This window comes from Marmota flaviventris, chromosome 13, assembly GCF_047511675.1.
Source record: "Marmota flaviventris isolate mMarFla1 chromosome 13, mMarFla1.hap1, whole genome shotgun sequence".
In the NCBI taxonomy this organism is placed as follows: domain Eukaryota; kingdom Metazoa; phylum Chordata; class Mammalia; order Rodentia; family Sciuridae; genus Marmota; species Marmota flaviventris.
In genome coordinates, this window is record NC_092510.1 from 38,657,996 (window position 1) to 38,730,084 (window position 72,089).

At 36.5% G+C, this 72,089-nt stretch overlaps 1 protein-coding gene across 1 annotated transcript; it reads right to left on the reverse strand.

Annotated features, from left to right (window-relative positions):
* Nucleotides 1–20,164: 20,164 nt before the first annotated feature.
* Pum3 (pumilio RNA binding family member 3) lies at nt 20,165–56,690 on the reverse strand. The gene is made up of 18 exons (XM_027954777.2): nt 56,622–56,690; nt 51,361–51,452; nt 50,124–50,339; nt 47,093–47,228; nt 46,421–46,496; nt 44,342–44,435; nt 44,032–44,098; nt 42,846–43,020; nt 41,364–41,467; nt 40,162–40,240; nt 38,149–38,247; nt 37,359–37,412; nt 34,047–34,127; nt 27,338–27,480; nt 26,499–26,721; nt 24,279–24,366; nt 23,356–23,446; nt 20,165–20,468 (listed from the first exon to the last, which is right to left on the reverse strand). The coding sequence occupies exons 2-18, from the start codon at nt 51,443–51,445 to the stop codon at nt 20,336–20,338; spliced, it is 1,944 nt and encodes a 647-aa protein (XP_027810578.2). The 5' UTR covers nt 51,446–51,452; nt 56,622–56,690; the 3' UTR covers nt 20,165–20,335.
* Between the last annotated feature and the right edge of the window lie 15,399 nt (nt 56,691–72,089).

Here is a 72,089-nt window from a genome sequence, read left to right on the forward strand (position 1 = left end):
AAAGATGACAAGAAAGAGGAAGGGAGAATATTAGAGAAGAGGAAGGGGAACTGGGAAAGAAGAAGGGTAGGGCAGGGAAAGAAGGGTACAAGGGGGATAATATCAAAATATGCTATACGTACATACAAATATGCCACAAGAAGAACCAATTATTCTATATAACTAAAATGCACTGATCAAAAATTATTAGAAGATTGGGGAATCCCAACCAAATTTCCAGTGATAGAAGAGCTCACTTTACTAGAAAAATTGCAAAATAATTACACATGTTATTCAAACACTATGACATTATCATTGTTCCTATTCATTCTTATGAAAGGCTGAATGTGTGTATAGCATTCAAAAATTAAAATGGGAAAACCTAACTGAAACCCAAGATTAGCTTGGCCTAAGTGTAACCTTTATCTCATATAATGTGCACCTTTGGGAAAACATAAATTAACTTCTTATAAAATTGTTACTGCATGAATCCATGCACTTAATGATAGAACTGCATGTTCATCTAGTTCTTATACACTCTGATATGGCCTAATATTGTGAAGCACAAATTCAATATTTCAACATCCATTTTATAACAGGTAAAGAAGCTAAGAACCTCCATCTGATGAAGACTTTGTGTCCCACATAGTAGAATCCAGTGACTGAGTATTTTGGAAAAGATATCAATGAAAAAACTGTACTTGAGCCTTGATGAAAAAGACCTTATTAGGTTCATTTAATCTCTTATACAGCAGTTAAAGTACAGTTTCAAACCGTAGGCCCATACTTGTGACCTGAAAAGAGCTCCCTAAGACTCTTGTATTTATCAAACCATCACAGACTTTAAATTAAAAATATCCAAGGGAAAGTTTTCCCTAGCAGCAGAGAACAGACAACATGATATGGACAATTTTTTGCTGAGTAGCACACAACCATACCATTAGACTCCCTTTCATATTTTCAGAACTTATTCTGACTTCCGGTAGTCATTGTTTTCCTATTACTTCACAAAGTAACATGAAATATTTGAATTCATATTTTTACTTCTGTTAGGGACTTTTACTACCCAAGTTGTACTGTCTACTATCCAAAACATAGCCTCCCTCATTAACCAAGATCATTACTAGTTTTGTAGCCATCTAAATGCTTGGAAAGAATCACAATTAATGCTAGAGCCAGTTCCCATACACAGCTGGGTGATCAATTCAGGACCATGGCTTTATAAAGAGGTATGACAGCCTTCCCTTTGCAAAGTATGTCATTCAACTAATGCTTATGGCCAGTTGGTTTGGTATTGAGGATAAACATTGGAAGCCAAGGATGGCTCATTAATTTTGTTACTGGTAACTTATCTCTAGGTGCAGAAAACCTTCATGGTACTGGATTCTATCTTCAGTATGGTCTCAAACTCTGTACTCAGATCTTTTGGTTTGATTCAGATAATGGAGATCCAAAATGGAATCATGAATAGAAAATGACAATGATGCTATCATGTACACCATTAAGAAACTTACTGAAACCATACTTTGGTTCAGTGGAAACTGGGTAAATGGAATGCCTGTGTGGTGCCATTATATAAGGTAGATAATAGTTTTGTACACTAGATAAATCAATACTCATGATATATATGGTTGATAGAATTAATTGCTTATCAAACTCATAAATTTTTTTATGTTGCTGTACAATCATTCAAAATGGCAATGTGCAGATGCCAAAATGAAGAAAATAATTGTGATATTCATATTACTTTTGGCTGGGGATAATGGGATCATATTACTTTTGGTTGGGGATAATGGGATTTACCTTAACCCCTTCTATTATAATATTGGGTTGTTTATTTCATGCTGTAATAACATATACAAAGGTTTTCCACTCAAATTGTCTGAATACTGTGGTATGGGTTCTCTCTTACCCCAAATAACAACTTTCTAAATGTTAGTCAAATTTTTAATTTTGGATCATTTGTAGCTAGAATACCAACCCATAAATAAGTTCTCATGTATTTCAAAACTCAAGAAGTTCTGTATTTCATTCTTTTGTTATAGCATTCTTCTCTCTACTGAGTCACTGAATTAGAAAAATCTCTTAATAATATATCTGAAACTCTAGAAAAAGTTTTAATGATACCTTAAATTCTCTTTAAGTGATACTGTCTGAAGTGAGCAATTTAGCTTCAGGTATACTCCAAAATAGAAGAGTTCTCAACAAAGAGGAGCTTCATGTTTTTGTTAAATAAACATGCTGTTTTATGTCAATAATTCAGGAAATGTAGTCCTGAATCTCAGAAACCTTAAAAGTCAAATCCATATATTCCATCTAATAAGGAAAGCCCAATTGGCTGATCTGTTTAAATGGTTAAAACTTGTTTCCTGGGAATCTTGGCTTGGGGTATTATTCATACTCTTGGTAATCTTGATAATATCCCTTTAAATTGTATTCTGCAAGAGGCTTAAATGCTTGTCAGAAGCCATTTGCTCATCAGATAATCTCCCTGAGAATTGAATGAAAGAAACTACATAAACTTGAATCATCAGAAAAACAACCACTAGAATTCTAGCATGAAATCTTTAGAGGAACACAGAAAAAGAAAATATATGCAGAGACTAACAATGGTTAGTTACATTCTTAGTTCAACTGAGAAAATGACCAAAAGCAGGGAGATTGTTAAAGATAAACATTTTAGAGACCAAAGTTTGAAGATGACCCTAGAACAAACATTCAGTCACATACTTAAAACTGTCCTTATCTCCGAGAAATGCAAGTTCTGACCATAAACAAAATTAAATCTTTCCTAGGTCAATGAGAGCCTTCAAACTCCTAGCCAATCAGTTGTAGACAAGTGAGCTTATGTAGCATTGCTACCCAAAAAGGAGTGTGAGCTTCAGGTAGTCAATCATGACAAGGAACAATGAATGTACTTTGCCATTTGTGCTTTATCAGCTCTGGAACTGTTACACACTGAGCTCATTATCACTTTTGCTTTGAAGTCGCCTAGACTGAGGCTTACTTTTTCTCTTACTATATGACATTAAGCTTTTTAATTTTTCTAACTTGATTTTTGACAAACTGAAAAGTCCAGGTTAAATCTGGCTTCAGGAACAGTTGGAAGTTAGGCTTGAATGATGTCAAAAAAACCCAGTTCCTCTCCCTGCCTTTACTATGTTCCTGTTTTCTTCATGTTGGCTTCATTCTGTAGTAACCTTCATCACAGCAGCATTATAACTCTCCTGGAAAAAGGACTCCTCTTTCCCAATAGTTTAAGCAAAAGATCCAGTCACTTTGGTGAGGGGAAAAGAATGCTCTAACTATTCAATCCTGGATCACATTCCCATATCTGGATATAGAGACTAAGAGTAAGGAAGTGGCTGGCCAAGAAAAAAAAAATTATGATGCCATTATCAGAATGGGGGCAAAGACAACATGTGTCCACCAAGTGCATTTCCGTGATCTGTGAAAACAATTGAGGAATTAGAATTCCAGCTTGACAAGTATAATCTTAGGATAATTACATTAATGGACACAGAATACAAAATTAAGAAATGCAGCAGCTACGCTATAATCATTTTACCACTTCCGGAATACTGTATTCAGTTCTTGCCATTGTATTTTACAAGGGATATTAAATATCCAAGAGAAGGCTGATGAGGGTTTCTTAAAATCGTATTAGAAGATTTTGTGAAGAACAGTTGAAGAACTAAGAGAAAGTTTGTTTTGGAGAAAAGAAGACTTAGAGGATATAGGATTTGTGTTTTCAATTACTGAAAGTGATCACTTCTAACAGAGATCCTCTGTGTGACTTTAGATGGGAGAGTCACAGGACCAATGGGCAGATTTAGGCTCAAGATAAGAAACTACCCTTTAATCATGAGGGCTACCCAACAATGGGATGGGTTGACTCTTTTTAAAAAATTTTTTATTTGGTACCAGGGATTGAACCCAGGGGCGCTTAGACCTTTTATTTTTTATTTTGAGTTAGCATCTTACTTGGTTGCTTAAGTCCTCACTATGTTGCTGAAACTGGCTTTGTACTTGCAATCCAACTGCCTTAGCTTCCCCAGCTACTGGCATTAGGGGCATGCGCCACCATGCCCGGTAGTTGGGTTGACTCTTAAATCAGGGAACTCTCTGTCACCAAAAATGTTCAAATAAGGTTTGGATGTCAAAACTTCTGGAATGTTGGAAGAGTCTGCTTGGGATATTATATAGTGGAAGAGGATATTACATGAAAGTTACACTTCAAAGTCAAAGAATAAGGCAAAAATCACTTATGGCCAAAATTGCCTTAAAACTTACCTATTAAGTATGGTATATGAATTGTGATTTGGGTCATGTGATATATATGTAAAAATGTATAATTAACAATATAAAAATGAATGCAATCTTTTAAATACTATCATCATACACCCCTGTGAAAGGTTGCATGGGGTATGCACTGGTCCAAGTCTCCTATTTCACATTCACTTAAGGGCACATATTGATGGAGTGTAACAGGAGATACGTTGTTGACAGCACCTCACTCTTTCCAAAGCACATTTAATTGAAAGATCTCATTAATAAAGAATTTAGCTAGCTTTTGTATGCGGTTCCTGGTAAACACTTGGATTTCCCAATCAATAGAAGTGTCTTTGTTAGTCATGAGCCACTTGGAGCACATGAATTTATGGGAAAAGATAAGGTGACTCTGGATGGGAGCTGATTACCATAAAGATCTCTGACATAAAAGGGATGGGATATTGGGCCTAATCTCCAGGAAAGTAGAGGCTGGGGACTGAATTCTGTCACATGGCCAATGATCCCATCAGTCCGCCTACATATTGAAACCCCAGTAAGAAGCCTGCACCTTGAACTGAGTGGAACTTGCTAGTTGGTTAACCTATCAATGTGCTGCATGATGATGCACCTTGGCTCCACAGCAGGGTGGTATGAAGTCTATGTTTGGTACCCTCTCAGACCTCGCTCTAGGTGTATTCCTTTGAGACAGTCAGGGACCACAGGGACAAAGGGTAGATACATTCCCAAGGCTTTAGCTCATGACCTATTACCCATTAAAATACCACAAAAACCAATTATAGCAGGGATGTAGAGAGACTTCCTTTGATGAAAAGCTCTGACTTCAATTTGATCTGCTGGTGCTTGATAGGTAACTAATAGGATAAAGGCTTGATATCTTTTTTCTTCATCTGCAACTGTCTCTTTTGCCTTAAACTTTGGGTCAGATTTCCATTCAACTCAGCATACAGGGATGCTAATCACTTACAGAATGTCTGTTAAAAACTGCTAGTATGAGGTTTATTAGCCTTTTTTTTTTCTCCTGGTGCTGAGGCTTGATTTTTTATGTTACTGGGTAAAGGGGTGCTTTACCACTGAGCTATAACCCTAGTCCATTTTTTTTTTTTTTTTTTGAGATAAGTTCTTGCTAAGTTGTTAAGGCTGACCTTCCTCCTGCCTCAGCCTCCTGAGTCCCTGGAATGCTTCTGTTTTACTATTTCTAAATTTATCGAGCACCCCCCCCCCTCTTCAGACCCAGAAAAACCCCAAAACCCAGGTAAGAGTAACTATGGTATTTTCAAGATTTGTAGGAACTTTCAGCTTTTACAACATCCTGTTCCAGATCTGCTGGAGCAACTCCTAAAAGTCACAGTTTTACCTTTCACCTTTCAGGAACAGTAGAGCCTCACAAGCAGTTCACCCTATGATACTACAATTCTAAGCAGGAGCAGTCACCTCAGGAAACCAAACTGCAAACCATCCAGAATCAAGGGTCTGATAAAAACCCTGCAAACTAAAAATGGAGATTGTCCCCTCAAGCCATAGAACTTCTCCAGAGCCACCTGACAATATTAAAATTGAGATAATAATTACTCAGACCATAGGCCACACCAGCAACCTGATAAAAGCCTTGTCCCTTCCTTTATCTGGGGAACAACTTCATATCTCTTTCCCTAGTCTGTCTCCCTTCTCCTTGAGGTAACTCCTCCCCACCCCATCCCATTAAAGCTTTGCCTGTGTTTTGTACTTTTTTGGCTTGGTTTCATTTCTATTGCCACTCGTCAGAAGTCTCCAACTCTGTTATATGGTATCACTTTTTGTGGAAATCTCTGAAACTGTAGCCAGATTCAGATATTGCTGTCATCTGAAGTCAGAGCGTCTTGCTGGTAGTCATGACCTTGAGTCTGTGGGGTCTGACAATAACTTTGAGTGATTAGCATCAAATTTGCTTGATAATATACCAGTTGGCGTCAGAGCCACTCAAACTTGAAGAAATATGGGATACAACTGTATAGCATTTCCAAACTTCAAAATTTTTATTTTTTAAAGCAAAGAACTAGATAAAATTAATACTTATATCTTGACATTTACAGAAGTTATTACAGGAACTTAGGCTGCTTTTGCTAGATGCAATGATTTTTCACTTAGGCCTGCAGATATAAATGGGTAACTGAAACGGTACCCTGAAAGGGTGACTTCATCTCAAATTGTCTCCTTTATTACTTTAAACTTTGGGTCTGATCCTGCTCAGCTTTTCAGTAGACATGTTAACATCTACATTTAAGGAATATTCATTTTAAAACTAGTAATACAAGGTTTATTAGCCCTGAATTTACATAACTTATCGCATCCCCCTTCAATACTGAGAGATTTGCAGAGACATTTGACTCAGCTTTTATAGCATCCTGTTTTAGACCCCTGGAGTGGTACCTGGAGTCTTCAGGAGTTGTGCTACACCTTCCTATAAATCACCCCATAATGAAACTGTGCCCCAAAGCAGAAGTGGTCATTTCATGAGAACAGAATTTCCCCCTTCCAGGATCATGGTCTGATAAATATCCTGAGCAGCAAGTGGAAATCACCCCCTCAAGCAATAAACACTTCTCTGGAGCTACCTTGTAGAATCAGAACTGAAATAATGATCAACTGGAAAAGCAGTCTGACCAAAACTGCTTATTATGCCTACCTCTCACTCCTTGCCCCAGTTTTTTCTCTATTTAAACCTTAAAAACTCCTGTCAACACCTTGAAGTTTGGGCTGAGATGCTGGCTGCCAACTTTGTCTTCCCAGCATGGTCATATAGATTAAAGTTCTCTTCCTGTTTTGCACCATTACCTTTTCTGTTTGGTTTTTGGAGTGGCCACACGTGGTTTGTTGGGACCTTAGAGTCAGGCCTCTGACTTAAGACTCTGGTAACAAGGCTATCCATTGATTGTCTCCTTCGTTGTCTCACTTTATGAAATTTATGCTCAAAAGAAACAAAATGGGAATCCAGAATTTTTGAGCTCATGCAATTTCATATTACTAACTTATGTTACCATGGAATCCATCACTAACCAAGGCCTAGTGATGAAACAGCTTGTCCACAGGGAGGTTTGGCAGGCTAGGACAAGAAGGCAGAGCCCCTGACTAAATCAGAACATGGCCTGGGAGACACTGATAATCACAATAAGATGAGCATGCTCATGGCCTAGTGGCTTAAAAGTGGTCAAGATTTTTCCTTTCCTTTCTTTTTTTTTTCAGAGAAACATGAATCAAAAATATCCATTACCAATTCCATAGAAATGTCAGGAGAAGGGAACCTATTTGCAAGATATTTCAGGGCCACAGGGACAATGCATTATTTTCCTAGTTCCTTCAGAAACAGCCCTAACAGCAGCAGTATTCATCCCAAACACAACATCTATTCAAATCCTGCCTGGTACCCCCAGAGATGTTTCCCTGTTCCCTTGACACAGAAGGGCAGAGAATGAATTCTCAAACAGAATTGGGAACAAAGGTGGAAGGTACAGGGACATTGTCAGCTGAGCATAAGAAAAGACCTTCAGAATGGATGGAGTGCCTTAGGAGACAGATCACTTCCTGTACCAGCAGGGACAAGTCAATCAGAGGATGTGCACATAGGCAAGGAGCAGAGACGCCAGATAACATCAAAGCCTCTGCAGTTGCGACAGTGTACATTCAAAGAAACTCACTGTACATTCAAAGAAAAGTCAGGGAAAATAATCCCACAAAAGGCTTTTCAGTTGTGTTCTTACTACTGATATTTTTTAACAATAAATCCCACAGAGTACCTCCTGCATGATGTTATTTAGGGCAGTTAAGGGAGAATCTGGAATTACTGCAATGCAATTTAAATTCATTATCTAATGCTAATTAAAATGATCTGTTTCACTGTCACCAAGGAGAATCTTGTTAGGGAAACTGATGAGCTGCATCGAGCTGAGCTATCCCTGGGCTGAGCACAGACACAGGCTCACAGCACCTCACATCCCGTGTCACTGATAATTACAGGTGAGGGAGAATTAACCTGGCAAAACACCCAGCTTCAGGCAGGTTGAGAATCAGCTGGGTACCTGAAGAGCATTCCACTGGGCAGCAGACCTGCCTCTGACCCTCTATGTCAGTCACTTTGGGGCAGCCACCTAACCTCTCTGGGTTGGGCTAAATCAGTCAACCTTAGATGCATCTTAAATTCATCAATGGAACTTTTAACAATCCTGTGCCAGATCTGCAAAAGATCACTGAGATAAAAATCTCTGGAGGCAATGTCCAGGTAGAAGTATTTCAGAGTTCTGCAGGTCATTCTAATATGCAGGGAGGGTTGCTCACTACTGCATTTAATGGTCTCTAAGGACCTCCATTCTGTGTTCTTGTGCCTCTCCCCATTTCCAAACTGAAGGAAATCATTGGCTTACTTCTCTCTTGCAGTCATTGGTTATGAGTATATTTGTATATGCCTACCACATAGTAAGGATGAGCCTACTATATATTCATTTGTTAAATGAATGGTGCAGAGGACTACAATTCAATATGCAATTCACCTTGGCTTTCTGCTTGACTTTGAGTACCATTTAACCACTTTCCTTTTTACCGCTTACCAGAACAGGGAGAGTGAGTTATAAAACTTAAATAATGTATTAAATTCATCTTTTAATAACAGATAATCCCCAAATAGTAGTGACTTAAAGAAGACAGTTTATTTCTCTAAGACATAAAACATCAACTTTCAAAATGTGGTCTTGGACCAGGACATCCACATCTCCAGGGACCTTATAAAAAATGTAAAATCTTGGGCTGCAAACCAGTCCTACTGAATCAGAAACTTTGGGGGTACAGAAATCTGTTTTAACAAGTCCTTCAAATGATTTAAGAACCACTACCCTAAAATAATTTGAAAACTAGACAGTCTACGGTTGGTATAGCAATTCCATGAAGTTAGGGACCCAGCTGTTTGCTCACCACTTTCACCCCTAGGATACAAACCTATCCACAGGATCCAGTAGCTGTTGGAGTTCCAACCATTACATTCAGGTTGAAAAGACGACGGAGAAAGAAAGGCATTCAGACTCCTTTAGCAGGACTTTCTGCAAAGCACAATACTTTCTCTTATATCTCACTAGCAAAAAGCATTCTCTGTGAAGAAAGCTGAAAAAAAATCAAGGTTCTGTTTCTGAGGTTTTGAGGAAGTAGTTTGTGCCTTAACTAATCACCCAACAATGATAATACAGAAAACTAACTTGTGAGTGCTTTTTATGTGTCTAGTACTGTTAAGTGTATGATGCAACACTATTTTGTTTCACCTTTCCAACTTTATGGGGGATTGATTCTCATTTTATAGATGAAAAATCTGGGACTTGAAGAAGTTGGTTAATGTACCTAATGTCACCTAAATAGAAAGTGATGGAGCAGAATTTCAACACAGGCAGTTTATCTCCAGAGCATGCATTTCTTGGACTCTCGGGTATGACATTCTGATGAAAGTGTTGGTGGAGAAGATGAACATTTTGCTAATGACTGATAGTTTATATCTGTCCTCATTAGCAAGAACAAACAAAATTGGTTTCACCATCACTTGGTAAAGTTGAGCTTGCAAAACCACCCCCATTTCACTTCAAATGGCTGGCTTATTCTATGATACGATTTTAAAGCTTTTTTTTTTTCCTCCTTGTATTGAACACTGAACCAAGGGATGCTTTACACTAAGCTACACTTCTGGTCCTTTTTATTTTGAGCCAGGGTTGCTAAGGCTGACCTCAAACTTATGACCCTCTGTCTCAGCTTCCTGAGTTGCTGCCAAGATGTGTTTTCAGATCACTAAACAGGTCTGCAGGGAGCCTACATATCAAGAAGCACAGGGTTAATGCAAGGAAAATCCAGGGTTTCTGGGGACTGAATTTTTAGATAAATTTTCTTTAAAAAATTAGAAAGTGGGCTTTGGAATGCCCAGCAAGGGAGGGGCAATGATGTTTAGGACTTGTTGGCATCATGGGAAATCTGCCTCCAGCCTAACATTTCCTTTCCAGTACTGTTTGCAGAAAGGAAAAGGACCAAGGACAGGATGCAGGTCACTGCAATCAGGCAATGGAGAACTGTTTCATCTAGGGACAACACTGGAGGTTTCCTTCCTTTCTTTTTTTTTTTTTTAAGAGAAAGAGTTTCCTTACTTTCGTTTTTTTAAGAGAGAGAGAGATAATTTTTTAATATTTATTTTTTAGTTTTCAGTGGACAAAACATCTTTTATTTTTATATGGGGTGCTGAGGATCGAACCCAGCACCCCGCGCATGCCAGGTGAGCGCGCTACCACTTGCGCCACATCCCCAGCCCCGTTTGTTGTTTTTAACAGCAGAACCCTGTTACAAAAGGAAGTCTCCCTCTAAATCTGAACACAGTAAACAGATGTAATTGGGGACACTTCAGTTGGAGCCTAGGTGCTGGATCTCTGCTCTGCCCTACGCAGCTCTTGTTGCACCTAGAGGAAAGCTGGGACTTCAAGTCTCTTACGTGAAGAACCACCTGAGATTTTCCAAGCTTTCCTTCTTATGGAGGATAGAATAAAGACCAAGAAAGATTAAATATCTCGTCTTGAGTCACCATTGGCTTATTGGCTAGGTGATGACTAGAATAGATCTGTTCACTATATCAAAATTCCCAAGTCAGATTCATAAGCTTTTTATCAGGCTGTCTCTCATTTTATCCCAAATGTAGTGTCTATAGTATGACAGATTCAAATTATGGTATTACCTGCTGCTATGGGAAAAGTCAGAAAATCTCTCTCACCCTTGCAATCCAGGTTGGAGAGGGGTATATACTCCTTCAGCTCTCATTAGCAGAGGCTACTGGCCTGAACTGCCCATCCTTTGTCTCTTTAGTTCATCCTGCACCACTGGCCAAATTCTTGGCATACCCAGGGGAAGGCAAGAGACAGAATGAAGATAGTGGGTGCATCTGTACCACTGAAGGTGTCATGAAGGTGAAATACATCCATCCCCCAATTCCCAGGACCCACTGGGGAAACCATGACAAAATCCACAGATGCCCAAATTCCTTACATAAAATGGAATAGTATTTGCCTATAACAAAGTGCATCCCCTGTTACACTTTAAATCACCTCTAGATTACTCATCTAATGCAAAGTAAATAAATGCTATATAAATTCTTATATTGTACTATTCAGAGGAAAATGACAAGAAAAAAATCTGTGTAATATTCAGTACAAACACTTGTTTTTGAATCCCTGCGTAGTTGCATCTACAGAGTTGACTTTATATTTATAAATTACGCATACAGAAGTATGATATCTAATAAATTTAAAAAGAAAACATTTAAAGAGATAGTACATGAAGGACAAGTTATTTTCTGCATTTGATTTTTATTGATGACTTAAACATGGGCTGCAAACTTATTCCTCTTCACTTGCTGAAATTTCATGTCTTTTACTATATTTCTGATCTTGGCAGAAATTTGCTTTAGGAAGCTTCTTGTGAAGCTTTTTAACTTGCTGCTCATTTTCACAGAAGTAGCACTACTTTTTGCCCACTTACAACTTGCAAAAAACTTTTCTATTGTGTTGTCTGCCTTTTCTTTCACAGATTTTCTTGATTCAAGCAATTCTCAACAAAACTGTTTATGCGCAAAATTACTTGATGCTGTCTTCTAGTTAGAGGGGAAGTTCTTCCATCAGTCTCTCACTTTGCTTAATTATAAAATTTCACTAAAAATTCTCAATCTGGTAAGAGGCCTTAATGTTATGCAGTAACTAAAATTGTACATCTCAAAAGCTTTTTTTTTTTAAGACAAACTAAACTTGAAAATGCAATCTGAACATAACAAAATAGCTTTCTACAGAATAGTAACATCATGATTGCAGGTGACAATAAAATAGCAACTAGAGTCTGCCTTTCCTACTAACGAAAGAGGCATCCATCACCTAATGTTATCTGTTGAAGTGAACAAATCTCCTGGGTTTTATTGTACTAAAACTTTACAAAACATAATTATATCTAAAGTGCAATATAAAAACAAAAAGCAAGTTTCCAATGTCAAAAGTACAAATATAAACTAAAGATTTATGTAACTCATTAATGAGAAAACAAGGAAGGTAGTTCAAAGGAAGATACAGCAGAGTAAAATTATACACACAAACACACTCACACATACACACATTCAATGAAAGACGGACTACAGGAGTAAGAGGTCAAACTTAGATCAACTCCAGGTAATACTCCACAGGAAGATAAAACTTATGGCCCCTCCCTGCAAAGAAACTTGTCCTGTGGCTCTGCAGATAGTGCTTTAGGATGTCTTTATATAGGGCATATCTTTTTGTTTGGATTTTACATAATTTTACCTAGTAGTAGAGGCTTTTGCTTGTTGTTCTTTTTGTTGTTTATTCTATAAACCACAACCCTGAAATGTGAAAGCAAAACAAGTCAGGGAAGGGCTGGGGATGTGGCTCAAGAGGTAGCATGTTAGCCTGGCATGCGCACGGCGCTGGGTTTGATCCTCAGCACCACATACAAATAAAGATGTTATGTCTGCCAAAAATTAAAAAATAAATATTAATTCTCTCTCTTAAACAAAAAAAGTCAGGGAACATCTGATCCATCTAGAGTCAAAAACCTATGAAGTTCTACAAGTTGCCTCACATGTACAATCTTATTTGATTCTGACCTCAGCCCTGAGACTTTAGGTATTATCCCTACCTCCACAATTAGGAAGCTGGAGTTTCTGAAGACTAGGACTTGCCCACATTCCTGGTCAGAACCTGAGCCAAGCTGCAAAATCAGAACTTCTGAAAGCAAACCCCAGGGGTTTTTCACCTTGCTCTTAACCACTCGCACCGCAGGGAAACCCTGTGCAAATTAGGGAACATAGATGCTTTGCTTTGTAGATGAAGAAACTGAAAAACCAAGATCACCTGCCTAGCAAGTTGGCAGAGCGCAAGTAATTTTCACATTCTCCAAGAGTCCAAGGCTATTTCACCTAAAAATAACCACCTAATTAGCCCATTCTCCTGGCACAGACTCAAATTAAATCTCTGGAGGCCACGACCAGTATACAACTGGAAGCCCCCCACTTCTTTGCTGTACATAACTTGTTGGACTAGGTAAGTGACCTCAATTTATCCCTTTCTCCTTCCTAAGGAAAAAACCTCCCTCTTTCAAGTCTAGCTCTCTGCTGTCTTCTCAAGCAAGCTGAGACTTCACAGGAAGGTTTTATGGCAGGGAATAGCTAAAGGTGCTATTCCTGCCACAGTCACTTGCATTTTAGGAAACTATTTGGGCTCAAATATATTCACCCTCTGCTTCCTAACCTGCGGGCACAAGTGATTGCAAAGGGCCTGCAAACCTTTTTTTTTTTTTTGGTATCAGGGATGGAACTCAAAGACACTTGAGCACTCGACCACATCCCAGCCCTATTTTGTATTTTATTTACAGACAGGGTCTCACTGAGTTGCTTAGTGCCTCGCTTTTGCTGAGGTTGGCTTTGAACTCCCGATCTTCCTGCCTCACCTCCCAAGCTGCTGGGATTACAGGCGCGTGCCACTGTGCCAGGCCAAACCTTTCTTAATCCTAGCTAAAAATGACAGCTTAGCTCATGTTTGACTGTGGTATGTGTAGGGGTGGGAGCCTTGGAAATATTCAATAGTAAAAACTTGAAGGATCAGAATTTTGATTTACAAGTTGTCATAGGGGCCTTTGGGGTAACCCTCAAATCTCCCATGGTTCTACTTACCCATAGGGAAGTCTGGCCCTGAGAGGCAGTCCTGACTGTGCCAGGCCCAGCTTAGGTACTTACATACAAACTTGTTTAATCTACAAAGATGTGAAATATTATCTTCATCTTATAAATGAGGAAACTGAAGCAGAGAGGTTACGTAACTTGCCCACTGAAGCTGGCTAGAGTGAGGCTTCAAACCATACTGTGTTCCATATTACCTCTCATTTTACCCGATATTCATCTTCCAAAGAAGTGTAATTCACGTGCAAATGTGTTGCAGAAGACAGTTCATCCTAACCTTGCTCACCTCTAAGGAGGGTTCAATAATAAAAACTCTAGAGGGGTGAAAAACAAAGCAGGCTTACACAGACCCTGGAAAACACTTAAAGGAAGGAGAAAGCAGAATATTGTATTTTATCAACTATAAATATACTTTTAACTCTAAGGTCCACAATTATTTTATGTATCACTAACGAAAAAAGTTGCCAATCAAACAATGGTCATGTTAATATGCCACTGATGTCACATTAATATACAACCTGATTTATTAAAATGTGAAAAAAAATAGGCAGAAACAAATTTGATGAAATGCAGAAACATACAGGCAGGCTGCTCCAGACCAGGGTCTGAGGAGCTTGGGATTCTGGGAGAAGAAACAACATTTTTCACTATTTTTATCAAAGAAGTTCCAGAACTCTCAATGTTCTGGTTGGAGTTCCCCACCAGATCCTGATTTGATGCTATTTATTTATCAGAGTACCATAAATTAACTAATCACTGTGGCTATAGGAATGGTGTTGAGATTAGGAAGACCTGAGTCATGACTCATGGGCTAAGATAGGTCTCCCCCAAATAAGATCAATGTTGAAATGTGGGAGAACCACCCCCAGAGAGGTGCCAGCCAGAAAAAAAACATATCCATTGAATTATTATTACCAGCAGAGTGAATTTGATCAGATCTATATTTAGAACTAGACTTTGATATTGAGCAATAGATAGGGCAGAAAAGTTGTTTTGGTAAGAAAAACCTACATCTTGTCTATTTCCTCAAAAATGCTTTCCTGCTGTTATACTGGTCTTTAAGATTCCCATTACTGCCTCCAGCTGAATGCAGCAACAAGGCAGTTACGTCTTCACTGCTAGATGTATCAATCTGAATATGAGTTTTCAATGCAGAAGAATTTCTATCTAAAAGGAAAGTCTGTTTTCAAGCATCTGGAAGTCATTTAAATTTTTAAATACTCATTATGCTTAATTATAGTCATCAAGAGCACAAAGTCAGATGATTCTTATGACCTCACCAGACTCCTATCACCTTCCATTCAAGTAGTTGTCACGTATCAGGCACTACTAAGAGCTAATCATTTCCTACCAAGTTATGATTAACTCCCTAAAAACAGGGAAGCTTGGGCCAAAATTCCTCCTTCCCACATTCTGCAGCTCTATCTGTCCATTTCCATTCAGCAAAGGCACGGTCCAAGCTTACAATTGGATTAAACATTTTTATAAATGAATGAAACATTTTCATTTTTATGAAAGACTCCAAACACCATTCTTTTATAGGGACAGAAGGAGAGGCATTAGCATTGTATTCCAAGGCACCATTTTGAGAACATGTACACAGCAGTGTCTGCACATTTTGGAATGCAGAGCAGCCATCTAGTTACTATTCACAAAAGACAGGTAAGTCAAAGAGCACACTGCACCTCCTGTTTGACCCTGTTCATCTGAAAATCTTAAAAATCAGAGAATAAAGTTTGGAGATTTGGGGTACCTCGGTGGTGTTTCAAATTTAGAAAAAAATGAAGATAATTTTAAGCTTGTTTCCTTAAGTTAAGCAATATGAGAGGCGACAAGAGCTTAAGTGGTAGTATTTTATGTTTGTTTAGTTCATTAGTTTTGGTCTAGAAATAGCTTTTGTTAACTGGCTCTCTTCTAAGCGCAGCAGCTCTGAGAGCTTGTGTTCTCTTAACCATTATTCCAAATACACACACCTCCTAATCCTTATAAGGCTTACTCATCTGCTAAATTAAGATATAACTTTTCAAAACTGCCCTGAGAACAAAAACAGAAGTGCCATCTCCTATTTTAAAGCACCAATCCTTTGAGTTTGGATCATATCCTCCAAGGGGTCCTTATTCCAATATGTGAATGTTTATTATGTCAGACCTACAGGAAAACGGATCTCCCTTCCTTCGTTCCTTGTAGACATCTGACCCTTGGAAAAAAAGAGTGGAGTTGATGCAAAGTGAAGACTATAATAAACTGTTTTCAAATTAAGAATATTTCAAATCCAATAAGCTCTTCCTTGGAAAACAAGCCCCCCAAACAAACCAGTTCTATTGTTTTTAGTTTGTTAAAAGTCATTTTTAGACGGTTGCTTAAAAATGGAATATTGTTAAATTTATTTGTTCCTTCCAGAAAGAATCAGACATAACTAAAAAAATTAAAATGATATAAACTCACAGGAACAAAGTAAACAGGAAAGAAGCTATCAGTAGGTGAGCAATGGCAACAGTTATCTGGAAGAACAGGAAGCACTGGGGAAAGTGGCAGAATGGAAAGCTGAATAACCAGTGCATGCAGAGAAGCAAGTCAATTCTCAGGACGATGCACCCGGAATCCCAGGTACAAGATGTGCCATATCCTGGTGGAGGAATCTGGGGGGCTGGTCCAAACTTTGACCCTCCACACTGACAGAATCTGGTAGCATATTTTGGGGAATTATGCTGGTCCAACTGCACAAGACAAGAGGACTCCACGTATGAGACAATGTAAGAGAAACTATAAACTATAATGGAAGCAACTTGATTCATTAAAACTTGCACACTTGAGTGCCAAGCAACTGGAACATGGGCTGCAGGTGGTCTGCTCTCAGGAGGGTACAAATACTGACATCTAGAGGACTACAGCAAAACAGCAGGATCCACAGCTAGAAACCCACACAGTACAGCCTACAGCAGAGAACAAAAGCCTGCCTCCTTCCCATCAGTTTCAAGTGTCTACAACATACAAGGAGAGCCAGAAACCTCTCCCGCAAAGCCTCAAACACCAAGACAAAAAAAGAAAAAAGAAAAGAGCAGACAACAGAAAAGGGGCAAAGCAAAGTAAAACAAAACAATCAGAAAATATGACATTCCCAGAGACATAAAGATACTGACTACATCCAAGAAACAAGACATTTTACTGGAAGGGCTGGCAGACAAAGGGGAAGAAATAAACACCGCACCCAGAAAGCAAAACAAAAAAAAAACAAAGAAATAAAAAAATAGGAGTAAAGGAGGAAAACTGGAGCTTCAGACCACCATTCAAGATCCAAATACAGGAACTCCTGAAACAAAGACAAATGAAAACTGGGGAGAAAAGGTATGAAAAATCCAAGAAACAATATAAAATCATTTCCCAGGATAGAAGTGCTTGGCTTTTCTAATTAAAAATAGTTTACCAAGGGCCCAGCATGAAGAATGAAAAGCAGACATACATGACATACCACACAATCTTGAAATATAAGAAGGCTGATGATTTTTAAAATAATAGTGTAAATTTCAAGATTAGTCTATCCCTCCCCAAAAGGCCACATATGAAACTGATAACATGGTACTGCATTTCTGCACATTCTGTGTGCAGATTTGCACACACAAAAAACCCAATGCTTCAAATTATTAAAAAAAAAATAATTTAAAGCTAGAATTCTATACCCAGCTAAACTAGGTATCTGGGTATGAAAGAGTAGAATACACCTTTAGACTTGGAAGGGCTTTACAATGTTACCTCACATGTATTTCTGCATTTGGAATGTGTAAGAACCTGTGACCATTCAATTAAATGTATTGAGCAAGAAAGAAAAATGCATGGCATCAAACAAACCAGAGAAAATGAAGGCAAGGAGCGGGAAGATGCTGCTAGACATACAGCCCATTCTTTAGGACATCCAGAAAGCTGGGGGCAAGGGCGGGGGACAGGTCTCCAACAGGAAGTGGAAATGTTAATTGACTGACATGTAGTATTCAGTTAGATCGCATGCTTTTAGACATAAGTTTCTAAAGATCCAATTCACAATTACCTAGGTGAAAAATGGGGGTCTATTTTCTTATATAACCAGATCTTCGTCTAGCACAGCTTCAGTTGATTTATGTAGTAGTTAAATATCAAAGTTCTAGATTATTTCTAGCTCTTGCTCTGTTTCTAGCTCTTTTCTCTGGGTTGCAAGATGTTGCAACAGCTCAGGCACTGGTTGCACTGAAGGGACTCTTCCTATGGGGCTAGGGTCTTAGAAACCTTTCCCAGGAACACCATCTCTTTCCCAATTAACTGGCTGAGCTCCTTCCCAAATCAATCACTGACTTAAGGAATGCAGCCCCAGGATTAGTTCACACCAGTGCTTTTCTGCACAAAACAAGGGAACAGGTGTATAGTTGGGCAAGTAATCTCACATTTATAACCCACTTGAGACACTAGTTGGGAAACATGGAACAGGATGGCTAATCCACATGGAAAGAAATAGAAACAAGGGCATCTCACTAGGCTAAAGAAGAGAGGAAAATGGCCATCCTGTAGTTGCTAATGGAGCCTATGAGGGAAGTTTAAGCGATTCTGGTTATAAAAAAAAATTAAAAATTATGTAAATGAAAACAAATGAGACAATGATTTATTCTAGGAAAAATAAAATGGCAGAAGAAATGAAAGTTCACTGCTTGATTCAATATTTAACAATTTTTGTAGATGTAATATCATAAATCTTCTGACTGATGCAGTTCTATTGGGAAGTGAGAGGGAAGGGGAGGATTAGTGGTGGTAAAGTTCTTAATCTGTATTTTTTTATCATAGGAAGCCAGAAGACAACATCTAAAACTGAAAGATTAAAAATATACACTATAAAAATACGATATTTAGAAACGGCACAGCTAATAACAACTAGAAATCATTCTGGAGAGGATAAGACAGGGATATTGAGGAGGGGGTGGAAGAGGTGGCTACTTTTTATGTTTTACAAAAGTACTTTTTAAATTATTTGTTATTTTATATTTTTACTTTCAAAGATGAAAAAAAAAATAGCCCTGCCCCCAGCCTCTGAATGGGCCCTTTATATGAACATAAATCACAATGTATTAGAAAAAGGCAAGCTGTAATGTAGCCTTCTCCCTATTCACCTCCTCACACAATGCCCAATTCTCCCAGCTGCCCCACCCCATACCCTGAGACTCAGAAGGTGGTAGTCAGGAAGAAATTCGTGTGAAAAGTTATAGGTATCCGCTCTTCTGTTCTTTGAGAAGGGTTTATAAACCCTGGCAGGAGAGAGGGTAATGAAGTCTAGGCAGCTTTATGTTAGGAGCACTACTGGGACCCCACAGTCTGGACAGGAAAGCTGCACTCACTTCTCCAGCAGTGTAAACTGCAGTTGACAGGCATGACTGGGTGTCCTGTTTTATCAGACTACTTGAGACAGGATCAAGGCATGTACTGAAAGCAGCATGGCTACATGAGCCCCACTGACCTACCTGCCCTTGTAAGTTTTGCTGTTCAGAGCCAACTATAGTATTAACATTCAGACATGCTATTTGCACTCAGACTTCTGCACTAGAACAAATTTGTATCTTTTTGCCTTTTACTGTATAGACTTTTGACTATTTTAGTGCCAATCCAAAGGTAGAATGTCTTATCACAAGGAGCTTATTTACTTATAAGACCCAAATCCAGAGACAGGGAAATATTCCCAGTGACCCTTACCTTAACACTGTTATCCACTGTGATCCTCTAATTCATCTAGCACATTTCCTGTAATGAGCTTAATTTACCGAAGTAGCTTTCAAAGGAAACTTAACATGGAACTCAGTCCACAGAATAATTAGAATGCCCTCATTAAAGGGTCCCCCACGGCTTCCTACACTTCAGTTCAAAACCATTAATTCCCATCTAACTGATCCCACCAAAGACACCCTTGGCTCTTCTTTTCCATATTCTGGTTTGCTTTGGCACCAATGGTCCTCTCAAGTCTCAACTGCTCCAGGAAGCCTAAGTACATGCTCATTGAAGGTGTCTTCTCCCCTGAACCAACTCATTCAACCACACTTTACACATATTTGGTCCAACCATATATCCACATAGGATTTCTAAACTTTCTAAGTACTGCCACACATTGTGATCTGCTTACTACTCAAAATGAGAGAACTGCAATTTAAAAAATAAAGACCATTTTTAGAAATAATTTTATATAAACATATTCTTATACAAAGAACAAACAAATGTACAGAGCTCCCAAATTACAAAAAGGTGGACCCTTGCCATTCTTTTCTGTGCTGAGAACAGAACAGAGAATGGGAAAAAATGATTCCATTGTTGTTGTTTTTTTTTAACTCTTTCCACCTACGTAGTCAGTTTCTCAAGTAGAGTTTCTATTCCTTTGCTTTTACTTTTGTTTTTTTCCAACGTGGGAATCAGGCTTTTCAGCCCGGCTTTGACTTTGTTTGCAACTTCTTGGTCAGAACTCTGCAGAAGACTGAAGACAGAAGAAAAAATTAACAATAGTTACATTTCACCCCTAGATAATTTGCAATACTACCAGTACCCACAGTATAAAATATTTCACTAATGTTGAGTTGAATCTTCTAACTATATACACTCTAAATTTTTTTTGTTCACCAGATGAATAGGGCCAGTAGTCTATATATTCTAAAACCATATAAGAATGTTTTATAATCTTGCAGGTAGAGTCATTCAAGCAAAGACTTAAATGACTCTGATTATCACAGGATTTAATTATATCCTGCCTTAAATTATTCTCATGCCTTCTATCTTTTCTTTCCTATCTATATTATAAGCTCAAGAGCAGAGTCCCTGTGTTTTCTTTCCTTTTTTTAATTTTATGGCCAAGAAAAGATGAGTAGATTAATTAACCCAATTGAATGGGTATACAGGAAGCCTAAGTGGGGTCATGAAAGGTAAGAGACAGTGAGCCTTCTCACTGAGCTCTAGAACATGCAGTTAAGGAGAAAGAGTTTCAATGCCTGAGGGTGAAATGTTATAACTACACAACCAAAAGCATGATATTTAAATTCTCTAGGATTCAGTTTCCTGATCTGTGGAATGGGATTAACAACAGAACCCATCCTTTTCAGTTGGTTGTTTCTTTATGGTGTGGAAATAGAACCCAGGGTCTTGCACATGCTCAGTACACACACTCTACCACTGTGTTATACTCCAAACCCCTATAGGGTTCTATTTTGAGTCTCAAATTATCTTGGCACTTAGCAAACAATAAATGTTATCCACTCAATAAAATAATCTGAAACCTTGTTTAAGTACTCTGCCACCAAAGTGAATAGAGCTTGGAGACTAGTAGCAGTAGGCCCATTCTTTTTACTGGGGCCAAGTTATAGGCACCTCACCACAGAACACATGCCCAAGTTTTCTGTTCTTCCCCTGCTTCTTCAGGACCACATGTAAATGCTAGCCTCTGAAACATAGTCTAGAAAGAAATTACTTGGTATTTTCAAAAGTCCCAGAACCCAATAACTTTCATCATGTCAGCAAAGAGGAGGGCCAGTTAATAGCATTAAGCAGCATTCCACTGCTGGTGGGAGACAAGCAATCTACTTGCCATCTGAAAAATTGAAAATGATGAAAAGTGAAGTACCCTTTTAATGGATTTGTGACTCATTTGGTGTTTTAATTTTATACATATTGGCTAAATAGTTACATAATGTACACCACTAATACAAGATAACATTTAACACAGTAAACATAATGACAGGCATTTTATATGCATGGTTTTCATAACAGCTTTAGAATTATTAGTAATCTCATTTTCAATTAAGAAAAACCAAAAAAGTTCAATATTTTCCCCAAGGCTACCTATAATCTGGGTCTGGAGGCCAGGCAGCCTATCTAGAGCCAAAGCTCTTACATGATGGGAAGCTCAGCTTCTCTGAGTTATTGTTCTGCTAATATACAAGGCTGATCCTCTCTTTCCACTCAAAATAAGTCTTTTTCATTTGCTATAAAAAGGTACAGCACCAAAAAGACAAACATCAATAAACAACTACAACAACGAAACACATCAAGATTTCCAAATCACAAGTTTTAAGTAAAATATAAATAAGCAGGAAATTTTATCAAATAAATAAAATACTGCAATATTCAAAAATAATAATTGTATTAATTAAGTTACATATAGTTCGACTTCAGTTTAGAACCTCAAGTCTTTCATGTCTTCCTGTACTAGTTCCAAATAGTACCCCATGATAAACCTGTAGTATTCTTATGTTTGAAATCTACTCAAGAGGAGCTCTAATAAGTACCTTTATAAATTAATTTCATAGTATCAATGAAATTTTTATTTAATTGAGAGTAATGAAAGAACGTGTCAGTAGGTGTTAACTTTCCAAATGTCTGGTAAAGAAATTAATAACAAAAAGTTCGTGTTTCAGGTAGTGAATTTTGACCGTTCAACATCAACTAGAAAATTAACTAACATTAATGAGAAATGAACAAAATGATCTACATGAAACACTCATGTACTTAGGGGTACTAATCAACCAGAAAAAAAAAAAAGGGAGGCTTTTATGAATGTGTGTGTTGAGAGTATATGTGCACAAGATCAAATTATATACTGAAGAAACATTTAACCTAACATCTATAAAAAATATTGTTAAACTGCAAAGCGAGTACAAATGAATTATGGTAGGAGATTCAATCTAGGATTAGTATCTGTTTTCCAAAACCATGGCAGCACAGCAGGGGAAAAATCAACAGTGACTGCCTCAAAGTAACACACAAATCTTACAAAACAAATGCTTTAAACAGAGGGTTTCATATGGGCACAAAAAGCCTGGAAAAACAATGACCTGTAAATTATAAACTAAGCAAAATCCAGGGAATAATACACAAGATTCATGCATCATCATTTTTCTCTCATTTTAAATTAGAAAAAAATTAGCATGCAGATTTTAGAAACAAATGCTTTCCTAATCCATTTAGAATCACTAAAAACAAAGAAAATTACATGTAAAGTTAGGCATGACTTAAAAAACAACAGGTTTGTCACTGCTTCCTAAGGGACACAAATTACTTACAAAGTTTATATATATACATATAAATAAATAAATAAATTATGTTTTGGTCAAAACCATCATATGATGCCTTGTGAGTGTCATCATTTTATGATCTCTGATATCCAAAAGATGGCAGTAAAAGAAATCCTAAGGACAACTGAAAAAGCAACATTTGCTTTCTAATATTTGATCTACTTGTCTAGACTATGGACTAATTAGTAAAGCCTAATGCCAGATTACTAGGAACAAGTATTAGAGCTGTGAGGTAAAGGGGAAGGAAGTGTACCTTTGTATGACTGGGTCCTGAGCACAGAAGAAACACGATATACCTACCTGGAAAGAATAATGGCACCTCGATTTATACTAGCCCAGGACTTCAGGTTCTTCATACCAACATGTTCTACCAGTGTTTTTGCAAAACATCCTATAAAGATATACTGAAACTTAGTGAACTTCACTTTTTTTAAGATTATAAATTTTCATATTGGAAAAAAAAAAGCAGTGAAAGATAGCTTCAAATTCCTATTCTTATAGGGGGAGTGAGAAGTGGCAGCTCTACTGCTATACTAGTCGCCTCATAGCTAGAGAAATGTAATTTTCGTCTTAATTCACGACACCACCTTTTTCAGACAGTTCATAGCCAAAACTATTCATCTGGTAGGGAAAAAGTGGCTTAAATACCACATGGAATGTGAATACAGTAAAAAAGGTCAGGTTAAAGACAGGACTAAGAGGGGAATAGTATACAACATTTCAAATACAAGATGCTGTTCTCTTTATAGACGAGTTTCTACAAAGCAGCTCTAAAGCTTATTTTAAAAGTGCCAAGGACTGGCTTGCCCTTTGGTCACACACATTCAATGCCAAATAAACAGGCAGCTGTCCAAAATTCTCTGATGAGGATAATATTCTTCAGCTTATTCTTTTCTCAAAACTAGAGATTAAAAACTAGGCCTTTTCATTGGGGGTAATGCTATACTATCTGCCAGGAACAGAATGGTATTCAGGGCAATGACCAAGTCTGGTTAAAAATCTAAAGTAGTAGAGGAGGGAAGAGAGAAAGCATGAGGGAGGGTGGGAATGAGGAAAAAAAAAAACTACAGGATTCTCGGACACAAGTTTTTATTCACAGACATCATTTCTAAACACTTGACAAACTTCATATGAACTTACTGGGCCAGTGTAAAGTTCAGGGATGTGAGGAATTATAGAAATTCCACATAAGATGCAAGAAAAGGACAAGTTGCATGGCTTACCTTCTTTTCCATTTTCTTTCATCTTTTTATCTTGTTCTATTAACCATTTCAGAACTAGATGTCCTGCAGGATGTTCTACAACATGAAGCTACAGGGGATCAAGAAGAGGCTAATTCAAACATCTGTTTTCACCCACACCTTGGCCCAAGATTCAACCTATACAACCACATGTAGGTAAGGATAAAGTCAAGTTTCAAGTTCCACAAGGCTTAAGAAGTCTTTATCTAGAATATTCTTATAGCTAGAGGCACCAGAGATAGGCTGAAATGAACTTAGTTATGCAAGAATGCAGCCCCTGCAGAGCAGGGCACATTTGGCTTCCTGAATTCAAGTCCAAACCACACCACCCACTACTACACTCATCTAAATTCATGTTCATCACCTTTCCAGTGGCAATTCGTAGTTCTGAGGTGAGAATAAACCTCTGAAACAGAATACCCAGCAGAAACACTGAAACCTAATTTTGAATGATGAATGGTGTTTAAATACATGTGACTACAATGATCTGAGCAGGTCAAGAAAAACTGTTTTAGCTCAACATGACTCCTTTTAAAGGGCCACACCAATCATTTCCATCTGGGGGCTCTGCGTATGAAGTATGGGAAACAATGGCACAATCTCCTTACAGAGAAACTTCCGCTACACACTGCTCATTCCCACTTAGTAATATGAACTGCTTCAGGAGGGCAGAGGCCAGGGCTGCACTTCTCCTTCCCAATTCTATGCATCAGAAGTATGACATACACTAAATACATGGCATCATTTTCATTCAGAACCAAATACATATTGGTACAAAACATTTCCAAATGCCAGGCTTTGGTCTAGATGATTAGAGGGAATTAAAGCTGAATACAATATAACTGCTGCTATGGAAAAGGATCTCAACTGTTCACTCAACAGCACCTCCCTTGTCAGCTTTCTTTCCTGCTAACACCTCACCCAGCCACCCACCTTCTTTAAAGCTCCCTTTTTACTTTCAGGGGATACCTCCTGACTGGTCTGAAGCAGTTCTGTTCATCCAAACTGTTTCTGCCAGAGATTGGCCCACAAATGAATGTGATCTAGTTCTAGCCAATAAAATGTCAAGAAAGACTAGGAACTTGCCAGACCCAAGAGGAAGACTCATTGCTCTTGCTCTTTCCTTCCTGCTTGGGACCCTGATGTGTGGACTTGGGCTAAGATTGTGAATGCTAGCAAATGCAATGCAAGAATAGCTGCAAAGATGTTAGAGTGAGTCAGGAAGGTGGAATCTGGCATTGTGAGGCACTACTTTTATTACGGTAATTAACTATCTAACTGCTACCAAGAGGCAACTTATCATTTAAGCCAAAACACTCCTTTCTAGAGCAACTACCCGTAGTACTAGTTAAAAGTCCTTGGACATAGACTAAAATTCAGATGTTACATTTAGTTCCCATCACATCCTGAACATAATTCAATATGAGAATTGACTTTTACTACTTTAACACCTTGCTTATATGTCTCACCAATGGACACCAGGCTCTAAGGACAAAGACCCTGTCATTTCATCTTTGAATACCTTTTAAAGCATTTATTCAAGGCAAAGAACTTAAGTAATCTATTTTTTTTTAAATCTTAAAACTGTAATACTAGGGATAATAATGGAAGGCCACCGTGAGGATTGAGATCAAGGATTTGTAACTCTAGGCGACAGCAGAGGCCACTGCCTCACAAAACAGTAGGTTTACCATAAATATGTTAGAAGCTTTGGGAGCTTATAAACCAGCCCAACACATAGGCCCAGTATGTCCCGGCCTCTGCCTTCTTCTTCCTCTGCTTGACAATTTCCATTACCTACCCCACCTTCCTGTTTTCAAACTGCTGCACTTGTGCTCCCTCAGCCTGGAATCTTCTTTCTACAAATTCTTGATGAGCTTCAGGTTTCAGCTTAGCTTTCCCTACCTTCAGAAAACCTTCTTGGAGTAGGTGGCTCTTACAAAATTCCCTAAAACCTATAGTTGTCCTTCACAGTTTTCACTTAGAATACTAAGATTTTGTTTTTATTCTGCAGCTAACATGAATCATTATACATTTCTAAGAAATACAAGTACTGTAAAGGCATGTCGTTTTGAATTCCCAATTTTCAAATGTACTGTCAGTGTGAGGATTAATTGTTGTTAAAACTCTTTGTAGTGATGAACTGACTTGAGTTTTTATAGCCCCCGCAACTTTCATGCCTCTCTTACAATAGCACATTACCTCTCCGTCCTTGCCACCAGGATGTAGTTCTGTTGCCGCCAAGCTGGCGATGGCATTCATGGCAGGCTGAACATCTCCAGTGGCAGATCCCAGAATATCGGACACCAACACACATGCAGACTTATCTAGCACCACCTCTTGGGAGTGTCCTTGCAGGTAGCTTAACAAAGCTGGAGAAATGGATTCTAAGAGCTCGCGACGGCGGATCTCTGTGTCTTTCTTACTATAGGAATATGTTGAATGAAGTATTATGGTAAGAAAATTAGCAAAGGAAATAGTAATCTTATTATCACAAAATCCTTAGGCAATTATCATAGTCTGTGTCACAATCTATTGTAACTGTTGACAATTCTACTGAGCATATAGACAACAGGTGATTTGAGGCTGGAAGCTTAGTTTATGCAATACAACAACAACAAAACACTCAAACAAAAGCCCAAACTCCCAGACAACAATGGATTATTCCATAAGCTAACACATGCTTAAGACTACTGTATGGACTCTACTCCTTTCCTTGGGTACTCAAAACCAGAGTAACAGTAGTTCTGAAAATAAAGAAAACAAGAAACAAACCATGCACCCGAATACCCACTATGTGCCAGGGCTCAGAGGTGTTCTTTTGGCATGACACTTTTATTTCCTTGTCAAGTTAAGAACTTTAAGAATCTGTTAAAATTACAGGATTAAAACAAAATTCACCTTTTGGGTTTTTTTAAGAGATAGAGTAAGAGATAGGGTATGGATGTGTGACTATATATACCTGGAAGCATAGACTACTCTGATTTCATGAACAGTCAAAGAAAGGAAAGAAGGACTCAAAGCATTCTACTAATTTTTACCTGTGTGCATTACCATCTCCTTTTTGCAGAACTTCAATGATTTCTGGTACTGTATGTGCAGGATCTCTTGGACTCAGTAAATACAAAAGGACCTTCCTTCCATATTTGTCATTTACTATGTTTGGCAAGGAACTGATAATTTCCTATAAAATTATAAATTAAAAAAAACCTTTATGTATATCTATAAATTAAGGTTGAGATTTGAATGGTAATGAAGAATAGACATATGACTATTTCCCCGTGTATTTAATGGAAAATGTGGAGTGAGTTCTGAACTGTCACATTAAAACACAAAGAGATTCACACTTGGAGCACAGAGTCAATTCTCTACTGTGAGTAGTATCACTAAACAATCCATTTATATTAACTGACCAAGACCAAGGACTTAAAAACATATTTAAAGTAGTTATCTTCATTCATTATGACCAGTATTTCTTAGGCCTATTCCTAGGGACAGTTCTTGTTTGAGTCACTGAGTAGATGGTTAATTTGTAGCTACACTTAACCATAGCCTCAATGAAGAACATCCTTCTCAGAACTTCTCTGCTGAGACTATATGAGGGAGATACAAAAACTGTAAAACAGAAAAAAAAAAAAATGGATAAAAGCCTTTAAAGTTAGGTTGCTCATTCATGGTGAATGAAGGTTATTTAATTATTATAGTGAAAAACAAGAACAGAGTGGGAAGGGAAAGTAAATCCAGAAAGACTCCACTGAGTAGTTACAAATTACCCTGTACAGTATTTTCAGTCAATATACACAGGCACAGGAACTTCCTTTTCTAGTGGCTGCAATCGAAGTGACAAAAGCAATGTTGCCCCATCTCAACTGAGGGCCTACGCAAATCTGCTGATGTTTTCAAAGAGAGAAAGTCACTGTTTAAAAATTCCTTTATTCTTGATAGAGAAAACACAAAGAGAGAACATCTGCTTTCCCCCACCCTTAACATTCTTGTAATAAACTTTATATGCAAATGCACGTTTCTCAGTACCAAAGATTCTTAGAAGTGGCTGAGGCCAAAGGAAGAATTCAGTTCCATTGGCCATGTTTACAGATGAGGCACTCAGAAGGGAGAAATATGACTTGCCAGAAGCCATGTAGAATCATTACTAGGGCCCTAATCAGTCCTAGTACCCTGACTCTAAATCTAGTCTCCTTCAAAGAAATCATATAATCTTTTTTGAAGAGGACTTATTTATAAAATCATATTCAGGTCTGCTCTTTTCCAATATGTCTGTTTATTATGATAAAATTACTAATTTTAGTGCAAGAAGGAAACTAAATCAAGTGAGTTATGAACCATGAGGCCACAATACAGAAAAAGTCAAGATTCCATGGGTTGATGATGAAACTCCAGATTTCCATGTACTGCGTTCCTTTTTTAAAAAATCCCAAACTTCCCTCATATTTTTGCATAAAAGTATGTTTCTGATAATTAGTAATAGTAGCTAACACTTGTTAAGTGCCACTAGGAGCCAGACACTGTTGAAAGCTGTACATCTATCACGTTAAATGACATTCACACCACAGTGCCTGTGTAACATGACTCCAATCCTCACTTAGCTCTCCTAACTACTTCTCAAGAAGTTTAAGTCACATCATAATGATTCCTACATAAAACATACAAGTTTTCAGAATAGATTCAATAAATCTAACCACCTCAAAATGGATATATAATTTCAATCATCCTGAGAAAATGAACTTAAAATTTCCATAATGCAAGGGAAGATGAACCAAAAAAATTTCCAAACTTATTGTAGAATAGGGAGCTTTTTTATATGTGTTTTTGATGATGGCATTCGATGCCCCATGTGGGCGGGTAGGGGGGACCTCTAGTATATCCTCAGGTATCTGTTTTAAACTTCCATCAACTCGGACAAGGAGACTCGTCTTTTAAAAATCTGCTCTTTAATCTGTTAATTCATTTCAAGATAGGGGTTAAGAATGATACAATGGTTGGGTCAATTTCCACAGTCTTAACAAAAACAACAACCCTTTGCTGTCCTTTAAAAATAACAGAAACCTCTAGAGTTAATACCTTTAAAACTTGGGTGACATAAGTGTCAAAACAAAGCATGGGGATATACAATAAACAACTATAATGGTTACTATTGGACTGACCTAATATATGTGGCTTGGGCAGAAATAGTTTTGGAACACAGAAGCTAGACTTCAAGAAACGTATAAAATCCACGCAAAAATATATTCAAGGACTAGACTCTGAATTCACTGATCTTTACTGCCTTTTGGTTCATAATTAAGAAATTTAGAATTTAAACTCATGTTTAATTAAAATCTTGAAAATATGTAATATTTATAACAAAATTTTGTGAAACTCAAAACATTTACTTAAATATGTAGTATTTAATTCTCCATTTTGCCTTCATGATACTTTTTCCTACCTCTGAAATTATACATATTTGAAAAATACAAAGAAAACAGTATGTGAGTGTTGCAAATCAGAGATTTCTAGATCATTGCCTGGAGAATACCCTTAACACAGATAAACAGGTAAGAGATGGCTACGGCATAGCTGATTGTGTGCTTAATTTGATCTCTGGAGTCTTCAAGTCAAGTTGGAAGCCTTTGGCAAATCCTTTGACCTCCCTGCCCATTAATTCCCTTATCTGTAAAGGAAATGATCCACCTCCCTGACCCATGGGCTATTACCATGAGCAAAACAGAAAACCCACCATTCAAGCTGCTATAAAAGAATTATTTTCATATTTAAAACACACCACTGAATATACAGCATCCCCAACTATGGAGATTAAATAAAGCTAGTGGAGTCAAAGGTTTTCACTCTCAAAGAGAAATGACAACAATGACAGTTTGATTTTCACTTTGGCTTAGCTTATGCTTTATAAGAGTTAACTTAAGAGAAAACACAACAAGGACCATTTTTTGTAACTTATTTTTCTTATGCTTCAAAAAATAAAGAGCACGGGAAAGAACAAAAGACCTCCCTCCTGTTTCTTGAAGTTCTAGTTTCTCGTGTTCCAAAACTATTTCTACCCAAAGACACCTTTGGCCAGTCTGAACTCCAAGTGTTAGGCCCCTGCCAGACTTCTTGGCACTCTTGTTTTGCCTATTCTCTTTTAAAGAGAAAGGGTAAAGGTCAAAATCAAAGATGCACACAGGAAGGAGAGTTAGAGCATACACATATTTTCTGTTAAGGACAGAAATGCAAAAAGACATAAATTACTGAGAAGCTGGTATATGTTTCTGTGTGGAGACAAATAGAAATGCAAGCTACATTATCCATAAGAAGCTAAAATCTAGCAGAAGCAAAAAAAGTTAATAGAATTCAAAATAAACTTAAATAATGAATACCAGCTGAAGTGTTGAGAAGGTTGTATTACCAGGCAGTCTAAGTGTTTTGTTACCAAAAAAATCGTGTTTTTATATCAAAGTTCATGGTTTGGCTACCCTCAAAACAACAACGACAAAAAACAACCAAAAAAACAGCAGGTCCTGTGTGATTGGGCATAGGGTTTCAGTCAGTTCTGAAACACAAAAAAGTCACGGAGACTGGTTGTACGACCATGTGAGTATATTCTATACTACTTGACTGTATCCTTAAAATGCTTAGATGGCACATTTGTGTTATGTGTATTTTATCTTAATTACAAAGAAAACAAAAACAAAATCGGGAAGGTCTATCACCTTAGAGCTCTCATTATCAGAGGCTTAGGTGAGTGGTTGCCATCACTTTGGACAGGGCAGGTGATCTCCTCATCGCTCAGTCCTCTACCTTCGTTCTTATACTTGGTCTGCCTTATTCATTTACCAGTTTAGTCAATGGACATTTTTCCTGTTGTGAGCCCTGTGTCAGATCACAATTAACTACTAAGTGAATAGGTAGAAAAACCAAAGAAAATAGTAGTTGACAGGATGGGCAGACCAGATCTGGCTGTGAGATCAAAGACTGATATCTAATCTTAACAGAAAACAAGGATTGATTATCAGACTATGATTTTGATGTGACATTTCAGTAAATCCAGACACTCTAACTAGAATGCTTAGCAACACTAAGCTTTCTTGGCTATTTTTAACAACACTGTACAATACAATATATAGTGATTTTTTTTAGTGGCTGGGTGGAAAATACTAAAACACTCTATCTGTAGTAAATTTGTCAACTCAGCAATTCTGGTAAGTAAATGCCTTCACAGACTTTTAACGTATGCAAGAAAATAGACATGATTATTAATGGAATTATCTGCACTAGCAAAAATAAATAAGAATTTAAAAATAGTTTATAAAAAAGAAAAAACTAAACATCTATCACCAGAAAAAGAAAATTACCCATATATCCATGATTGATAGAATACTACCTGGCATTGAAAAATAAATGACCAAGGACAAAGGTGGGCAAATTCAGGTCTTGTTCAAATCCACCTTGCAGCCTATTTCTGTATATCCTGCAAAGACTAGATTTTGCACCTTAAAGGATTGTTAAAAAGGAAAACCAAATCAAACAAGAAAATGAGACAGACACCATATAAGACCCATAAAGCCTAAAATAATCGCTATCTGGCCATTTACAAAAAAAGCTTGATGAAACTCACAATAGTTAAGTTACAGCCATTAAACAGCAACTGGCTAGTGTACTTATTTCCTTTTCACAGAATATTGTTGTAACACCAGGTGTGTCATACCAATGACTTCAGGGTAAGTGGATCAAGTTTTAATAAATATGTATGTTTCAGAAGGCAAAGCAGGTAAGAATCAGTTTGTATCCATTTTGAAAAGTGGAAGGCTATCTGACCAGGCCGTGATTTCAACCTGACATTTCTGAAGTCTGAGTACTTTGAATAGAGTGCTTAACAACACTTGGCTTTCTTGGTTATTTTTAAAAAGCACTGCCTTCTGCAACAAGTTTTGTGATGATTGGTGGGGTGGGGAAATGCAAGAGCAATTAGCATTCCAGTTTTATCACCAGCTACACAGTTTAATGATACACAGAGCCTGTTGAGCTTTTGTCAGTTAGAAGCAAGAGTCAGCAGTGGAGCCATGCAGGGAAAGCTGCCCTAAGAGGGACAGTCATCAAGAATGTGGATTAAATAGTTGTGGGAATTGGACTGATAAGCACAAGGAATTGAAACTGTTTTAATAGCAACTTTGAGATTAATCTTTGGAAAAAAAAATTAAAGAGGTGATTCTGGGAAATTCTGAAGGAAGTCTGGTTTCTCCTGAAATCCATTTGGAACAGATATGCAAATTTTAGTTGTGGTAAAAATATTAAACAAAAGCAAACTTTCAATAGCCCAGCCTGTTTCCATTTTTGTGAAACAACTTTATTCATTAGCCAATTCTATGGCCTCACATTTCTGTCACAGGAATGAAAAACAATCATTATTGATTGGAGTCAAAAGGGTAATAAAGCCACAAGGAACATGTCAAAATACTCAGTCTGTGACATGAAAGTCTTGCCAATTTGTTTCTTCCCACAATCCTATCTCAAAGAAAGTCATCACCATCTTAAAATAGTCAAGACAAAGTTGGAAAATGACAGCAAGGGCATGAGAAATTCACACTGGGACTTAGAGCTGGCATTTAAGAAAAAAAAAAAAATCTCTTTCCTTTCCAGTGGCTGATATACTTTTTCTATTGTACCCAGTTCTACTGGTGCAAATGGGCTACTAAGAGAGGACACAGCACCACCACCTGACAACAGGTAAACTCTCTAGATAATCCATGTGCTTCTTCTCTTCTGCCAAGAGTACCATGTGTCCCCAGGATTTCTCCAAGATCCCCATTTATGTGTACCAAACACAAAAGTATGTATAATTTTCAGATGAATAACCTGTGTCTATACAGACTATTTTATTTTTAAAACATTTCCAAGTCTGGTCAGTGCTACCAATGTTGTAATTTCTTATCCCCATCTCAATCATACCATATACTCAATATCAACTGCATTCCAAAAATAAAGGAAAAGAAGATACAAGAGGATCATAGAAGCAGAAGTCAGAAAAAGAATAGAGGAATAAAAATAGTTTAGAATTCAACTTTTACTTTTGGAAAAGAACAGTTTGGTTTTTCTTATGTGCATGTTAAAGTTTAGAGCTAATAAACTGTACTTGAGCATAATCACTTTATGGTCATTAAGCCAGATTAGAGGAATTGCTGAAATGTAAAAATGAAGTTAATATTTTAATTTTAGTCCTAACTTTTAATCTGATTATACAAAAGCTTCCATGAAAGTTTTAACAAGCACCAAGACTAAGTGAGCTTTATGAATTTTTCTTCTCTATCAATCCAGAACAGATGTATTAGTAAACTGGATAATTGTAGAGACAGTCCGTCCATAGGAAGAGAGTGTTAAATTGACAAATTACCTCCAAAACTAATTTCTGATCAAATCTAAGCACTGCTTTGTTGATTTTTCATTTTTTAATCTCTAATATAGTCTTAAAATACAACAACAACAAAAAAAACCTGTTACCCTAATCCAAAACAAAAGTCAAGTCTTAACCACAGTCTTTTAAATATTTTAAACAGTATTAATATCAAGTTACAAGATTATGATTCATATAGGAAAAGAGCAAATTTCCAAAATAAGACTTAGTTGAGACAACTAAAAAAATACCGGCAGAAGTACAGGTGAAAACTCTGTTTAACACTACACGTGTGAAATCAAAGTTATATACCCACAACTGGTATATCAATGCAACTTAAATCTAAGACCATCAGAATTACTTACCGAGATGATTATCTGCTTCACAAGCTTAGTATCATCAATACAATCAAATGCAGCCAGTAAAACCAAATGAGAGTATTGTCCCTGTAAAAATTGAAAGGTAGTAAAACTTAAAAAAATGCAAAGATTTTTCCTCTTACTCCATCTATGGAGTCATTATATAAAGGCTACCAACAGGGACAATTTACCTAACACAACATGAATAAAAGCCATTCAAATGCACTTTCTTTCTTATCAGGACCTAGTTAATTACATTCTTAAGAAATGATTGATTAAAAAGAAAAAGAAAAAAGAAACGGAAAACCATATCCTTCATTGCCAAAGAGCTCCAGACTAACCAGGATATAATACCTGTCTAAATAGGTATCCTGTTAATGAATAGCTATCTGAATATCAAACTTAAAAGAAAGTCCAAGTGATAAGATTAACACTATGTGTGTGTTGGGGGGTGGGGGAGTTATCACACAGAGAATATTAAAACCACACACAAAAATACATAAGCTTACATGTAATTGCACACACACACACAATTCATAATACATGACAGAAAATTCTAGAAGGCAAAATACTCTAATAATCATCTCTGGGATAAAGGATTATAATCTTTTTAATCATGTATTCTCCAATTGTATTTAGATCACGAATTTTCTTAAAATAATCCTCAACAATTAGAATATAAGTAAACTACAAAACAAACTATAAAGGTACACTTACTTAATGATATGAGAATAAGACAAAACTTTTTGCTTTAAAAGAAGTATGGAAGCAAGACCCATGTAAATTCACAATTGTGGCTTTCACAACAATCTCCTCTTGAAATAATACAATTATTTCTGCAATGTTGATAGCCCTCGAAACATTTAAAGAACTCCTACTTTATGTATAAAACCAAAACAAAACAGTTTTAAAAGCTTGTTGCATATTCTTGTTAGTATCACGGATGATGATATCAATGTTGTATGTGTCTGTTTTAATTAGGGAGAATCAATTTTTTATAATAGCCAGCACAGATTCATAGCAAGATCTGAGGAACATGACATTGTTTTAATTAGAAACAATGAGGAATTTGCTAAATACACAGATGTAAAAACAAACTGGAGAAAAACACCAAAGATCTAACATATTTACGATCTAATGATCAACAATCAACTAAAACAGCAAAAAATGAAAGTCCTTTCACAGAATGGCTTAAAAAATATAATGCCTTAATGGAATAATTAAGGTCAATAATTAAAACAAGGAAACACCATTGTCCACTTATCCTATAGACAATGTTGAAAACCTCTGATAACAGACAAGTTGAGGTAAAGCAGGCACACTTTTATGTTGGTGAGAATGCAAAGTGGCTCAACTTTGGAAAACAAAGGTAACAACTACAGATACACATATACTGAAATAAGATGGTCCCTAAGACAAATTAAGTGAAGGAGACAACAAGACATGGTACAAAATCATTAGTTTCAGCTTTCTGAAGTCATACACCCATAAGCTTGACCAAGAGTCCAATATTTCTGGAGAAGAAGTCTGTAGAGCATTGAATTTAAAAGGCAGACATACTATCTTTTGAAGGCAGAATTACATTGATCAATGATGATTTCTGTTCAAATTATATGATTAATATGCATAGATGTTAACAGTATAAGTGAGCAATAAGCAATTCCATAATCATATTTGGAGGTTTTAACATGTTTTGCTCAGTAGCTAAGAAAACTAAAAAACAAAATAGCAACCAGTAAAAACACTGATTATTCTGAACAACACTATCACCCACCTTGATCTAACAGTTATAGAATACCACAAACAACTTCAAAATAAATTCTTTTTAAGACACAATTAAACAAGTCTCAATGTATTTAAAGGATTAAAATAATAAAGAATACCAAGAAATCCTCAATATTTAGAAATTAAATTACATTTATAAATAATGGATGGTTCAAATCCATGAGTTATATTATTAGCTCATATCATCATTTCAGAGGTTATTCTAAGAGATTAAAAGACATTGGATTATTAATTTCTATTATATCCCAATGTCATAGTAGGATTAGGTTCTCAAAAACCTTAATTGTTGCATTACCTAAAATAACCAAACTATAAAATTAAAACATTCTAATTAACTTGATTACTTAAAAATCTCTTACTACTACTAATACAGTTTAGAACTTTCTATTCATTCTATTTTTACTCAATTCTAATTTAAGTATGCAAATTAAAATGTCATATGTGAAGATTAAATTACTTAATAATGACTGAGGAATCAGAAAATACTCTCATATTGCAGAAATAGCTCAAGAGAGCGAATACCATATAGAATGCCTTCTGAATGGTTTCAAACTTAACTTTTCTAATCTCCAACCCTATAGAAGACAATAGGTAAGTACACAATCACCAAGCATTACCTTTATGTTTGAATTAGGATTTGCTATATTATGAAGTCAGCACACATTATAGTTCCCACTGGATTTTTCATTGAAAAAAGTAGTTGGTCATGAAATATTTTTGATTCACCACTTAATTAGAATTTTACTGATGAATTAAGTCATTAAATATATAACTCAAAAATTAAAATTATATTTACTATCACATAATTCCAGTTATAGTGTCATTCTATAATAACAATGCAGAAAATATCTAAATATATGCAAACACTAGTTTTGAGGCAATTATTTTGTGTCCACTAATTTCATTAGAAGGTTGTCACTACATCTCCAGGGGATTCTAAGGAGCAAAACCACCATGGCTACACTGCAAATTTATTCTAAGAAAAAAAGGAGATGATTTTAATTTTGGGGGTGGTAACAAACACTGATACTAAGTTTCTGAATGGCAACTGACATTATTTACTTTGAGATAGATATAAACATAGATACCTTAATCAAGGCAATCATTTTCACATTTTATTAACATGATTCAACAAATTCATTAATGAGACCTAGTAAACATCAAGTCTTAAAAAAATATCTAGTAAAAATGGGGAAGTGACACAATACAATGTTAAATTTAAAAGAGGGCTGGGGGTTTAGGGACCTGGGAATGCAGTTCAGTGAAGAGCCCCTGCCTAAGCATGTTCAAGGTTCTATTCAATCTCCTGTACTTCAACAACAAAACAAACAAAAAAAGAGGAGAGAGAGAAAAGAGACATGTGGTTCGAATTCTAATTTTTACAAATAATCATTTGAAAATATGCATACAAAAAGACTATAATAAAATAATTTTCTTGATAAATTTTTTTAATTTTTCAATTTTTCTTTAAGACATAAATTCATTTTACTACTAAAAATAATTAAAAGAAACATGTACTTTTATTGTACTTACATTAGCCACCTTTTCAACATAAGTCTTCATTGTTTTCACAATCACTTTCCTGTCCTTAAAAAGGAAACATTGCCTCAATGAACCTTTAGTAATAGATTAAACCTATTTCATAGTTAAAATTTTTTATATATTAAGATTTCATTTGAGTGGAATACTTTTCTTTAGTGAAAATAATAATTATGCAAACAGAATGAAAAATTGCAACATACATAATTCCTTTCAGAGTAAATCTTAGACTTATAGTTGACAGTCCATTTAGACATAAAGAGGGAACCCAAAACATGTAAGCTGCAAGCAACACAACCCTAATGAACCAGTTTTTACAGTAAGACCTGAGAGATCTCAATGAAAAGATAGAATAATACAATTTCTTTTGAAGGCATAAATAAGTCATTTCCATTAAAATTCTGTAATATGGATCTTTATCTTTTTTCTCAAAGTACTTAACACTCACAGTAAAAGTGTTTTAACACTCACAAGTGTGACTGTTCACTATCTTATCTCCATCACATATGATCATTAAATGAGAAATAGAGTCTAACAGATACCAAAACTTCTTGTGTTTACTTGCTTGACAGACTCTTTCTTATCTTCAACAAAGCTCAAGGTTTCTACTAAAGCAGAGAAGAAATACTAGGCCTAAAGATGATAAATACCTGTGAAGCCTTGAGACACAACTTGATAATAAAATGCTTATGCATAACTGGGGAAAGACTAGAGGGGATTGACAATCAATGAATAAGCAAGTCCAGCCTGCAGGTAAGACATGGCCCTGACTGACAACACTTACCTTGGGTGTGCCGTGCCACAGACAGTGCATGGCGACTCGGGCACCATCATGTGTGTGTGCCAAGTATACCACTGCTTCGCGGATGGCTTCAATCAGTTCCTAGGGAACAAATGCTGTCAGGGCATTGGTTTATTTTTCCTTCTTTTTGCTGTTTTATCTGTCTACAGAACAGTCAGGCACAGAAAATAAAAGGAAGAGAGCACAGGTAGCAAACAATTTAATTTTTAATTCTGTAGACAATCGGACAAAAATACAACCTCATTCTAGAAACATCCTTTTCTATCAAAGCAGCAAATACTGCTGGCAAGCAATTTTTATTAAACAACATATCTGACTTTTACCAATGTCTATTTAAAAAAAAATGTTACAGGTAATATGGGTAACATAATATATTGTAAATGATTTTCCAAGAAAAAAATGTCTAGAAGGTGGCAGCGATAAGGGAGTTTCAAACAGAACAATGAAAATAAATAAAATGCTCTTCCCTAAGAGACATGTATGTAATAAATAGAATCGAAACTCATTCTAACAAAGACATTTCCTTTTTTTTAGTTTATCACTAGATTATCTCCAGAAATCATATTGATTCTTTATCATAAACAAATAGCATTTCCCAAAGAAAAATTAATCTCTATATTATAAAAATTTAGGCTAGGTCTTCACCTATAAACGACACTTTTGTAGAAAAATCATTTAGTTTTTTTATGAGGTAGCTTAGCTTAATTTAATCTTTAGCATTCATTTTCAATGTATACAGCTTCTTATTCATATCTTCAAAGTCTATGCACAAGTTGTAAATGAGATCTGGCAGCTAACAGCTGCAGGGCCTCATTTTAGCCTATTCCAACTTTAAACAAAATACAAAGCCTCGAGCCAGGAAATGGAAAGGTAGTTGCCTAATTTCATCAATAAGGAACAAGCAATTTCACTCTGTACTATCTTACAATCCTTTCCCGGGATAAACCTCTAGAACACAGATTTCATCCATCATACCTATCCAGTTGGAAAGTCATATATATATTCCAGTTATGCTTCCAATATCCCCAATGATATATTTTTAAGTCTCTCATTTGAAAACTGCCCCCGGTGCCAGAAAAGATCCTTTATTCATTTCTTTATATCCCGTTCCAATTTTTTTTGTTCCTAAAACACACTCAACACTAAAAAGATAAATGCTTTCCAGCACTGAATATATTCAAATGATCATTTTGCCAGACAGAACATTCAGTCCTATCTCAGAAAACACACAAGTGTGAGATACTGTGTTCTGTGGGAAACAGAAATCCCCCAAAGAGAAGATGCTGCTATGGTCACTTCACAATGAGCTTAGGAGAGTACCTACTGTTGAGAAATTATTTTGCGTGCTAATTGACAGGGTCAAAATTCCTATGAATATGTAATCTGGCATATTTGTTAAAAGAAGCCAGATTCATTATTTTAGTTATCCCGTGTGACTGAAAATGAGGACAAAATGGACAATGAGCTCACTGAATGATGAGGCAAGCAAAATTCAGGAAACTAAATGAACTCTCATTTGTATTCCCTTCACTAACTTGAAGGGCAGTGCAATTTACCTTCACTCTCTGTTCTTTCTCCTTCTATCATTTAAGGTCCAGGTTTTCATGGGCCATTTAGTTTTACATTAAAACTAACCTTTTAATGTCAGCAGGTTTTTTTTTTTTTTTTTTGGTACCGGCACAGTTGAGTTTAAAAACTACCTAAATGCAAAATATTCCTCCCAAGTTACTTTATTGGAGGATATCCTCTGGTTCATAATTAAAATATAAAAATTCAATCGTATTAATAAAACTAGGGTCAGTTCTATCATTTTTCTAGACAAAAAGTAAAACAAATTAGCAGGCTTATTCAAGGGAAGTTTAGTGAATCATCTATTCTAAATAAGAAAGCAACTCTAAAATTTCCAAAGGAGTGTGTATATCAAAGCAATGTGTTAAACTATCTACATGACTTTTTTTCTACACTTTGGTTTAAAAACAAAACCCAAGAACTTACTGATCTGAGTTTTGGGGGTGCGTAGGTAAAAAAATCCAAGAATACTTTATGAACCAATGAGTGCTTAATCACAGCTTCTCTGAAAACAGAAAACAAAAACAAAAACCATCAGATCTGGCAAAAAGCCAAATAGAGACAGGCAATCTTGAAACTAAAATAATCTAAATAAGATGGTTTTACTAAATATGAAATTGATTGTATGTTTAAGATTTAAAAAAAAAAAAATTATAATATTGACCTAAGTACAAATTTCTAGTGTTTTATCAACAAAGATTATATCATCGTTCAAAATTTGTTCTACCTTTGTAAATAACAACTCTATTTCCCTCAGTTCTGGAAACATGATTGGAAATCCACATTTAGACCTTTTTTTTTTTTTTTAAAGCTGTTTTCTTTCTGAAAGCACTCTTCAAAATAAATTAGTTTCACAAAATATTAGCAGAACTGAAACCTGAATGAACCAAATAGTGAGAGAAATAGCAACAACCATATTTTATCAATGCCCCATAGTGTGACATTTGGTGAACTCAGGTAAAAGTGGAGGTTGATGTTCAGGCACCAAAAACGTAAGTTCACATACTTTACCCAAACAGATAACAAACTAGTCTGCTTTTATGGGCAAAGAACTGTTTTGAGTTCTTTGGAAATATTATCCCATTTAATCTTCATAAAATTTTATGACATATATACTATTAGTATCCCAATTTGACCATATGGATACGCACAGAGAGGTTAAACTGTCTAAGGTTACAGTTAGTATTTGTGGGGGAGGGGACAGCAGGAGTCACTCATGCAGTCAAGTTACACTCCCAACCATTGTGCTATGTTACCAATTCTAAGAAGGTCATGTCGTAGGCTTCTAAGTCTTAAAATCCAATTTAAATAACATTACGTTTGTGAAACTATTCAATATAACATATAATATTCCATAAAACAGTTTTTTGAGAATAAATGTTTTGTTGCTTAAACAAAATTTATAAACCATTATTATGTTATCCTTTTACAGGATGTAATATCCGAAAAAATGATGCCCTTTCATACTAAGACAGGCTCCAAACAAAAGTTTTAAACTTGAATTTAGGACAGATTAATAACAGTAAAGGGGAAATACCCACCTTTTTTGGGGCAAGGGTTATATAAAACTTTCCTCCTTCAAATATCTTTTTCAAATGTATTAAGAAAATACAAGACATCTTTCTTACTTTTGGGCCATTGGAGTTAGAATCTGTTTCATTTCATCCATAATAAGCTCTAATTTTTCTGGCTGTACCTCCAATACTTTGTCCAGAGTTGGGTGATCTGCTGACTGTAACAAAAGAAAAGTCAAACCCCTCTGAAATTAATAAGTTTCTTCATTTCAAACAAAAAAAACAATTATAGCTATTTTCAATAAATTTAAAGTAAATGTAAGGTGTTCCATATGTGCATAACTCAAGCTTTCCTGTATACACACTCATGGAATAATTCTTGATCTGATTCAGAGACTGTACAACTACCAATGTCTAGTCATCTTTGGTATCCATAAGGAATTGGTCCAGAAACCCCTGTGGACACAAAACACTGAGGATGCTCAAATCTCATGAAATGGCATAGTATTTGTTTATAACCCTCCCACACGTATGTATATGTAGTAACATTTTATATACAAATATATATATATATATATATATATATATATATATAAATAAAAATACATAAATACCCTTGAGGATCCCTATATACTTTAAATCATCTTCAGATTATTTATAATTCCTAACACAATGTAAAATGTAAATGCTGTATGAATGGTTGTTACAACTGTTTAGGGAATAATGACAAGGAAAATATCTATGTATATCTAGTATAGATTCATCGTTTAAAAAATATTTTCATTCTGTGACTGGTTCATTACTCGGATGCAGAACCCACAGATACAAAGAGCCACGTTAAACCATCAATCATGCCAACCAGCCAACAGACACTTGCTAAGACCTAACGTGTCTAATCACAAGATCAAGTAGATCACAAATCTTGCTGTCCTGTGTTTTTTAGCAGCTGCATAGTCCTAAAGTGAGGTATTACGAAAGTAAAACAACAATAAGTTCAACTCAGGAACATAATTGCCTAATGCAGGGAAACCAGTAATCAATCCATATCCCTCAGATAAACATACATTAATGTCCCATGGTTTACAACAGACCTTCTAGCTGTCCTAGTCTTAGATTCAGTCCCCGCACTCTATCCAAAGTGGACTATCTCTACTCCCCTCCTTCTCTAGACCATCTGGAGAAGGGTAATGCAACATCATGAAGAAAGGTGGGAGAAGGCAATAACAGGGAGTCCAATGCCCTTCAGCCAGAGCTGGATAGAGAGTGGTTCTAAAGCTTTGCTAACTATTAAGAATCTTTGACCTCAGTCTGATTCAGAAATGAAAGTACTTAATTAAGCATTACACACAGAGCATTAGGAATAGAGCAACAAAAGTAGTTTCATTTGAAGGAGATTTAAAGATAACATCTGGAAGAAAAAAATTTAAGTGTGATCACTTGTCCACTATATTAGAGACAAAATCATCTACAAGAAAAGAGACAGTATATTAAAGGAGCATCCAAAGTAAAAATGCCTTCTGAAAACAAGGCACTAGAAGTTAAGGACAACACACAGAACAAATAAACACACAAGAAAAAGCCTTATGGAAACATCACCTTATAAAGCTGAAATGTATTTCCATAGAGTTCCTCGGTCAGCATGTTCCGCTGCTCCAAAATGGCTTTGTCATTGTATGCATACTCCACAATGGCAGATGCTTCTGCGTGACGCAGCATCTTTCTCACATGGCCTTTAAAACTTCTGATTATCTCAGCAATCTGCGGTTTACTCCTAAAAATCATGGGGGAAAAAATAATATGTGTGTGTGTGTATATGAGATAAAAGGAAAAAGCTAGATGACAATAAAATATAATTTACTTCTCCTGAGGCTGACTAATCACTCTATGTATGTGTGTGTGGGGGGGGGAGGGATCTCATTAAAAATAAATAAAAAGCTTATGACAGGAAAATCTAATTGCCTTGTATTTCAACTTCAGGCTTTTAAGTGATTGAGTAACCAGACTTTCTAGGACTGACACCTGGCTCAAAAGACCCTGAACAAATTCTTTAACCTCAGCCTTTCCATTCATATAGGTGAAATGATGCTGCTGTAAGGATTAAATGAACTAAGAAGCATCAAGCCCTGTGTGCACCACATTGTAAGTGCCCAATAAATGTCAGTTCCTATTAAATTGTTGAACTTGAAAAAAAGTAGGGTAAGGGGAAAAAAGAAACAGTAAGTCAAAGATGCAGAAAGATAGGAATAAAACATATTCTAGGATTCTCTTTTAAAACAGGACTTATCCTAATACAATTAAGCTGCTGATAATCAGTCAGGAATACATTTGAATCAGTCAGGAATACATTTGTCATGTTACACCTTTTTTCTTATTGGTTACCACATTCTGGGACATTATTACACCCAAAATGATTGGCCAAGACAAACACTAATTCCACCTAAATTTAGGAAATCCTATCTTGACATTTTCTAACCCACTTATCATATTTCAAGAGTTTACTCATTTGCTGCTCCAACTCTCTACCCTTTAAATACTGCTGATTAATTACATGTTAATTATTCCATTTCTAATGGAGCTTCAAGACACAAAAATAGTCTCTTAAGAATAGGAACAGCAATACCAAAATCTCACATTAATTTCAATAACTGTTTCTAAGGTGGTATACCTGTAAAACTTCAAAGGCATTTGTGGAGGGATATTAATATGACCACAGACTTCATAAGTAACACTTGAGCACAGTAAAAAATAAGAAAAAATGTATTTTATAAATAACACAACTTACCCATACATGAGAAATTTCTTAACAATATTTCTGGAATATTTGGCTTTACTTAATTCAACCAAGTCACCTGAAAAACAAAATACCCTATAATGATTTGATATCCTCATTTCAGTTTTCCAAAAACAAGGGGAAAAGCTAAATAAATGCACAATTCTATGACTACAACTGTTTGTCTCAGGCAAAGAACAAATAAAAACAACAATGATCCTATAGAGGGTACCTCCACAGAATTATTTTCTAGGAGTCTTAGATATTCCAAGAGAAAATAAGTGAGTTATTTACAAAAATAACTTCAATATACAGCCAATACCTCGTAATTCTTCAAAGGCCTGTTTTCTCTGTTCTTCATTACCATGCTGAATGTAACACTGGATCACACGAGTTGAATCATGTGCAAAAGCAATCTGCAGGAAAAACAGTTGGAGTCTTTAGACTAATTCTCTCTGAAGAGTTGTATTTCTTTCTTATTATTTGTTTTGTTGCTACCAAAATTCCTTGTTAGAAAAAAGTAGCATATTCACAGATTAAATCAAATTTTTGACTATTTGGGCGTAAAAATACTTATTTTAATTATGCAAAACATCATTTGAGGTTTTGTTGCCTATTGTACTTGATAAGTATAATTAATAATGAAACTGAGGCAATGATAAATTAACCCATTTTGCAATATGCCTAGCATTATAATTAAATCTACACCAAATAAAAATCATCTAAGGATTATATAGATTATAGTTTTTGTTTTTCTGACAGTTACCTTCCCTAAAAGAGGGATATTCCGGTATAAAAACTCTACTATTTTATGATTTTTACATAAGTGATCTAAGAATGTTTGGCTTTGGGAACCAAAAGTAGATATATAAGATCAATATAAAAGTGTTGCTAAATAAAAAGATGTAAAAACATTGCTACATATAGGCAATCACATTATAAAATTAATCCTATTTTCACATTCTCCAAACCATTCCTTCTTACAGGTATTGGCTACATTAGATTGCCATTAAAGAATTCATTGATCAATTTTCCACAATAACATCCACAAAACACCAGTCACGCAAGACTGTTTTGAATATGCTACATTAGCAATCTATTTTCAAAGTGTTGTTTACTTTGTCTATCAAAATTTTTAATGTCAAAAAATTAAACAATGGAGATACATCTCCAACATAGACAAGAGATTTTAAAATTTCTTTAAGGTAGATTTTAGACATCTCTAATAAACCTTGTTTTTAAAAATAAAGTTGTTTACAATAAACCTTGTTTTTAAAAATAAAGTTGTTTACCTTACTATATATACTGAGTATCTACTATCTGACCTATACAATTGCTTTAATAATATTTTCTTATTTAGATCTCAAAGCAATTAAAGAATGAGCTGCTGTTCCTACTTTATAGATGAGAAAGGTAAGGTTACAAGAAGTTAAGGAACTTGCTACCCACCCCTGTGACCTTGGGGAAAAAACTAACTACTTTGAGACCCACATGTATCAAATGTACAAAAGGAATAATGACTAAGTTAAATGAAACAATGTGTGCATGCGTTAGCACAATTCCTCATAGTAAATAATAGATAAATAGGTTATTATTACTGTCCAAAGGTACAAATAGTTCAATGAACAGAGGTGGAATTTGAGCACCAGACTAACTCCCAAGTACATTACCATGCTACAATGACTTAAGGGTATTTGACAAAGAATTCTGAGTATAAAATATTTATAAACTAAGGATAGAAGACTACAGACAAAGCTGAGGGGCTGGCTATTCCATCCTATGGATCTTACAGAATTAATAAGAAAGAAACAGCTGAAGACTAGACATTTTAAAACATTTCCTCAAGCTGTAATATAGCATGTTAGACCTATGCATATGGGTTGGCAAAGACTATCCCTTCAGTCTCCCCTCAAATTATTGAAATATATTGCCTTATAATCTAAGAATCAATGGAACTTTATTACAAAACAGGACTGAAGAGCAACAATATAATACTACTTAGACCCCAAGTGACAATGGGTTGCAATTAACTCAGCCTCACTAAAAATATTACATAAAATTACCTTTGGGCTATGTATATATAAAGTGTCTAATGAAACATAAATGAATTCTGTATTCAGACTTGGATTCCATCACCAAGATATCTTCTTATGTATATGCAAATTCCAAAATATGAAAAAAATTAATCCAAAATTATTCTGGTTCTAAGCATTTCAGATAAGAGCTATGCAACCTGTATTAATTCTTATTTAGCCAGTGTTATGAAAGACAGTTGAAATTTTTAGCCAAATAAACTGGAAACAATGAAAAGTTCCCCTGTAATGAATGGTTAACTGCCCTTCCCTAAGAGTGAGACAACTCTGATGGCTTAAAATTGCATGCATGAGTACGTACTACTTACAGTTTTAATTTTCCCTTGGATCAACTTCTGCAAGTCACTCATCAACTTTACTCTTTTTTCTTTGTCACAATCTTTTCTATAAATGAGAAGAGGGAGAACACACAGTTAAATGAAGAACTTATTTTAAACATATAGAATTAAACACCATACGAATATACATTCATCAGGTTTAACATAATTTTCTATTTGAAGGCAGCAAACCTCTGACATTAAAATTACCATTCCAGAGCAGTCAGACAAAAGTAATTTTCTCAGAGGCAGAAACTCATCTCACAAGGTATAATTTTATGGATCAATCTAAATCTTAACAACCAGAACTTTTAGAAGGGAAGAAAATAATAAAATAAGTCTATGATACCAAATACTTAAGTATCTCAAAACCTAGCCAATAAGAAAGTATCCTTCATTTCTCAGAAAACCAAGGAAAGATGTCAAATCCATTTTGACTCTCATATATTCCCATAAACGTATCTGACACTGTCCTAATGACTCCACACACTTCTGCATAAGCAGACACCCAAACACTGATGCCTCCTACTGGAATGTTACTAGTACTCCCAAATAACATAAGTGTTACATCATTTATTTTAGGACATTTATAATTATAAGGCATGCTGTTACTTCTCCATATAGTCTCAAAGGGACTAATGAGGATGCTATTAGGTACATTACCTTCTTAAGATCTCCCAAATCTGCTTTGCTCGAACAACAATATCATAGTTGGTTTTGTCACTGAGCTGCCTGCTCTGCTTCAGTTCTTTCTTCTTCTTTTTGAAGTCATCCCATTTAGGTTTCTTAGTTGCTGATTCTAGATGTTATAGAAATTATTTCCAATTACATTTAACATTCTGAGTACCATAAACAAATACAAATTAGATACAAAGGACAATCACTAATCAGGATGATACTCATTATGGAAGCTAGAAGGGGGGAAATATTTATTTTTTTATTTATTGCTGCATTTTTTGAGCAGTTTGTATATTTTAAATGTTTTAAAACCAATCATTTAATAGCTTTTTATTGATTCTTAATAGGGTACCTGGTGAGAGAAAAAAAAGGATATTAAAAAGATTATAAAAACAATTGGTAAATTTTAACATCTTTTTGACTGTAAAATAAAATTCTACTTTAAAACATTAATCTCATTGGACTTTATAATGAGAACACATTGTTTCCATGAAACAAAATTAGTTCAATAAAAACAATTAGTCCAAAATAAAACAGGAAAAAACCTAAAAAATTCACTGTTCAAGGGCTGGGGATGTAGATTAGTGGTAGAGTGCTTGCCTACTGTATGTGAGGCTATGTGTTCAATCCCCAGCGATACAAACAAACAACCTCTCTTCTGAGTACAAATGCTTATTAAGTCAACATAATTCTTAAAACACTACTGCCAGATGGGTACAATTATTATCCCCATACCCACTCTTCTGTGTTGGGGAAACAAAGGGTTTAGAAAGTTAATTATGTTATGTGTCCAAGGCCATTCAACCATAGTGGTAGAGACAGTATTCAAATCCAGAGACAACTCTTCACTGCCTTTTACTTATTACAATGCATAATCAAAATTTCTTTTTCTACACACAGAATGATGCTATAAATGTCGAATTTAATTTTCTTTCTATGATGATTTTTCTTTGGTCTTCAAAATTTGAGTATCTTATCAATTGAACCAAAAATTCAATAAGGCTAAACAAAAAAAATCTTAACAAAATGGGTATCATTTACATGAAAATCCTACAGGTAAGACTTTGGAAATTAGTTATTATAAATACCTTTCTCTGATATACTCATTACAAAAATCTGGGAAATAAAAAAAAAAATCCCCAGCAATGCTAAAAATCTAGGTAAAACAACAGCTTATTCTTTCTTGCCCCTTTCCCATGTATGATTTAAATAAATCTTTAAAAATTCAGAATCTTTCTGTTTTAACATTATACTCTCAGCATTTTTCAATGAAACTAAATATTCATCAAAAACCTAACTTTTAATGACTATATACAATTTACATAATTACATAATTACATAATTAAATACATAAATTAAATGTATTTAATTACTTCCTTTACTATTTGTTTATTCCCTGTCTGGTAATGGAAGATCAGTGGCAATGGAAAGCATATTTACAATTAACAGTAAGGCATCATGTACTACACAGTAGGATAATTACTGATAATTACTAATTTAATTTCACAAACATTTGGGTACTCTTGACATGCCATGCTGGGTTTTCAACAGATATACAAATTCTGAAAATGTCTAGTACCCCATATCTCTATTATTCATATAAAAATATGAGAAAATAAAATCAAGAACTTCATTTTAAGACATTAAGAATATGTCTCTCAAACAGGGCCATAGCACAGCAAGATCTTAATCATAAAAATGAATGTATATATATTTCAAATGAAGGTATCAAGAACTTTATTAAGGAGAGGAAGATTTCAGACTTACTACCCAGGCTAGGAGAGAGAAGGAAAAAGGAAAAAGAAGATGGAACAGGAACTACGGGGAGTAGAGGAGATGCAAAGAAAGGTAAATAGAAAAGAAAGAGGCTGGAGTGGGAAAGGAACCTGCAGGCCTGATGAGAAACAATGAAATTTCCTTCCACTTCTTCTTTCTCACCTTCCTATCTTAAGACAACTGTCTCTCTAATGAGCAGCCCTTGGGAATAAATAGCAAAGTCCAAAGATAGAGAACTGACCTGAAAAGGCAGTAATCTCAGCTCACAGAAAATAAGCAATATTAGAATATATTTTGTGTTAGAGAAAAAAGACTCAAATGCACCAGAGAAATTCTCATAAAGGTGCAAAGAAGGTATACATGTGTCTGTACATGTAACCAGCACAGGACAATGCACAATATGGGCATGTTGTACAACAAAGAGCAAAGCCCTGGGTCAGAAATGATCCCTTGAAAATAGTGAGGAAAAAAACTAGTAGTCTGTTTTAATGACAAACAGAAGCCCTGTCAACACTTCTACAATGAACATCTCGTCCTAAACCAATTAAAATCATGTCATGTGTGCACTACACCCTCTCTGAAGTTGCGACTAGACTTGGGCCATCTAATGGGTTGACTGTATTAGACTGGGCTAAGCTCTGTAAGGGCAGTCTATAAATCCCTTGTTCACCAAGGCCTTTTTGCCAAGGATGACACGTAGCTAGGACACAACTGGTTCTTAAAGACTAATTTTTTTGATTAGTTGGGAATCTTTACTGATGATGGTGATCATTCTGCCCCACCTCCTAGCACAAAGATCGAAAACTCAAATATTTGTTGAATGAATAAATGAATTTAAAAAATAATTTTGGCCTACAGAAAGGAATGTTTTATTTAAGGTTCCACTTAAGGAGCAAGAAGTAAGGTCTCTAGAACTTGTCCAGAGTCCCTGTGCACAATGGTCCAGATGCTACCTCTGGCAAGGAAAGGCTCTGCAAAGATTGTGCTAGATGCTGGGTGTGGTGATGCATGCCTACAATCCCAGCGACTTGGGAGGAAGAGACTGGAGGATCACAAGTTTGAGCAAGTCTCAATAACCTAGAGGGCCCTCAGCAACTTAGTGAGAACCTGTCTCAAAATAAAACTCAAAGGGCTAGGATGCAGCTCAGTGGTAAAGCATCCCTGGGTTAAATGCCCAGCACCAAAAAATAAAATAAAATAAAAATAAATAAAAAGGACTGCTAGAAGAAATGGTGCTTACCATCACTTTTATTGTCTGGCTGGAATTTTCTCTTTTTGTTGAATTTATTTGCCTGCTGAAATTTGTTCTTCGGTCCTTTGTCCCCTTGTTGTTTATTCTTGAATTGTTTCACACCCTTTTTCCCAGGTTTTGTAGCACTTTTCTCAAAGTTCTTAGATGTGATTTTAGGTCCACTATCCTTACCTTTTTGGGGGAATGCCTTTGAAGAACTAGAATCTAGTGGTGACAACAAATAATTATTACCTTAATTATTCTGGGACAAGATTTCTTTTATCTACTGTATTATATCTGCTACAAAGAATTATATGCTCTCTAATGGAACATAATTGTCCTACTCACAAGTATACATTTATATAAATTTACTCTTCTGAATAGAGTAGGATTTAAATAATCAAACCAAAATGTGAAAACTTCATTCTCTGATTATAAAAACCTAGGAAGTAGAGAAATGTACAATCAGAACCATCTATACTTCTACTACCGAGAGGTAACCACTGCTGTTGGTTTGTTATATTTCTTAGTGTTCATCTTTATAGATAATTTTCAATAGTACAATAACATAACAGGTGTCTAAGAATAAAATTAACATGCTTGAAATTTAGAGAGCATATAAATAAAAAATTTAAAATGTCAATTTCTCGTTTCCACTGAGGAAAATAATCTTAAAACCTATAATAAAATCATTCGATACAAACATGGAATCAACAAAGCCTGCAAATTAAGTACCAATCAAGTGAAATGCAAATAGCAACAGCTACGCCTTAAGACTATTACAAGGAAATAAAAGACTTCTCAGCAAACATTAAGTTCACAGCCCTTAACTTTTCTATTTCCCAATACTGACACCTGATGGAATAAGAAAGACATCACAATTCACAATTCTGAAGCTTCAAGTATTTGGTTAGTCAACAGTACATATTAACCAACCTCAATTTACCAAACATTAAAATAAAATATATAGTGAACGAGTGTGCATAAAATGAAGCAACAGCAACAATAGCTGAGAGAAGGGGTCTTTCAAGAGTAAAGCACTCCTCAATTATTCTTGCAATTTTATAATTTCTAAATTTCATGAGAAACATTCTAACTCATAAACAATAACACCCATTTCTTCCTATTTCAATCCTAATTCTAGTATATGAATGCAGATTGGAATCTGCTACATATCCTTCCATCCCCTCAATTATAATGGTCAAAACAACCACATGAGAAGGATGTTTTGGTACAGCTATCTTACCTCTGGTTTTATGAAATCTGTTTTTTCCTTGCAATGCCTTTGTACCCTTTCCTGTGAATTTTTTTTCCCTTTTGACTTCCATCATAGCGACTCTGGAAGACAAAAACCAGAATGAATCACTGAATTGCTTATAATCAAATAAAAGTCATTTAAGTAGTAATAGCCATATTTAGTCCTTGAGTTCAGATGTAGTATAAATATCACCCAGATAAAACACAGGTACCCACACAAGTCTAGCAATTACCCATCACTGTTTCCAAGACTTTAAAAATAACCAAAAGGCCAGGAGTAGTGGTGCATGCCTATAATCCCAATGACTCTGGAAGCTGAAGCAAGATAATTACAAGTTTAAGGTCAGCCTGTGCAATTTAACAAGACCCCGAGCAACTTAAGACCCTGTATCCAGTACCAAAACCAACCAACTAACCAACCAACCAACAAGATACCAACATAAAGACTAAAAATACACACCCTAGCTATTGTTTATGTATCTGCAAGCAACAGTTAGCAACAGCACTGGTTAAAAACAGAACATTAAATATAACCTGCATTTTATAACCTGAGAAGACTTGTGATGAATTATTGGCAATATTACCATTTGATTTCTTAGTCTCTACCCTTTAGGAAAAAACAACAGGCTGTATTTTTCACATATCCAAATATAATTAAAGAAAATAAATGATTCTCTGAAAGATCTCTATGTTCCTAATGTAGTTAAAATAAAGGTTACTGACCAATGTTTGAGATTGTTTTAGAGGCACCTAAGTAACTTACAGTGAACTCCAAAATAAGATTATGTTAAAATATTTATTAATGTTTCATTTAAAAAAATATGTCCAACAGATAACATGTGAAGGAAATCTCACAGTGCACAGGACAAGGTTCCTGCAAATATCAAGAACTAATTTCTCAAGATACTGATAGTGTAAGAAAAACCCATTCTGGATTGAAATATATTTGAGAAACATTAAGTCTGTAAGAAAAGGCTTTTCAGATTCTTTAATTTGGTAACATACTATCCATGTTCATGTAAAAGCTAAAGTATGTAGCATTTTCCAAACCTAGTTGAACCACTTTTTCTTGGAGCCATCTTAAGAGAACAGTAAGTTTCCAGGGAATGCTCTAGTTCCGAGAGAAGAGTAGAAGATGCTGTTCTAATCTAAATTTTACAAATAAGATTCTAAAAACACGGATGGCTCCTGACTTATAGAGCTTCCTCAGGGCATGTAGGACAGCAGGGTCACTATCACTTGGCTATCACCATCATACCCATACCAGCATTTCTTAGCTCTTAAGTGCATGTGGTTTTCCAAAAATTCATTACACATTTTCCCTGTGTATTGTTTTAATTTGTATTTTTAAATAATTTTAGTTTTACAGAGTTGAAAAGAGTTCCCACTTATCATTTGTCCAGCTTACCTTAAATTAACATTTTTTTACTGTGATGATTTATCAAAACTAAGAAATTAACATTAACACTACTAATTAAGCTAAACAGTACTAATTATGTATTCCACCATTTTTCTGTAATATCCTGTTCCAGGATACACTAAATTTAGCCATAATGTCTCCTTTAGTATTTTGTAAAATATGCCTCATTTGGGTTTGACTGATGCTTTCTAATGATTAGGCCGAGTTTACTGATCCCCTCTCAACCTCCAGTATTGGGGATTGAACCAAAGCAAATAAATGTTCTACCACTAAGATTCTTCCTCAACCCTTTTTTTGAAACAGTCTAAACCTGGACTTAAACCTAGTGGTCCTCCTTCCTCAGCCTCACAAAGAAGGACTCTCTTCATAGTACCATAACAAGAGATACAAGACATCAATATGACTTATTAGTGATCATGTTAACCTTGACCACTTTGTCAAGTAGTGTTTGCCAAGTTTCTTTAAGGTTAAGTTACTATCTTTCACTTTCTTTACTCTATTATAAGCCATTACATCTAGGAAATTAAAGAGAAGGAAATTAAGCTCCAGTTCCGAGAGAGGAATAGCAAAGAATTTATAGACATATGTTAAACTACTACAGCAATTAATATTTTGGGCAAGATATTTGACACTATACAAATGTCTGTGTCTTCTTAAAATTTTGTCCACTAATTTTAGTTTTCCTCATTAATTCAAATTCTCCTAAAGAGAAGATCTGTCCTATCTTTTTCATCTATTTATTTATTGGTACGCTGGGGCACTTGACCACTGAACCACATCCCCAGCCCTATTTTGTATTTTATTTAGAGACAGAGTCTCACTGAGTTGCTTAGCAACTCACCTTGCTGAGGCTGACTGAATTTGCCATCCTCCTGTCTCAGCCTCCCAAGCTGCTGGGATTATACATGCATGTACCACCACGCCTGGCTACTTATTTATTCGTATCAATATGGTCTCAGATATTTATTCTATTCCTTAGGTATAACCCAATATCAACATTATTTTATTGCTCAAAAATAGCTGCAGCTTTGGCCAATGGGAAGTATTACAGGTTGCTTCTATCCTTCTAATACGGTCTGTCTTTCCTTTTCTTTTTAAGCCTGTCTTTATTTCCTGGCACTTGCTATAGACTCATATTTTCTTTGTCCTTCTTGAAAGTAGCCATTTCTCCATTGAATTCTGGTTCCTTTTATTATGAATGGTATTTAAAAACCAAGAACTAACTGCCAAGTGTTTGCCGTTGCTGGGGTCATTTCTTCTAGGTCTTTTCAGCTCAGCATACAAAGCTGGATAATAGATATGCATTTATTAACTCATGTATTCATATATACCTATATTCCTATATTTGTTAAAATAATGTAAAGTTCATACTAATGTTTCCAACTCTGGTCAAATACCAGAAGTTTTATTCTGGTACACCCCTTTGTTAAATTTTAACTTCTTCCTCTAAGAAGTCAGCTTCCCGGGATCTATAATTTATTTATAAATTTGTTCAACCCTAATATAAATGTAAAGTAGGTTTAATATTGCTAAATTGTATCCCATGAATTAAAAAAAGTAATATACTAATTATTGCACTGTTGATGTATAGTTCTTGTCTTTTCCTCATAAATACTGTTTTCTAAAGTCTTTAAATCACCCTCCGTCTTCAGTGACATTATAGGTTTATAATAAAATTCATTTCTCATTATCTGCATTCCACCCAAGAAATACCAGTTGATTTGTTAACCCTCCAGATAGTCAAGTTCACTTTTTTTTTTTTTTTAGTTGTAGATTGACACAATATCTTTATTTTTATTTGTTTATTTTTATGTGGTGCTGGGAACTAAACCCAGGGCCTCAAGCATGGAAGGTAAGCGCCCTACCACTGAGCTACAACACCAGCCCTCAAGTTCACTTTTTTAGTGTACATTTCTGGGGGTTTTAACAAATGGATAGAGCCATGCATCACAGTACCATACAGAACAGTTTCATCACTCTATGAAAGTGCCCTGTACAGCCACTCTGTAATCAACACCTGCCCCCTTCCTTGGCTGCTACTAATTGGTCCTTCATCTGTTTTGTCTCTTCTAAAATGTCATACAAATGAAATCAAATAATATGTAACCTTTTGGGTCTTGCTTTTTTCATTTAGCAAAATACATTTGAGAGTGTTGTACTTTATAACCAATCACATTCCAGTGTCTCTCATAATTGCGCCTTTTCCTCTTTCCCTCTATTATCCCATTTAGACTTTTGTTCTCTCTTGCTTATATTGTTTTGCCCTTATATCCAATCTGCCGCATTCACTCTCTGCTTCTTGATTAATCTTCCACTAATACACTGATTTCATAACATTTCAATACTTGCATAGCTTGAAAATTTCCCACTGCTTACAAGGAAAAAAAGTCTCAAACTGGCATTCATAACTACTCAAAATTTGGTTCTAATTCACCCCAAATACTACACAAGAACCAAACTTATACCCAATTCTTTTTCAGGATCTGAACTTAAATGGAATTTTTTCTATGAACAGAATCCCCTACCTATCCTACAAATCCAGCTTAAATGACATTTACTTATACATTCTTCATATGGTTTCCCCTCTTTCCTTTATCATTTTCCTTTTTATTCTATGGATATACATTTTATGGTCTTTTCAAAATTTAACACTTTAAATTTATTCATGGATGGTCTACTTTTCCTCTACAGAAACTTACTGAATACCTACAAACCACTGCTAAAAAGCTGTTGGGCTGAAAAAAATACTGGGACAGGGGGACCACAGTGTGATCTAATGGACAAAAAGCAAAAAACTAACACACAATGTATTTAAAAGTGCTGCAATATAATTACATACAAAGTGTTAAGGGAGCCAGTGGCTGAGAGCCCTCTGCCTTAGCCAAGTATCAGAGATTTCCAGGAGGTAGAGGGATATCTGACCTACTTTTCTTCACTGCCCTCAGCAGGCCCAGCAATGTATTTTGAAAGTGGTAAACATCTAATATCCAAACTCTACATACTGGCATTCCTCAAGTCTTTTGTCCTCATGAACCCCACTATCTTCACACTTGACCCCAGATGATTTCATCCAACCTCCTTGATTTCAATGCTGAGGACTCACAATCCATTAGTAAGTTCTCTTAAATTCCCCCGTTAAAATACCTTTAACTCCTGATTTCTCTCTGCTACCACGACTCTTAAATGCAGAACATCAAAAATGTCCTTAACGAACTTCCAAATTAAATACATATTCTAACGAAAACCAAGGCTTGTCATGTTTCCCCCGCTTTTTTAAAGCTTTCAATGTTTTATTCACACAAGGATACAAACAGTATAGAAACAAAAGCTTTGCAAAAACTCATGCACCCTTCCTCTAACTTTAAAGTACTCTAAGATCTAAGGGCTGTCTCCCGTCCTGCTTTAGTTCTCGGATTAAGGATAACTTCTTGAGATTCCCTTATCCCTCAGCGCCTACAACCGGCCACGGTACATTCAGGTTGTAACCTCAGCACACCCAGCACTAATCGAATGCAGAATGGATGTCTGTCAAACATGGTACAGAAGGCTGACGGGAAATATCACAGGCCATGACTTTAAATTAAAACTACTTCAGTCTAAATCAGCACTCAGGGTAACGTGGTGGGAAGACAGCTCGTAGACCTGCCCTCCTCTCCAAGTTCTTCAATGCCCAAACTCCCAGCCTACAAAAGGGTCACAGAAAACTGCTCAGCGGGCAAGAGGTCACCAACCTGTGCCCTCGCTAGGTGTCCAGGGACACCCTCCCGACTCCAGCGCGGAGCAAGTGAACCCCTACCCCTAAAAAGAACTCGGGAGTCGGCAACACTCACCGTGCACGTGGAGCTGAAGCAGCTCTCCTAGTCAATTCCCGACCGTCGTTTCCGGTTCCTCGGCTTGCCCCACCCCCTGGCCCGCTTTTTGTATTCTTCCGCTTTGGGCGCTGGGGTTAAGGGGTGGAGCTTAGCGAGAAACACGAAAATTCCGACTCTTTATTGGTCCATCTTCGTTACAGCTCATCTCCGGGAGCTAGGGCTGCGCCACACACACACGGATTTTGGCCCTTGAAAGGATCCGTCGGGCGGAGGGCGCGTCAGTGGAGCCCGAAAGTGACGTTATTAACCCCGTCGCGTCCGTAACCCGGGAAGAAACGGGATTCTCGCGAGGGCTGACAGGTTGTTGAAGACGCGATCTGACACTGTTGAGAACAGGCGGTTCATGCTGTATTCTGAACTAATCTTAAAATATCTAATCTTTAGAGTGTGTTGATTTAATCTTTTTTGAGTAGTTCAGCGCCGAGTATAAAAAAAAATCTATTTTAGGAGTTGGCTTTGAATTGTAATCCCCCCCCCCCTTTTTTCCCCGTTCTCTAGCTGTGTGGCTCTGGGCGAATTATTAATTTTTTTGCTTGGTTTCCTAATCAGTAAAATAGAAATGCGTCACACGTGCAGGACGCTTAAGACAGTGAATGAACTTGAAAAGCTCTCTATAAATGCTTGCCATTTAAAAAATATTCTCGGGTCTGAATCCTGCATATCCCTTTTCTACTTCAAAAAACAGAATATTACACCTATTTTACAGACGAAGAAATGGACATAACGAACTTATTCGTATCAATTAACAGAACTTTATTCTCTTAACATTCTGAAGGCTAGGATTCTGAAATCAAGCTGTTGAGGCCAGGTACCTTTGAAAGGATTAGGGGTGAATCCTTTCTTTCAGCTTCTGGTGTTTCCTTGGCTTGTAGTGGTATGACTCCATCTCCCTCTGTCTTCAAATGGCCCGCTCTTCTGTATATGTGCCTTCTCTTTCTATTGCAAGAACACTTTCATTGGATTTAGGGCCTACCAGAATAATCCAGAATGAACTCACAGTCCTTAATTTCATATACAAATAAAAATAACTATAAATATAAAGTATTTAATATAAAGATAATTTTTTTTTCCAAATAAGGCCACTTTTACAGGTTCTTATGATTAAAACATGGACCTATCTTTTGGAGACCATGCAACTCACTACAAGTTCCAATGCTTCAATTCTGGAAAATTGAAGCATTGGAACTTGATCCCAGGTGTACAGAGCTCAAGATTTTGCTATCTTCCAATTCATTGTTTCTTGCCTTTCATTCAGCTTGAGATTGAATAAAAGCAGTCCCCAAGATTGCTTTCAAGGACAGGTGTCATGCTTCCTTCCCAGGCACCTATCCCACTCCTTAGCAATAGATATTTAATAAGTACTTATTGTCTGCTTTGTTACAAGTATCTTTATATTTCACTTTAAGTCTCATCAAAAAATTTTTGAAGTAGGTCTTTTCTCATGAGAAAAGGGGAAACACTAGCATTGATCCTGTGAGCCTGACTAAACTGAACATGGCTGCCTCTTGATTGTGTTTTCTAATCCATTAATTCTTTGGTAAGTGCTCAAGAGAAGAGAATATGGAACAAAATTACAGGAGATCCACCAGCAGTACCTGTGGGTAAATAATGTAATAGTGTGGGATATTAAATACCTTGAAACTTCTGATAAGCAAATTCTGGTCTACAACATGTACACTGAGAAAAATAAGAAATCATATCCCATCTATGTATGACATATCAAAGTGCATAAATGCATTGTACTGTCATGTATAACTAATTAAAACAAATTTAAAAATTTAAAAATCAAAATACACCCTACATCATTATCCTGGGAAGGGGGTACATTTGTGTCTTCTACTCTACAGAAAGTACTACCCTTAGCCTCGTAGACACACCCAAGTGGCTCCCTTAAAAATAATACACCAAAAACATACTTTTTATTTGCCTTTCACCAGGGAAAAGAAAAAGTTATATACCCAAAGCCCTAGGTTGTTATTAATAACATTCTTACCAAGTCTTCTGTGCTGTCAAAAATTTGGTTTGGGTAAGGTTGTTGTTAATTTGTTTGTTTGGAGCAAGCAGAAAGTGTCTTGCAGTGTTACAGAAAAGCACAAAGAAGATGTATCCTGTAATTTTGATTTTAATCCAGTAGGCCCACCAATTATTCAAATATCTACTGATCTAAATGTAGACCACTACGTGGATTCCTAGAAGCATAAGATGCTCTTCTTGCATGTGGAATACAGTTAGATTTAGAGTAATTAGATGTATACACATCCAAGAAGTTAGTGACAGTACTAGTGCTATGCAATTAAGAGCATTGGCAAGTGGATCTGACTTACAATTCTAAATTTGTGTGGTAACAGAAAATAGAGTTGACTTGTATGGGCCTCAGTTTTTGCATATATAAAAATGGATGTAATAATGCTTATATTTTGGGTTGTTGTATGGCCCCAAAGTGATAATATACATGAGATTCTTAGTCAATAGTAAATGTTGAATAATTCATGGTAGAGAGAATCAAGATATATCCACTAGAAATGCTTTTGACTACAAGTGATAGAAAGTTCAGCTAATAGTGGCTAGAGCAATTACTTTCTTCACACAACAAAAATTCTGAAGGTAGCTGATCTAATTCAGTGACTCAATAATGTTATCAAAGTCCCAAGATCTTGCAGTTTCTATCTTCAGCTACCATCCTCAACATGTTGACTTTTCATTATCTCATCTGTTGGTTTCTGACTGCCAGATGTGCTCCTGAGTTTCAGGATTTATATCAGAGATTGGGGCTAGCGAATGAGAAAAGGGATGAAATCTACTTTTTGTCCTCCAATATGGCTCTGTCCTCACTCCAGAAGGAAAAGACCCAGCAGCGATCTCCTTCTATTTCAGTGCCTATAACTGTCTTACCTGGCCACTTCCAAGATAAAAAGACCATCAGATATAATATTAACCAAGAATTTGGATTACATTCTTTTTAGAGTACTCTGATAAAATTAAAGGTCATTTGGTAAATATTCTTCCATACAGCAGCAGAGATTTAATGTGTAACTTAAGCAAACATGGTTTAAAAGTTAAAATAACTGTAATATCCAAGGTGATGGATCTCAATCTTGATAGCATCTCAAATCACCTGTAGATGCTTTTTATAAAGATATTAGTAATTCTCATTATTTTTACGATTGTAAAAATATTGGTATTGGTATTGAGAATTTGGTAAGTTCCCCATGTCTTGCTAATATGCAGCCAAAATTAAGAGCTACTTGTTTAAAAAATGGGGTTAAAGTTGTTGATTTGATTTTATAACTAACTTGGGAATTAAATATTGCAACCTCACAACCCCTCTTTTTATTGCAGTCACTAAAATTAAGAATTAAATGTGTAATACACTTGTTTGTGTAAGTATAATGTCTCAAACATAATTGTATCTTTCTTGTTGCTTATAGTTTCCTATTGATGAAATACTATTAGATATTGAAAATTTGAAATATATGCTTCCAAATATATTCTGGAAGATGTTTGCTTCTTTTTTTCAATTCCTTAGAATTTTGTGCAATTTTCTATTTTTTGTAAAAACAAAATATGTTAGTGTCAGCTCCCACATATTCCCCTCCCCACAATCAGTTCTAATTAGTGTATTTTTAACTAATTGAGGTTGTTTTTCTATTCCCAAATGTATAAGCACAGATAAAGGGCATGTTGTTGATATAAAGCATAAATAAGTTTTTGGCAAAGATTGGGTTTTATTTTCAGGATCTATTAGAATGATAAATCCATGGAAACAGAGCAGTTGCCAACAATTTTTCTCTTAGTAAAAAAGAACTGCTTCTGAATAGGGTACATTATGCTCTTTCAATACCATAAATTTGCTAAAAAATGCACTAATATAGTCTAAACATTAATTGAGCATTCGTAATGTTCTGGTTGCTGTCTAGTAAACACAAAATTAACCTCACCCTAATACTCTTTCTTTGGTGACTCGCTTGAGAGCAGCAGAAAAATTGTATGACCAGGATAAGAGTTTATCTGATTGTAGGTAACAGAGAAACAAAATAAAAATTAGTTAATATCCCTTAAAGTTATACATAGAACATTTATATCATATCGTGGTTTTGTAAAGTCGTAGTCAAGTACAAGCTGTTTTTGTAATCTAGAACAAGAACAGTTAACATGTTTACAGCTTACCTTTTTGTTTAAATTTTACTTTCAGGCTCAATATGAGCGATTTCCTTTGGAAAATAACAATTAGTTTTATCTTGTGATTTCCTTAATTTATGAACAATAAAGACTGCATAACTAAGCATATATTTTATTAGGCTAACAAATAAGAAACTTGTCTTTTCAAATATGAAAAGAATAATCAGTATTTTCTAATTATTCTTCCCATTTTGCTTTTAAGTAAACTATAGAAATTTTAATTTGGTCATTAGCATAATGACCTAACCCTACCTATTTACCTACTCAACTTACCTCTTCCTTTTTTAAAAAATGTTTTTTTAGTTGTAGATGGACACAATATTTTATTTGTTTATTTATGTGGTGCTAGGGATTGAACCTAATGCACATGTGGTAGGTAAGTGCTCTACCACTGGCCACAACCCTGGCCCTACTTCTTCCTTTTAAGATTAAGAAAAATATTAACTGAGTTATCCAAACTCATTTTATCAGTTTGAGTTCTCCAGAAAGCAGATTCCAAGACAGAATTAAGAGGCCCAGAGATTTATTGTGAGAAAAACGAATGAAGGACAAGTGGGTAGGGGAAAGGAGTCAGTGGGGAGAGTCTCAGACTGTGATATGCATCTGACAACTGTGGAGGGAGAGATGGAAGGAAGATGTGGTAAAAAGTCTTCAGACTACAGTAAAACTCTCAGAAGGTCTTGGCTAGGCCAGCCTGGAACTCCAGAGTAAAGATTTCCTTTGAGAGGAGGATATTCAAACTGGCTAGGAATGACCTCCTTCTACTGCCCCTGCACAGTCATTGGAGGGGAGGAACCCAGGAAGGATATGGCTTCAGTACAGTGCTGCCGTGCAGCTGGAAGTCATGGCAGGTAGAAGCTGCCAGTCAGCTGTTCCTCTCACAGCAGATCTCTCTTGAAAGGAGATTGGAGCAGGTCACACCCAGGGCTGCCAGAGTCCACCCCTCCCATCTATGCTGGGCAAGCAAATTGAGGATGGCAAGTGGGACCATTCCCACATCTATCCCTCAGTTCCTAGACCCATGCGTGCTTATTAAGACACCGCTGATATTGATTTATTTATTCTTTTCTGGAAGATGGTACCCAGTTTTGAAGACTATTGTCTTCAAAATTCAGCTGTGTTTTCAGCAGGCCACTACAATGCTCTACCAGGCCGGCTGCCTCTGGTGATGCAATATGTGGTATGACCTGTGAATCTTATGCCCATAGGACCACTCCTGCACCTTCTCTGCTGTGAGCATATCCCCTGTTTGGAAGTTTTATGTCTATGGATCAAGTATTTCATGAGCTTCTGTATACTGATGCTGGTGGAGACTCTGAGGGTAGAAAAGGCAAGCCTATACTTGCAGCACTTGGTTCCTACAAGGAGAAACTGCTGTGTTTTCCATAACGAAAGGAGTACAATGTCATTAACTTTCCACCAAGTGGCCTGTTGGTCTCTTTGGAAAATAGTTTCATATGAGGGGCTCAGCATTGTTTTCTGTGGTTGGAAGGTTCTACATTTAGAGGAAGCAGCAATTTTATTTGATATGTTAAAGTGAAAGTTTATGCTGTTCATTCCCTGCTTGTACCATTGTGGTCACTACATTCATGTACCCATCATGCCCAACTCTGAAGACTGACTAACGCCAACTGGTTGACTTGTCTGCTTAATTATTCAATGTCTCCTCCTTAGCGAATGCTTCTCGATAGGTGTTAGCATGTGAAAATGTCTGTGTTTTGTGTCTACTCTCTTACGACTCCTAGAAGCTTTACTGAAGTGGCCCATCCCTGAATCTTTATAGAGTTTGTCTCCTGCCCTCTGAAACACATGTTTCTTACCAAGGTCTCTTGCAGCCCAACCATCTCTTTATTGATGTAACAGATCAATGTGATATGCTGTGGGGTGTCCAGATGGTCCACATTTCTTTGGACTATATTAAGACAGAGGGTGGGCGAACTAACATAGCCCTAGTGCAAAACTGTAAATGAATATTGCTGTTCATTCCAAGGAATGTGAACTGTTTCTGATCTTATTTTCCATCTATTTTTTTCATTCACTTTTACCATCTGTGATGGCAACTCGAGCATCTCACCCTTGCTCAGCGCTGGGGCACTGCTTTTTATCAGACTTTGGAAGCCACATGACAATGTGTTTGCCCTATCCTTCAGGGACCTCCCTAGGGTGCTAAGTTCATGCCCTTAGAATATAACCCCAAGTCAATGTATCCTTGAATGTTCACTTTTACCTGCCAGACCCTTGGTAGAGCACCCTTATAATCCAGTCCCTGGGTACCCTTCTACTTTTAAAAATGCAAGCTGGGCAATTCTTGAAAGTCCTTTGTGGTATAATATCTTTCTCCCTCATCAGTCCTAGCATGCCACTGAGATTTAATCCTAGTTACTGGCCTGGCCTGGCAGCCAGGAAAGTTGATGGGGGCAACACCTGGTCAGGGGAGGGCTTTGCAATGCAGGGAGAAGCCTGTGCAACATCTTCCTATTTGGGGGTAGTCTAAATCTTGTAAAGGAGGGAGGAGAAAGCTCTGTGTGTTCAGGGCAGTCATTGGAGCCATATTCTCTCTATTCCCTATTTCAGTCTCAAGTTTGCCCAACTAGGATGCTGATCTCAGTGCAACATATTACTTTGGCTTAGCATTTAAACTGGAGATTCATGACTGTAAATCTTGTGCTTGCTCCTCATGTTGTCCTTTATCCTCGAAGGAGTTAGGATCCTATTTCTAAACTATTAAAAATGCCTCTGGCTCTCCTATTAGACTTTAATAATAAACTGCATCCTGCTTCTCATTATCGGTGTGTAGAAAATCATCCACTTCCACTGCCCTTAAATGTATTGAAGCCCTCACCCTGTAACTTTCACATGCCTGAATTGTCACACTGGCAAGAGTGCTCCTTTACAGCAGTTCCTTTACCATGTTCCCCAGGCCATCAATGGTGAAAAATTTAGCAACAGGCAGCAACTTTGCACTTTGGCTCATGTGTGTCTCATGTACCCACACATGGATTATAGTCCCCCTTTCTAGGTGGTGGGGAATAATCTACTCTCAAAACCCATCTTACTGCCAACTCTCTAATTGAAAAGTGGGCTACTGACCTAAGTAGCCATTTCTCAAAAGAAGATATACAAATAGTCAACAAGTATGTGAAAAATGCTCAATATCTCAAATAATCAGGGAAAAGAAACCCCCCAATGGATAACATCTCATCCCAGTTAGAATGGCTATTATAAAAAAGATGAAAAATAACAACTGGTGGCACAGATGTGGGATGAAGGTATCTCTAACATACCATTGGTGGGAATGCAAATTTGTGCAGTCATTATTGAAAACAGTATGGAGTTTCCTGAGAAAATTCAAAATAGAACTACTATATGATCCAGAAATCCCACTAGTAGGTCTATGTCCAAAATTAATGAAATTAGTACACTGAAGAGACATCTGAACTCCCATGTGCATTGAAGCACTATTTACAATAGCCAAGATATGGAATCAGCCAAGGTGTCCATCAATGTAATGCTGGGTAGAGAAAATGTGTATATACACAATGGAATATTATTCAGCTATAAACATTCTGCCATTTGTAGCAACATGGAGGAGCTGAGGACATTATATCAGGGACATTATGTTAAGAAATGTCAGGCACAGAAAGACAAATGCCACCTGTTGATCTCATAGAAATAGATAGTAGGATAGTGGTTACCAAAGGCTGAGAAGGTGAGAGGAGGAGGGAAAGAGAATGGAGGGTTAATGGGTACAGATTGCAGTTTCATAGGAGGAACAACTTTCAACATTCTATAACACAGTCAGGTGGCTATGGTGGACAACAGTTAATTGTATATTTAAAATTGTTGGTAGAGAAGATTCTGGGTATTCCAAACACATAAAAATAATAAATTGTTTGAGATGATGGATATACCAATTACTCTGATCACTACACATTATGTACATGTATTGAAATGTTTCATTGTACAATTATGTGTCAATTAAAAATAAAAATATATTTTACAGAAATAATAAAAAATCTCTCAAGGGTAAACTATAGACATTCTATAGAAATGTTGTCATTTTGTATATTGTTACTTCTTCATACTCAAAACTGCACTTTGGTGATCCTGGGTGCATCCCAAGATTGGCTCAAACTGCACATGAGAAATAGATTTGGGTCACTTTGATTTGGGGGTCTTTCTTTAACACTATAAGCATCAAATAAACCTGACATTGCCCAGGATATACTTGAGAATGATCCAAGAGAGTCCATGGGGGCAGGGCAGAGCTCACAGCAGTCTACCCAACAGGTGGAGCATGATCTTCTGATGGCAGGATATATGAGCCTTTCAACCAACAGACATTTTATTTTCTACCCTGTGACTTAGCACCTTTTTAGGCACCAAGGATACTACAACCAACTGAAGAGACAATAATCTCTATCTCAAGGAGATTATATTCTAGCAACAGGAGGAAGACAACAAAAAATAAGTAATAAACATAATATGTTAGATGGTGTTAAGTACTATAGAGAAAATTAAATTGGGAAGGAAGGGGTGCAAAGTCTCTGGGCCTAAAATTGAGAGAGTGAGCCCTTTAGTACCTAGAGAAACAGTGTTTTAGGCAGCAGGAACAGGTGTAAATGTCCTGAGGCACAGGTGTGTCCCACTTGTTTGAAGAACATGAAGAAGGCCAATGTTGCTGTAGGAGGCAACGAGATTAAAGAGTTACCCATAGGCTTGATCATAGTGTCTTGTAGGATACTATGAAGAATTTCAATTTTACTCTGACAAGGAAGATATGAAATTTATGATCTGAGTGTGTTTTTAAAGGATAATTCTGAGTGCCATGTGGAATGAAGTGAAGAAGGCAAGGTGGAAGAAGAGGGAAAGGAGGTCGTTTAAAAAATCTGAGAGAAAAAGCTTGCGGCTTGGATCTGGAGGAGGAAACAGAAGTTGTGAAAAATGGCCCAGAGGAGACAGAAAACTAGTGGGGCCCAGGTAAGGAACCAGCACCAGCGCTGACCGATCAAGGGCAAGTCGAACAAAATGTGAAAGAAAATCCGTGATCTGTGTGTTAGGAGTTCCAAGCGTTTACTGGGATCAACTCCCATTTAGGCCTCCAGTGAGCAGAGAGATGGACACCCCACAGCCTTCCTATCTGTGTACACCTTGCCTTTGAAACTATTCAGGCACCATCACAAATCAAAATGCTCTTCTGAGGGAAGAGGGACCTTCCCCATTATAGAATTCTGTGATAATCAGAATTCAAATACTGCCAACCACTGCCCCCTGCTGAACATTTCTAAGAACGAATAATAATTTTAAAAAAAATGTGTTTCCTTAGAACCCAGCTTGAGCATTATATCACGCAGTGAATCCGTGAAATATGGAAATTGACAAGACTGAGCACAAGCAGCAGGAAGAAATGGGGAAGAGCTCTTCACCAACCCTGGAAATGCCACTGTGATTTGCTGCGACTGTTTCTAATTGCAAGACAAACAGAAGTATGTCCAGGAAGAAGACCATTGGCCACCAGATGGCAGTATTATCCCTGAAATGTCTGATAGTACTGAACCCCAGGATTCAAAGTGAGGCATAATTATCTTTTCTAAAGCCAGGTGCCTACAGCCACAGAGGTAAGGGGTGAGTGTAGTTCTATCTGTTCTCAGGATTCCCCCACAAAGGATGACTTGAAGGATTCTGTTCTTCCCACACCTCAGTAGTTCAATACAGGGGTTCTAAGGCCTGTGGCACTCAGGTGAGGCCTCTGAAGTCCTTCTCACCCTTGTGTTCTTAAATGCATAAAATAGAATGCATTGAATTACAAAAAAAAGCCAAACATACTGAAACATGGTTGTTAGAATATTTAAGAAAATGTGAGATAACAGCAATATATGTGCATCTTTACTAAGGCAGTAATTAATAAAACCCAAGAGTAGGCCTCCTGTCCATTGTAATTTTGAAATAACTCTGACAGGATTTCAAGATATCTACAATTGTTATATTATGTTGGTGGCCTATGATTTTATTTGATAAACTGCTTCATTTTAGTTAGAGTTTAATAAAAATAAAGACATTTTCCCCCCTTCTCTCTGCACTCTCTCTGTCTCTCTACTTCCTTCCCTTCCCTGTCCAGTTCATGGATTCGGTCTTTGGACCTCTTGAATATTCCAAGATCCTACGTTCAATGCCTTTAATGGATCAGTTAAATCAAATGTGGCCTGAGAATGCCTGGACACAGGTCCTTACTTAAACAACTTCAGCCTAACTTCTTCATATGTAAACTAAATGAAAGCCTAGGTGTGAGCATACTTGGGTAATGTGTAGCTGAGCTTCAGCCAATAACAGCCTCAAATCTTCATTCAGCACAGGTAATCAACTGGTGGCCCTTGTTCAAATAAGGCAAAGGCTGTTTTATAGCGCAGCAAGCCTCCGGCAACCTCACTTCTGTTTCCTGTAGGGCATTTCCGTTTTCTGTCTGTTGATGCCCTCTGACCATGTGGCACCCTGTAAGTCTTTAAACCTGTGCAAGTTGCCAGAGTTTCTGGATTCTAGAATCATGAATAAAAGCCACTTAAGACCTTTAAACTAGAATTGTTATAATTCTGTCTTTTGAGACATTTGTCATTCATTTTGCCAGTTGAAGGAAGCAAAGCCTCATTCAAGCTGACCAGGTTGGAATGGCTTAATTAGAGGGATGTGACACATCCTTTCCCTCTCCATCCCTCTTGGGCCCCAACCCCTCCTGTTCACAGCCACAGCTCCTCCTCCCCCCCTCTTCTGTTCTTGTCATGCCTCTGAAGTGCTAAGGTTTCCTTCCCACATTCTTTTCCTCAAGGCTCCCCTTTCTTCTTTTCTGACTGAAGCCAAAGCCACTTCCTGGAACCTCTTTGCTCCTCCATTTATGCTTTATCCAAAGTCACTCGGTCTCAGGAATACTGCCCAGTCATTTGCCCTTTGCTTCTCTTCTTTATTATCCCTCCAGAGGTGGAGTAAAAAGATGGAAGATGTGGTCATTGTTGAAAGCCAGCCAACTCCAGTAGTTAGAGTCATAGAAAACATGGAGCTTCTGCATCTCTACATCAGATAAAATATCCTTCTTTGTCCCCCATTACTTTCTCTCCCCTACTCTGCTTTATTCCTTTTTAGCTCTTTTCTTTATCTGACATTATTTACTTGTGTACTTACCTTGTTATTTTCTGTTTCCCTCACTAACACACAAGCTTCATAAGACAGGGATTTAGCTTTTTAGCTTCAGTCTCCCTAGTGCCTAGCACAGAGTTGGGAATGTTGTAGGTGATGAATTAATACTTACTAAAGGAATGAAGCAGATTGAAAAGGAACAGTAATGTCAATAATTCTCAAATTTCACTTTTTCAGACTTTTTTTCCCCCTCTATTGTCTTGTATTGAATCTAGAAGTACAAAATCACCATGGGTAGGTTTCATGGGGTGATTTCAATGGAGTGTAATGTTAGTCTGTAAAGGTTATTTCTTAAAAGTTAGAAGAGTGAAAATAGAAAATGAGCTTTGGCAATTGTACAAATAATACAAGATGCATACATATTTTAATTTTCTGTAAATACAGTTTGCCTTTTTATGCAAACTAGATAACATTTAATGAAAACAAATGTTTCCTTCTCTTTTTGAATTATTAAAATAACTGAATTTCATATTGTCTCTTTGAAAAATGCTTTTGTGGGTTATGAGTAAATTTCTATTAAATATTAAATAGAATAGATATACATACTTAGCTAAACTTACTAGAGAATATGACAAATGATATATAAATATAAATATAGAACGGAGTAAGAGACCTAGATATAATTAACTAACTTTCCTTGGTATGGATGAAAATTGGTATTTTTATTATTAATAATTTAATTTTTCATAAATTGTCTTACTTTCTTACAATGTACAAATGAGTAAGGATATTTAATTATTTTTCCTTTGTGCCTCATGGCCCAGGCAAATCAAGGTGTAGTTTACTGAAGAAACATGCAAATGAGATCACTGAACTGATGCTGGTGGGACTTCTGGTACCTACTGGGTACCAGGATACTGGTATCAATAGAGGGAGCCATGGAGCAGCCAGCAAGAACAAATCCCAGCACAGTTACTGCATCCTGCCCCATTCTCTGCCCTCTAGAATTTACTGGACTAGTTTAGTATATCAAGACCCTGTGTGAGTCCTCTGAAAGATATTTGGGGACTTCACTAATGGTATGCTTTCTGACAATTGGAGAGATGCAGGCTGTTTTAGTCAGCTATTTTTCTAGTGGCAAAAAGACCAAACAAGAATAATTTTAGAAGAGTAAAAGTTAATTTGGGGGCTCACTGTTTTAGAGGTCTCAGACCCTGGATAGTAAACACCATTCCTAAAGGCTGGGGGTGAGGCAGAACATGATGGCAGAAGGGTGTGGCAGAGGAGAGAAGCTGGAAGCTGGTGACATGGTTCCAGTAAGCAGAGGGTGGGGGGAGAGAGAGAGAGAGAGAGAGAGAGAGAGAGAGAGAGAGATATGCCGCAGTCTGGCTGGGCACAAAATAACCGAGCCGCCACAAAGCCTTGTAGGTTCAAACAGCAACTCTTTATTCCCGAACTCTCACCGATACTCTACACACACTTCCCGGGAACACACTCCCTCCACCGGGCTCTGCGCACCAATTCTCCCCGGAACCCCGCGAGAACTCAACCGGAACTCCAAAGTAGCGGGTGCCCAAGGCAGCAGGATCCGCCCTAATCCTGGAGCAGGGTCACCTTTCAACCATTCCCTCTAGCAAAATGCCAGGCATCATTCCGACTAAACTGTGGCTCTCAACAGAGAGAGAGAGCGCACGCCTTTGCTTCCTCTGCTTAACAAGGACAAAATATATGCCCCAAAGGCAGGCCCCCCAATGACCCATCTCCTCCAGCCACACCCTCCTTGCCTTCAGTTACCACCCAATTAATCCCTATCAGTGGATTAATTCACTGATTATGTTAAGGCTCTCATAGCCCAGTCATTTCACCTCTAAACCTTTTTATATTATCTTACACATAAGCTTTTTGGCCACACTTAATTTATAACCATAACACAGCCTAAATGCAAATTAGGTACATTAAGAGCACTTAAAAAATAAATACTGTCCTATCATCAGTTTACAAGCTACATCATCCCATCTTTCTATGAGCAAGCAGTCTTGATCACAGTGGAGTGTAAACTTGTTTTCATTGAATGGGTTAATAAGAATCGGAAGGTTGATTTGGGCAACTTTGGGCTACTTTGAATAAAGAAGTATAATGTCTAGAATAAAATGGATGGTGGGTTTACTCTTCTCTCTGTGCTAGGCAGGCTGCCTGGAAAATTGTGCTCAGTTTAGAATATCATGTTTTAAAAGTAGATACAGACAAACTGGACCACCATAGTCAGAGTGGCAAGGATGCTGAAGATGTGGGACATGATATGTATAGAAAGTACAAACAAGACCTGGGGTATTTAGACTTGAGGAGCAGGGGGAGGAAGGGGGAAAGTATGTTGCTCACATCCTGCAGTTGACAATCAGAAGACTGCATGGTTTGACAGCAGGTAAATTGCATCTAGTAACAAAAAGCAAAAGGGAAACAAGTGGAATTAGGTTCAGCCTTCTGATCAGAAGGTTCAGTCACGTGTTCAAAAGTAAAGAAATGTTATTAGGAGGCAGTGAACTCTCATTCGCCCCAAATGTCCAAGCATAGATAGCCACTAGCACCACTTTTCATGGATTTAGGAAAGAAAACTCAAGGACTGGATGGGTGGTAGATGGGGTAGAAATTTATCACATTGGTGAGAGTCTATTACACAATTTTTACTAAATCCCTAGAAAGATATAGGTAACATGATTTGTGAATCCAAGTTTAGTCAATTAAAAGGACTATTATTTATCCTGATACTATTTACTTCTTGCCATTTCTAAAATTTGAAATTAAAAAAAAAAAAACCAAAGGTCTGCTCAGTGATCTTTAATTGTGAGATGCTATGAGTCTAGAATAAAATTATTCAGCATAGTTATTTATGGTAGTATCCTAGAATGGGTTAGTACATGTGAGGCTCTGGTTTGCTTTGCCCACCCATAATATACTCACTATCAATTTCTGGCTTTTTCCCACACTTTCATCATTAAATATGTACCCTTAAACACTAAATTTTAGGTTTTGCATGTATTTGGACTTCTTAAAAATGGAACCATGACTACACTGAAATTTCATCTCACTCTAGTAAGAATGACAATTATCAAGAATACAAATAATAAATGCTGGTAAGGGTGTGGGGGGAAAATACACCCATACATTGTTGGTGGGACTGCAAATTAGTACAACTACTTTGAAAAGCTGTATGGAGATTCCTCAGGAAACTAAAGATGGGATCACTATATGATCCAGTTATCCCACTCCTTGGTATTTATTCAAAAAAACTAAAATCAGCATACCATAGCAATATAGCCACATCCATGTTTATAGCAGCACAATTCACAAATAGCTCAGTTATGGAACCAGCCCAAGTATTCTTCAGCAGTTATGAATGGATCAAGGAAATGTGGTATATGTACACAATGGAGTTTTACTCAACCACAAAAAAGAATTGAAATTATGGTATTTGCTGGTAGATAGATGGAATTGGAGAACATGCTGCTAGGTGACTTAAACAAGACTTAGAAAGACAAAGGTTGAATGTTTTCTCTTACATGTGGAAAATAACCTGAAATAAAGAAATGAAGAAGTGAAGATAATCCCAGAAAAATAGAAGGGAGATCAATGGAGCAGAGGAAGGGGATTGAGGAATAGGAAGGAGGGACAGGAAAAGAGAGAAATGGTAGAATAAAATTGACCAAACTATCCTATGTACATGTATAAATATACCACAGTGAATTTCATCTTTGTGTCTATTGATAAAGCACTAATTTAAAAAAACATAAATAGAAGGAAGATCAATAGAATAGAAGAAGGAGACTGGGGTGGAGATGAAGAGAGGGAAAGGGGAAATGCTGGGAACTGAAGTAGAACAAATCATCCCATGCTTGTATGATTATGTCAAAATGAACCCCAATAATATGTATTACTATAATGCACTAATACAAAAGAATCATGAAAAATATGTCCTTTTGTATCTCTCCTCTTTCACTCAACATTTGAAAAAGAGAGGGGTCCAGATTGCTGTGTGCAGCTTCTAGTTTGTGGCCTAATTTAGGCAGAGTTTAGCATAATCTATCAATTTAACTTTGATGGACACATTTTCCAGTTAGCTATTTA

Excerpts from the sequence above, each read along its gene's own strand:
- Pum3 (XM_027954777.2), bottom strand. The coding sequence starts at position 51,445 with ATGATGGAAGTCAAAAGGGAAAAAAAATTCACAGGAAAGGGTACAAAG. Across the intron at positions 44,436-46,420 it reads TCCAAGGGAAAATTAAAACT|ATTGCTTTTGCACATGATTC; the intron begins GTAAGTAGTACG and ends TTTTTCCTGCAG. Across the intron at positions 43,021-44,031 it reads AAGAAATTTCTCATGTATGG|GAGTAAACCGCAGATTGCTG; the intron begins GTAAGTTGTGTT and ends CATGATTTTTAG.